Genomic DNA, 72,089 nt, shown 5'->3' on the forward strand with positions numbered 1-72,089 from the left:
AAGCTAACAATTGCACCTACTGCTGCCAGGCCAACCGCCATTGGTGCTGAGCCAAGTGACTCCACCTTGGGGAAAGTGTCTGGCTGTCAACCTAAGATCTACCCCTATGCACCAGTTTATTGGTCCCTTCAAGACCACCCATTGCATTGATCCCATCCCTTACCAACTCCAGCTACCACCATTTCTCAGGATTACACCTACTTTCCACATGTCCTGCCTCAAGCTAATTGTCTATGGACCACTCAGTCATAGCCTGCACTACCGGAGCCTGGGATGGTGCAAACACAGTTTGCCGGTTGATGGATTCATGTTACCGTGAACGGCATGTGAATTACTTGGTCGACTGGGAAGGGTATGGTCCAGAGGTCTTGGTCTTGGATGCTGTCCTTCTTGGATCCATCAGTCATTGATGAGTTCCATCTGGATCATCCTGGCAGGCGGGGACCTGTCGTAGGAGGTGGTGTCCCGTCAAGCCTGCTCCCACTGCCAACTCCCAGCCTGCACACACAGGCATCTCCCAACCTCCAACCATCTAATAGGATTCACCTTTGGCCTGTTCCAGACTTTTCACTTGCAGCCTCTTTAACCCCAGTTCTCATCCATAGTCCCTGTTCACCAGTCGACCTTTATAGTTACTCTTAGCTTTCCCCCTCCTTATCTAAGGTTTACCTTGTTGCTTCTGGTGCTTACTTTTTTGTTTCTTCTCTCTTGTTTTGTGGTCCCACATGGCTTGTTAGTTTGCAATCTATTATTAAAGTTATTACTCACTGCTGAATTATCTCCTCTGCTCTGCGTCTGGGTCAAGCCTCCTCTACATTGTATATTTAATATTTCAATAATATTTGAGTAAACTTATATATATATATATATATATATATATATATATATATATATATATATATATATATATATACATATAATTTTATTAAGCATTCTTGTTTGTTTAAGTAATTAATTACAGGTTTACATGTATAAATAATGTGAATTGCATATGTCATCACACTATCATGTGATACATGAATACCCCGCTTACAGTAAACTCAAAGTTAGACCTACATTTTGGACTCCCCTGTCTTCCTTTGAATTTGTTTAATGTTCTGAAGTTTCAAAACATAACATTCCCCGACAAAGAACTCTTCATTAAGTTGTGGATTAGTAAAGGAAAATTACATTGAGAAAACTTCAGAGAGCAACTTGAAACAAAATTAAAATGTTCTATTGATGAATTAATTGCTAATGTGGAAATGATTAACTTCATGGTCAGGTGTTATAAAAGTGCCATAAATTCTTCAGGTTTATGGCAGAATTTACTTTGAGATTGTCCTCCATAGAAAAGCTACCAACTAGAGAACTGATGAAGGATGGTATTTACCTCAAGCATTACAATCTGCTTTCAGTGTGTTTGGACAATTTTGTCTTCCGGAAGAGAACTATATGCCAATGATTTTTGCTGTATTTCCTATCACTTTTTTTGTGTTTTCTGAAACGCTTCTACACTATACCTTTGTATTGAGTGTTCATGAAATGGTTTGAAGGCAAATTAAATGGCTTTTGATTAGTTTTGGGGTGTAGATGTTCATGGAGTTTATTCAGTGACCGAAGGAAGTAAATATATATTACATAGATCTGACATTGTCTTTGGGAGATGAGATGGAACGTATCCAATCAGATCAGGTAATCTGAGCAGCCATTTTGATGTAGCCAGTTGTGGGTAAAGTCTTGTATGAAGTGACGTAAAGGTAAATAGAGACATTCATCAGCTCCTCTGCATCTTCAGTGATTACAGTGACTTCTATAAATTGCTCAGGAAGTGACTGTTACCGTCATCCTGTCCATTTGAATGAAATAAGGCAGGATTAACAATGATTTCCTTCAAACAGAAATATAGGTTTCAATTTGAATAGAAAATTGAATGTAATGAATTCAAAGATGAACACACCCTTTGTATGCTAAAATCAGTAAATTCTCATTTCTCCGGTAGTTAATGTTAACAGCAGCAGAAAAGGCAGACAAAAGTGAGTATTCCATTGGGATGCTGCACAATTATTATTCAAGACAAGATTATACCATGTCTCATTTTAATTATTTCAATGAGCCCTACTTGGTATATTTTGAACAGCAACATAATAACAATTGCTGCTATATTGTAACGTGAAGTGTTTGTTTACTTGCTAGTCAAAAGCCACTTTTGTGGCTTCCGTGCCGGTCATTGATTGGCCCATTCGGAAGATGCAGCAGCTCTTTCCCATTGGTTGCCTTGTGTACCACGGCAGCGGTGTCTGGTTCCAGTGCCTCCAGTGTATTTGTGCGAGAGGCTGGCGGGCTTTCCTTCGTCTCTAGGAGCTCAACGTCACACTGAGGTCACAAAATTGTAAATGATCAGTCTGGAGTCTGGAAGTTTTACATGTTCAAAGATTTTACATAGTTTAACAACATTTGCTTTACTTAAGTTATTTACTGGAAGTAAATCAGTGCTTTACATTGTGTTCCCTTGGTCGTACAGTACTGGAATATGCCAATCTGCCTTTTAGGACCAACCCCAATATGTATGTTACTTGCGCACCTAATTCCCCGCTCTTTCGGTTAACTCTGTCAGCACACCTTTTCATCTTTTTCATCCAATGTGTTTCCTTGGATTATATGTTAGCTGGGACTAAGGATTATGAATTCAGGTGCCACACCATGGAAGTAAGTACACCTGCTGACAACGTCAGTGCTGTGAAAACATGGGCAAAGGTACTGACTCTGGAAAGTGTATGGTCATGCACTTTGGTGGAAAAAATAAATGGGCAGACTATTATTTAGATGTGGAGAGAATTCAAAATGCAGAAATGCAAAACGACTTGTGAGTCCTTGGGCAGGATACCCTAAAGCTTAACTGTCAAGCTGAGTCGGTGTTGAAGAAGGCAAATGCAATGTTGGCATTCATTTCTAGAGGCATAGAATATAAGAGCAGGAATGTGATGCTGAGGCTCTATAAGGCACTAGTGAGACTACACTTGGAGTACTGCGTACAGTTTTGGGCTCCTTATTTGAGAAAGGTTATACTGACATTGGAGAGGGTTCAGTGAAGATTCGCAAGAATGATTCCAGGAATGAAAGGGTTAGCATATGAGAAACGTCTGGCAGCTCTTGGGCTATATTTTCTGGAATTTAGGAGAATGAGGGGGGATCTCATAGAAACATTCCAAATGTTAAAAGGCCTGAACAGATTAGATATGGTAACATTATTTCCCATGGTCGGGGAGTCTAGGACAAGAGGGCATGACTTCAGGATTGAAAGACGTCCATTTAGAACAAAGCTGCGGAGAAATTATTTAATCAGAGGGTGGTTAATCTGTGGAATTTGTTGCCATGAACGGCTATGGAGGCCAAGTCATTGGGGTATTTAAGGCAGAGATAAATAGGTTCTTGATTAGCCAGGACATCAAAAGGTATGGGGAGAAGGCAGGGGAGTGGGGATGACTGGAAGAATTGGATCAGTCCATGATTGAATGACAGAGCAGACTGGATGGGCCGAATGGTCTACTTCTGCTCCTACATCTTATGGTCTTTTGGACTTTCCAATGAGGGTCTAAACGACAACATTACTTTCCTTCTCAGGATCCCATGGCAGTTTCGCACAGGGTTGCAATGATTTGTTTGTGGTGCCTTAGTCAATACTTACTCTTCGCTGAATAAACAGTGTTGCTGCTTCTCTGTGCCTTGTGGAGCATTGGGCAGAAACCCTGCTGTGTCTGTAGCATTTGTCTGTTGTTTACAAGACCGAGTTGTGAGCTGGCACTCAACCAGCACAGATGGAAAGCACGCAAGGACCTGGACCGGTTTCGAACCTGGGACCACTGGCTTCAAAGTCCGGTGCAGATGCCACATGTCACTGGTTGGCTAATTAATATATGTGGGGAATCGTAAACATGAGAAAATCTGTAGGTGATGGAAATCCAAAGCAACACACACAGAATGCCGGAGGAATGCAACAGGTCAGTTGGCATCGATGAAAATGATGTTTTGTGCTGAGACCCTTCTTTAGAACTGGAAAGGAAGGGGTGAGATGCCAGAATAACAAGGAGGGGTTATAGGAAGGAGAAGAGCTAGAAGATGATAGGTGGAACCAGGTGTGTGGGAAAGACAAAGTGCTGGAGAAGAAGGAATCTGATAGGAGAGGAGAGTGGACCATAGGAGAATGGAAAGGGGGGGGGACGCAGGGGGAAGTGATAGGCTGGTGAGAAGAGGTAAGAGGCCAGAATGGGGAATAGAAGAAAAGGGGAGGATGAGGGGAAAGTATATTTACCAGAAGGAGAAATCGTTATGCCTGCCACCAGGTTGGTGGCTACCTGGATGGAATAGAAGGTGTTGATCCTCCTCCCTGATAGTGGCCTCATTGTGAGCATTGGAATCAGAATTAAAATGCTTGGCCACCAGGAAATTCTGCTTTTGGCGGATGGAGTGAAGGTGCTCGACAAAGCAGTCCCCCAATTCGATGTAGAGGAGACTGCATCGGGAGGACCGGGCACTACAGCTCTACCTGCATGAATGCCTTCATCACCTCGTTGAAAATCTCAATCAAGTTAGTAAGACATGAACTACCCTGCAAGAAAGAAATTATGTTGACTACCCCTAATTAGGCAATACTTTTCTAAATGTTCATAAATCCTATCCCTAACAATCCCTAGCAACTCACGGTGCAAGGGCAATTGAAATATTATTTTGTAAAATTCTTCCAGAATTCCTAAATGAATTATCTACAGAATGCTTTAGATACTTAAGGAGGCTGAGTGAGTGTTCAGACCCATCTGCCAGTCTCTCCTCGCTGCTGCCAGAGGAAGATGTCTCTCTCCCTCTCACTCGGTGCTCCTGAGGGAAGGTCCTTGTGCTCAAGTGATAACTCCCTCTTTCTCTGTCTTCTGTGGGAAGTGGTGCCAGAGCAAGGTTTGATTGACGCGGTTTGCATATTGTGGACTCTAATTTGTATATGATGCGTTTCTAATTTTACTAGTCGCTCATTTTCTTTGTTGCTAGTTTGTGCAAATCTAAAATTGGGGCTGCCTGCAGGCAACAAACACTGAACTGAACAGAATATGCCTATTGATTTTGTATTTTCGCTCACTTACTTTTGTTGTCGTTTGTATGATTTTTGTTTGCTTGTAGGGCATTGATTATTTAATTTTTGAATGGGTTCTCTGGTTCTCCGTTGTTTCGTGGCTAATTGTGGGGAAAACAAATCTCAGATTTGTATACTGCAAGCACACTTAGATAACAAATGTACTTTGAATCTTTTAAATGTTTTAAATCACACCACCTCTCATCCAAGGTCAAGGTTCATCGAGTGCAAAGACACAAAAATACTTTCTAAAGAATCTTGAGAAAAGCTAGATGAAAAGTTAAGCTGTTATTTGACATCCTGTCCACTTCCTGACATATTAGGATCACTGAGACATAATGAGATAAGATATAAATACATTTGGATCTGTTTGTTAGGTCACATGCAGAACTGAAGGATAGTTTGTCTTAGGTTAAACATGTGCTTAACACTGACATAGGTGTGTGGGTTAATATGACTGGTTCGGAGTAAGGTACCTTGCATATGGAAATGGATGGTGAATTTGCACTGTAAAATGGGTCGAGGGCTTGGCAAAGTTACTTAAAAACAGCACAACACAAAATGTTTAATGTGGGTCAGGAAAATGAGGCATCACTTTAAATTATCAAGACACCACAGAGAAACTATCTAACCCAATTGTTTCATTATTAACAGCAGCTAGAAAGATTTAGGTGACATTGAAGTGGAGATGCATAATTTCAGTGACAGTACAGGGCTAAGGAGAACAAATACTCTGTAAAAATAATCTATGGGTAGTTACAATAAAAAGGAGTACAGGAGGAGCTGGTGTTCACAACAAGGATCACACACGGGCCTAGACTCGGAGCCTAAACATGGAGCTTAGACGCGAAGCCTTGACACGGAACCTAGACACGGAGCCTAGACACAGAGCCTTGACACGGAGCCCAGACACAGAGCCTAGACACGGAGCCTAGACACGGAGCCTAGACACAGAGCCTTGACACGGAGCCTAGACACAGAGCCTTGACACGGAGCCTTGACACAGAGCCTAGACACGGAGCCTAGACACAGAGCCTTGACACGGAGCCTAGACACAGAGCCTTGACACGGAGCATAGACATGGAGCCTAGACACAGAGCCTAGACACTGAGCCTAGACACTGAGCCTAGACACAGAGCCTTGACATGGAGCCTTGACACAGAGCCTAGACACAGAGCCTTGACACAGAGCATAGACATGGAGCCTAGACACAGAGCCTTGACACGGAGCCTAGACACAGAGCCTAGACACAGAGCCTTGACACGGAGCATAGACATGGAGCCTAGACACAGAGCCTAGACACAGAGCCTAGACACTGAGCCTAGACACTGAGCCTAGACACAGAGCCTTGACACGGAGCCTTGACATTGAGCCTAGACACAGAGCCTTGACACAGAGCCTAGACACGGAGCCTAGACACGGAGCCTAGACACAGAGCCTAGACACAGAGCCTAGACACTGAGCCTAGACACTGAGCCTAGACACAGAGCTTAGACATGGAGCCTAGACACAGAGCTTAGACACAGAGCCTTGACACAGAGCATAGACATGGAGCCTAGACACAGAGCCTTGACATGGAGCCTAGACACAGAGCCTAGACACAGAGCCTAGACACAGAGCCTAGACACTGAGCCTAGACACAGAGCCTTGACACAGAGCCTTGACACAGAGCCTAGACATGGAGCCAAGACACGGAGCCTAGACACGGAGCCTTGACACGGAGCCTTGACATGGAGCCTTGACATGGAGCCTTGACACGGATCCTTGACACGGAGCCTAGACACAGAGTCTAGACACAAAGCCTAGACACAAAGCCTAGACACGGATCCTTGACACGGAGCCTAGACACAGAGCCTTGACACGGAGCCTTGACACAGAGCCTAGACACGGAGCCTAGACACAGAGCCTTGACACAGAGCATAGACACGGAGCATAGACATGGAGCCTAGACACAGAGCCTTGACACGGAGCCTTGACATTGAGCCTAGACACAGAGCCTAGACACAGAGCCTTGACACAGAGCATAGACACGGAGCCTAGACACAGAGCCTAGACACAGAGCCTAGACACTGAGCCTAGACACAGAGCCTTGACACGGAGCCTTGACATTGAGCCTAGACACAGAGCCTTGACACGGAGCCTAGACATGGAGCCAAGACACGGAGCCTAGACACAGAGCCTTGACACGGAGCCTTGACATTGAGCCTAGACACAGAGCCTAGACACAGAGCCTTGACACAGAGCATAGACACGGAGCCTAGACACAGAGCCTAGACACAGAGCCTAGACACTGAGCCTAGACACAGAGCCTTGACACGGAGCCTTGACATTGAGCCTAGACACAGAGCCTAGACATGGAGCCAAGACATGGAGCCTAGACACGGAGCCTTGACACGGAGCCTTGACACGGATCCTTGACACGGAGCCTAGACACGGAGCCTTGACACGGAGCCTAGACACAGAGCCTTGACACGGAGCCTTGACACAGAGCCTGTACACGGAGCCTAGACACGGACCCTTGACACGGAGCCTAGACACAGATCCTTGAAACGGAGCCTAGACACAGAGCCTAGACATGGAGCCTTGACACGGAGCCTAGACATGGAGCCTAGACACAGAGCTTAGACATGGAGCCTAGACACAGAGCCTTGACTTGGAACCTAGACACGGAGCCTAGACATGGAGCCTAGACACAGAGCTTAGACATGGAGCCTAGACACAGAGCTTAGACACGGAGCCTAGACACAGAGCCTAGACATGGACCCTAGACATGAAGCCTAGACACAGAGCCTAGACACAGAGCCTAGACACAGAGCCTAGACACAGAGCCTAGACATGGAGCCTTGATATGCAGCCTTGACACGGAGCCTAGACATGGAGCCTAGACACGGAGCCTAGACACGGAGCCTTGACATGCAGCCTAGACATGGAGCCTAGACACAGAGCCTAGACACAGAGCCTAGACATGGAGCCTAGACACAGAGCATAGACATGGAGCCTAGACACAGAGCCTTGACACGGAGCCTAGACACAGAGCCTAGACACAGAGCCTTGACACGGAGCATAGACATGGAGCCTAGACACAGAGCCTAGACACAGAGCCTAGACACTGAGCCTAGACACAGAGCCTTGACACGGAGCCTTGACATTGAGCCTAGACACAGAGCCTTGACACAGAGCCTAGACACGGAGCCTAGACACAGAGCCTAGACACAGAGCCTAGACACTGAGCCTAGACACTGAGCCTAGACACAGAGCTTAGACATGGAGCCTAGACACAGAGCTTAGACACAGAGCCTTGACACAGAGCATAGACATGGAGCCTAGACACAGAGCCTTGACATGGAGCCTAGACACAGAGCCTAGACACAGAGCCTTGACACAGAGCATAGACATGGAGCCTAGACACAGAGCCTAGACACAGAGCCTAGACACTGAGCCTAGACACAGAGCCTTGACACGGAGCCTTGACATTGAGCCTAGACACAGAGCCTTGACACAGAGCCTAGACATGGAGCCAAGACATGGAGCCTAGACACGGAGCCTTGACACGGAGCCTTGACACGGATCCTTGACACGGAGCCTAGACACGGAGCCTTGACACGGAGCCTAGACACAGAGCCTTGACACGGAGCCTTGACACAGAGCCTGTACACGGAGCCTAGACACGGACCCTTGACACGGAGCCTAGACACAGAGTCTAGACACAGAGCCTAGACACGGATCCTTGACACGGAGCCTAGACACGGAGCCTTGACACAGATCCTTGAAACGGAGCCTAGACACAGAGCCTAGACACGGAGCCTTGACACGGAGCCTAGACATGGAGCCTAGACACAGAGCCTAGACACGGAGCCTTGACATGCAGCCTAGACATGGAGCCTAGACACAGAGCCTAGACACGGAGCCTAGACATGGAGCCTAGACATGGAGCCTAGACACGGAGCCTAGACACAGAGCTTAGACATGGAGCCTAGACACAGAGCTTAGACATGGAGCCTAGACACAGAGCCTTGACTTGGAACCTAGACACGGAGCCTAGACATGGAGCCTAGACACAGAGCTTAGACATGGAGCCTAGACACAGAGCTTAGACACGGAGCCTAGACACAGAGCCTAGACATGGACCCTAGACATGAAGCCTAGACACAGAGCCTAGACACAGAGCCTAGACACAGAGCCTAGACATGGAGCCTTGATATGCAGCCTTGACACGGAGCCTAGACATGGAGCCTAGACACGGAGCCTAGACACGGAGCCTTGACATGCAGCCTAGACATGGAGCCTAGACACAGAGCCTAGACACAGAGCCTAGACATGGAGCCTAGACATGGAGCCTAGACATGGAGCCTAGACACAGAGCCTAGACACGGAGCTTAGACATGGAGCCTAGACACAGAGCTTAGACATGGAGCCTAGACACAGAGCCTTGACTTGGAACCTAGACACGGAGCCTAGACATGGAGCCTAGACACAGAGCTTAGACATGTAGCCTAGACACAGAGCTTAGACACGGAGCCTAGACACAGAGCCTAGACATGGACCCTAGACATGAAGCCTAGACACAGAGCCTAGACACAGAGCCTAGACACAGAGCCTAGACACAGAGCCTAGACACAGAGCCTAGACACAGAGCCTAGACACGGAGCCTAGACACAGAGCCTAGACATGGAGCCTAGACACAGAGCCTTGACATGGAGCCTAGACACAGAGCCTAGACATGGAGCCTAGACACAGAGCTTTGACATGGAGCCTAGACACAGAGCTTAGACACTGAGCTTAGACATGGAGCCTAGACACAGAGCTTAGACATGAAGCCTAGACATGGAGCCTAGACACCGAGCTTAGACACGGAGCCTAGACACAGAGCCTAGACATGGACCCTAGACATGAAGCCTAGACACAGAGCCTAGACACAGAGCCTAGACATGGAGCCTAGACACAGAGCCTAGACATGGAGCCTAGACACAGAGCCTTGACATGGGGCCTAGACACAGAGCCTTGACATGGAGCCTAGACACGGAGCCTAGACATGGAGCCTAGACACAGAGCTTTGACATGGAGCCTAGACACAGAGCTTAGACACAGAGCTTAGACACGGAGCCTAGACATGGAGCTTAGACACGGAGCCTAGACATGGAGCCTAGACACGGAGCCTAGACATGGAGCCTAGACATGGAGCCTAGACACAGAGCCTAGACACAGAGCTTAGACATGAAGCCTAGACATGGAGCCTAGACACAGAGCCTAGACACAGAGCTTAGACATGGAGCCTAGACACAGAGCTTAGACATGGAGCCTAGACACAGAGGCTTGACATGAAGCCTAGACACGGAGCCTAGACATGGAGCCTAGACATGGAGCCTAGACACAGAGCCTAGACACAGAGCTTAGACATGAAGCCTAGACATGGAGCCTAGACACAGAGCCTAGACACAGAGCCTAGACACAGAGCCTAGACACAGAGCTTAGACATGGAGCCTAGACACAGAGCTTAGACACGGAGCCTAGACACAGAGCCTTGACATGGAGCCTAGACACGGAGCCTAGACACGGAGCCTAGACACGGAGCCTAGACATGGAGCCTAGACATGGAGCCTAGACACAGAGCCTAGACATGGAGCCTAGACATGAAGCCTAGACATGGAGCCTTGACACAGAGCTTAGACATGGAGCCTAGACACAGAGCTTAGACACGGAGCCTAGACATGGAGCCTAGACACGGAGCCTAGACATGGAGCCTAGACACAGAGCTTAGACATGGAGCCTAGACACAGAGCCTAGACACAGAGCTTAGACATGGAGCCTAGACACAGAGCCTTGACATGGAGCCTAGACACGGAGCCTAGACATGGAGCCTAGACACAGAGCCTTGACACAGAGCTTAGACATGAAGCCTAGACATGGAGCCTGGACACAGAGCCTAGACTCAGAGCCTAGACACAGAGCTTAGACATGGAGCCTAGACACAGAGCTTAGACATGGAGCCTAGACACAGAGCCTTGACATGGAGCCTAGACACGGAGCCTAGACATGGAGCCTAGACATGGAGCCTAGACATGGAGCCTAGACATGGAGCCTAGACACAGAGCCTAGACACAGAGCTTAGACATGAAGCCTAGACATGGAGCCTAGACACAGAGCCTAGACACAGAGCTTAGACATGGAGCCTAGACACAGAGCTTAGACATGGAGCCTAGACACAGAGCTTAGACATGGAGCCTAGACACAGAGCCTAGACATGAAGCCTAGACACAGAGCTTAGACATGGAGCCTAGACATGAAGCCTAGACACAGAGCCTAGACACAGAGCCTTGACATGGAGCCTAGACACGGAGCCTAGACATGGAGCCTAGACACGGAGTTTTGACATGGAGCCTAGACACAGAGCTTAGACACGGAGCCTAGACATGGAGTCTAGACATGAAGCCTAGACATGGAGCCTAGACACAGAGCTTAGACATGGAGCCTAGACACAGAGCCTAGACATGGAGCCTAGACACGGAGTTTTGACATGGAGCCTAGACACAGAGCTTAGACACGGAGCCTAGACATGGAGTCTAGACATGAAGCCTAGACATGGAGCCTAGACACAGAGCTTAGACATGGAGCCTAGACACTGAGCCTAGACACTGAGCCTAGACACAGAGCCTTGACATGGAGCCTAGACACAGAGCTTAGACATGGAGCCTAGACACAGAGCCTTGACATGGAGCCTAGACACGGAGCCTAGACATGGAGCCTAGACATGGAGCCTAGACACAGAGCCTAGACACAGAGCTTAGACATGAAGCCTAGACATGGAGCCTAGACACAGAGCCTAGACACAGAGCTTAGACATGGAGCCTAGACACAGAGCTTAGACATGGAGCCTAGACACAGAGCTTAGACATGGAGCCTAGACACAGAGCCTAGACATGAAGCCTAGACACAGAGCTTAGACATGGAGCCTAGACATGAAGCCTAGACATGGAGCCTAGACACAGAGCCTTGACATGGAGCCTAGACACGGAGCCTAGACATGGAGCCTAGACACGGAGCTTTGACATGGAGCCTAGACACAGAGCTTAGACACGGAGCCTAGACATGGAGTCTAGACATGAAGCCTAGACATGGAGCCTAGACACAGAGCTTAGACATGGAGCCTAGACACAGAGCTTAGACACGGAGCCTAGACATGGAGCCTAGACACGGAGCCTAGACACGGAGCCTAGATATGGAGCCTAGACACAGAGCCTAGACACAGAGCTTAGACATGAAGCCTAGACATGGAGCCTAGACACAGAGCCTAGACACAGAGCCGAGACACAGAGCTTAGACATGGAGCCTAGACACGGAGCTTTGACATGGAGCCTAGACACAGAGCTTAGACATGGAGCCTAGACACAGAGCTTAGACATGGAGCCTAGACACAGAGCCTAGACATGAAGCCTAGACACAGAGCCTAGACATGGAGCCTAGACACTGAGCCTTGATATGCAGCCTAGGCATGGAGCTTAGACATGGACGCTAAACACAGAGCCTAGACACGGAACCTAGACATGGAGCCTAAACACAGATCCTAGACGCGGAGCTTTGACACAGGGAAACGGGGTTCCGTAGGTAATCCTGAAACTGGAGCAAAATTTAGATCACACAATTCGAAGCAACTGGGAAAAATTAATCACCATGCAGGAAAAACCAATGATCTGGCAACTAGGGTTTGTAACGCCAGGGTTCTTATACTGCAGGTCCTGATGGAAACCAGGTGTGCCATCTGTTACGAACCCCATAACTGGGTGTGTTACCAGCAAAGATAGGAGTAGCCGTTGAAGTCTGATGATACTATTTTTAACAGTATTTATTAGTAAAAATACACAAAAATAATATCAATGCAAATATACAGATAATATACGTCATCAATACTAAACCTAAAAGTGCGGGTATAATAATAATCAATAAGAAATAAGCTCTAGCATTGTCTAGGGGATAATGAATTGTCAGATGGAAATATAAAGTTCAGTTCATTCATACAGGCTTCAGTCGTTGTTGATAGCTGTGTTGCTATTGTTGGAGAGAGAGAGAGAGAGAGAGAAAGCAGTAACAGCTATTAACTTGCTGACCTTCCTTGTTACGATCTTGATCCGTATCCGTCCTTTAGCGAAACCGTTCCATGGAGGACTTGTCACCCAGGCAAGGGTGGACACACACACAAGCCCCCACCAGTCTCGTAGCATTTCTCCTGGTGCATCTGAGGGGTGTTCCCCAGACCCTACTTTTATCCCTACTCACAGGGTCTCAGATGTCAATCAGGTTGGGATGATGCAATCCCTCAATCAAACCACTCTGGCTGCCCCGAGGGGTTTCAATGAATAGAACAGTACTCAATACACAATTCCTCCATCAAGAGACAATAGCAGTAATCTCTCTCTTTGTCAACAGGAGACATTCCACCTTGTTGTGTATTCTGTGTTGTCTATAACAACTGCCTTTTCTGTGATCCTCTCTCTCATTACTGACATGATGTGTATCTCTCTCATTTCCTGGGTATCAGACCCGAAATAATAGTGATCTTGCGATTCTCAAAAGTGGGGGGGTGGGGGCGACTTTGCTCCCTTCATTCGTAGCACATCATCAAAGAAAATTAGAAGCAATTGGGAAATTAACAGTCCGAACCATGGCACAATCAAAAGAAATGGGAGGAAACCAGGGAATAAACGATCAGGACCATGACACATTCTGATGAATGGTCTGAACAATAACTGAATCTCTTGACCATGTCTGCATGCTTTTATGCATTAGGTTGCTGCTACATGATTGGCTGAGTAGATATTTGCATTAATGAGCAGGTGTACAGGTGTAACTAATAAAGTTGCCACTCAGTGCAAGTTAAAATGTAGCTTTCCGTGTGTTGCATTTTTTTGTCATTAATAAGCACTTACGTACATTGCAAACTATTGATTTTCTCTCACGTAACAAATGATGATGCATCCCTTTTGCCACATCTCTGTGACATTGCATTGGGTATTGTAGTAAAGACAGGGATGTAATATATCTGGTTCTGGAGGGCAGGTGGATGTTAGGCTGTAAGTACTGGGCTCAGCAGAAGGACCAATAAAGGATAAACTGATGGCTGATTCAGACTTATGGCACACAGGAGACCAAACAAATAAGGAAGAGCACGTCTGACATAACCTGATCATACATGTTGTCTGCCTGTAGTTAATGTTCTGTCAGTGACTGCAAACTCATTGATACAATATCATTGTTTTGTCTGAAGCTAAGAAGTTTTTTCTAAATACTCTGCTCCAATGAAAGGCTCAAAACTTTAAGTCATCCGCATTCAGTATCCTGATTAATTTATGGTCTGTTATCGTGATCATCCAGGTACAAGGAGAGTATCTTACCTCAATACCATCTGTATTTTTAAACAAGCGTTTCTGCAGATGCTGGAAATCCAAAGCATAACACACAAAACGCTGGAGGGACTCAGCAAGCCAGGCAGTATCTATGGACAAGAGTAAACAGTCAACCTTTCAAGCTGAAACCATTCTTCCAGACTGAGAAGGAAGGGGGAAGAAGCTAGAACAAAAAAGGTTGAAGGAGGGGAAAGAGTCTGGCTAGAAGGCGGTAGGTGAAACCAGGTGGGTGGGAAAGGTCAAGGGCTGGAGAAGGAAAAATCTGACAGCAGAGAAGAGAGTTTATTTCTATTTACTTGGAAATAATCTCATGTATGGCATGGCCATTCTCAGACAGGTTCCTTTTTCCGAAACATTGGTGTAAGTCTGTGCTCTATGCTTTCAATGGTTGTAAAAGCTTCTCCCATAACTCTACTCCCAGAACTAAGTACAGCAGTTTAACCATGCTTGTGCTGGTATTTTCGTGAACACACATTACTTGTGCATCCCATAGCCAACTAATAAAATTCTGAATCTTACTGGTCCTTACTTTATAAACACAAGAGAGTCTACGGATGCTAGAAATGTAGGGTAACACTTCCAGATTTTATACTTACTTTAAATATATTTTCTGTTTTTTTGGTAACAATGTTATAGTCGTTATGTTTTTATCTAATTGTTCTTAACATTTTCAGGTATTGTAATTATGATTCTTTCTCAGCAATCATTTCTGTGGGTTTTTCCATTGAGTAACTTGCAATGTTTTAATATCTGTTTGAATCTTGAAAGGCTAATGAAAATTCATGATTTTATTTTTGATTAAACTGGTAAATTCCATTAATTCATTGTTTTATTCTTGGAAGTTAGCATAAATATTCAATGTCAAAAGAAGCTATTTAGTTGATTAAAAAGACAGTAATGACTTAGGTTTGTCCAGTGCTTCCACTTACTGCATATAGAACTTAGAATATTTGTGCATTCATTATTATAATGGCTTAAGGCATGGTTATATTTAAAGCATTGCTTATTTACATATGCATTATTAATTATGCACTTCATCAAAACATTGGTATGCAGTAGCTGCAGGTCATCAATAACTGTCTTTGACTCAATGTATGAAAAATCCTTGACTTTTACTTTAAAAAATGCTGCTAGCTGTTTACTGCAGAGAATTGGCACTTTGCTGATCACACCTAAATATCAAATAGTCCAGGTCATTCGATGTTATCAGAATGAATTTCTACCAGGCGTTTCAACAGGTCAACTTTACGAAGTTCCACCAACTTGCCATTTCTTTAGCCTTTGTCCACTTTACGAGGCGGAGTTGCTAGCTCGGCACCCAACCCAGCATGGGTGGAACTCCTGCAAAAAAATGCCAGATTCAAACCCAGAACCTCTTGCTCCAAAGTCCGATGAGGATACCACGACTTTATGAAATTATTAGGAAAAATATGGATCGAATGGAACTGGAGGATTTTTCACCTGGGTCAGAATGCAGAATGAGACTGACAGGGTGAGACAGGAAATGTACACTACTGTATTTTAAAATCCCATTTTCAGCATCTTTATTAACACTTTGATGACAAAATGAAGTGTAGGTGTTCTATATTCTGTGCTCCTCCTTTTGCTTGTTTTTGCATTACTCCTCAGCAATTAAAGCCATATTCAGCTTTCCTGTGTTCACTGTCCACTGCTCCATCTCTTTATCACCCTTTTCAGTAGCTTAGTGTATAAAGAATGCTTTGCCTGATAAAGGCTTTTTTCCATCTCGCGTTCAGAAGACCAAGGAATGGAGGAAGAAGGCAGCATGCACAATGAATTCCAATGTGTTACTCTTTATAGTTGATTGAATCAAAGTTGAAAAATATGTTTTTGATCTCAGTACTCACAAATAACTCTAGACACTGGGAGGACTGTATCCCGACCTTATTTTGGGCCAAATATTCACATAATTAAGGGCCCTCTTCATCCTGGACATGCCTTCTTCTCATTGCTACCATCAGAGAGGAGGTACAGGAGCCTGAAGGCACACACTCAACATGTTAGGAACAGCTTCTACTGCCCTGCCATTAGATTTCTGAATATTATTTTTTTAAATATGTTTCTTATTATAATTCAGGGCCAGCTGATGGTATAGTGACATCAGCACCGGATTTCAAGGCAGATGGTCCTGGGTTCCACCCTGGGCAGCAGTACCTGAACTTCCCTATCTTGCCATGCAAACTTTATGGACTCGATGGTCCATGAGGTCATAAGGAATGGAACTCGCCTGAACGAGTCAACAACAACAAATCATAATTTATCACAATTTTCTATGCATTCCACTATAGTGCTGACACAAAACAGCATATTTCACAATGAACATTAGTGATAATAAATCTGATTCTGATTCTGTACCATGTTGTTCTGATCTTGAGCCAAGTTTTTAATGTCACTTTCTGACTTCCTCAAAAAGACATTAATAGCACTACCTACTTCTGACCTTAATTCAATTTATCTGCAGCCAAAACTTTTTCCCAAAGCTATGTTATCTCAGTACTTAAATACTCTCCTGCTTTCCCTCTCTTTTACTGTTTTTCATGCACATCCAAAATGCCTTCTAAGCAGAATCAGAATCAGAATCGGGATCAGGTACATTATCTCTGACATAAGTTGTGAAATTTATTGTTTGTGGCATTAGAACAGTGCAATACATAAAATATACTCTAAATCACAATAAGAAATACATATACTGTCAGAATGAATAAGTAATGCAAAAAGAGAGCAAAAATAGCAAAGTATGTTCATGGTCCATTCATAAATCTAATGCTGGAGGGGACGAATCTTTTCCTAAAACTTTGAATGTGTGTCTTCAGGCTCTTATACCTTCCCCCGATGGTAGTAATGAGAAGAGGGCTTGACTTGGATGGTGGAGAGCCTTGATGATGTACGATGCCTTCTTACCTCTGCCATTCTGCTTAATCATAATTCATTTTCATAAATATTATATAATATTGGCTGCTTAACTTTGCCATAGCCAGGAGTGGTAGCATGGAAAAGCTCCCGCTACCTATTAAATGCTACCAGTGGCGTGCACCTCAAACAGCCTCTGACAAACAAGCCCAGCTCCTGGCCTTCACACGTGCCTTAGCTACTAAGCCTGGTGGGAACTGATGGGAGAAGAGGCATAGGCTGGTTACTGGTGCTTAAAACTGATTGCTCTGGGCAGATGGATCTCGTCAGCTGTGGTTGGCAGGTCATCTAGCAGAAGGAAGACTGTGATCTCAGACCTCCATTGAGTTGTGACTATATCCGCTCATGGGAAAGGCTTTGGGAATTGATGCACCATCACTAACTCTCAGAGAGGGCAGGCAAAAGATAGGTTTTTATTAGCTGCAAACGTGACCACAACATCTTGGAGACTGAGGGAGGAGCAGTGCCTCCAATCGCCTTTATACAGGGGTCTGTGGGAGGAGCCACAGGAGCAGTCAGCAGAGGGGCGTGTCCAGACAGGTATACACATAGTTTACCACAGGAGTAAAATCTGAGGGAAAAATCCGGAGCTGGTGTCCCTAAGATAGTCCAATTTTGAATTCGACACTGACTAACAACTGGTGCCAAATTCTATTGTTCTCTGCCATTCCTTTGGATTCATTGGCTGCATGGAGAGAGGTGTCTGCTGTGCGGGTATCAGCTTGCTCTCCATATTGTACTGCTCAGGTTTGCATATCATGTGGACAGCGAGTACGTAATATCCATAGTTGGCCCCGTCCCACAGAAGGCCTCATATATATAATTTTGATGGTCATTTTCTCAGCAGTGGTCAGGTACAACTGACTTATACATCTATTTGTCCAGAATAAGTTGCCTTTTTTCCACTGTGGGTAAATAAGTCATTGTTGTAACTCTTTTGGAGCAAGTTGTTTTAAAAAAAAACATTGGTCCAGATTTTGCAAGAAGAAGAATGTTAATTCACTGTGATTGAAGAAAAAGTCAGATAGAAACATCCAGTGGTTCAGATGAGCAGCTTTATTCAGAAATGTAGACACTGTTGTCTGAGCTTAACTTCCCGTCCTGAAAACCTGACTGGTTCTTTCGCTGAGGAATACTTGTGATGCATCACGCTGCATTGTTATACTTCTCCGAGGACTGTCACTTTGCCATGGTGGAGAGGCTTCTGAGTTCCTGAGATCCTGATTTGTTATCCATCTGATGCTTAGCTCCTGCTGGGATCACCCATGGTGGTAAGGTCAATTGGGAGGCTCCATACAAAAAGCGATCTATCCAAGACTTCAAGCATGAAGCTGGTGGAAGATGATGGCAGTGAAGACAGTGAAAGACAGAGAATGAGTGAAGGTTCCCCAGTCATCTTTCATTCCATTCCACTGGACTTTGACCCACAGAAACATAGAAAACCTACAGCACAATACAGCCACTTCGGCCCACAAAGTTGTGCTGAACATGTCCCTACCCGATCTACCAATGATGATGCTATGGCTGCCTGTACATCAGCCACCCAGCATTTAAGTAAGTCACACACAGGCATTCTCTATTAAGGGAATCCACCTGGATTAAGTCCCAAGGCAATCAGCAAGTGACATAAAGGACAGGATTGAGAGATCTGGTGCACACTGTGGATCCTGGATCAATCTCTCCAGTCACCTGAAATCCAGCAATACTCAACCCCTGAGGAGGACTTCTTACTTGACTTGAGCAATCACACTACTTCTTCTTTAGAAAACGACAACAAAATTCCCCATTTTGTTTGAGAGCAAATTGAATTTTAATCGCAGGACATCTTACTCACAGCCATTTTTTTTCCATGTACAGAGATACATTTCTTTCAATGTTAGTCATAATTAGAGATCTTTATAATTCCTCCCTCTTCCTTCTGTCTATTATTCTGCTTACTTTACCTGAATCAGCTTCGGATTAAATATTTAATCATCCTTCAAGATTCTGTATGTTTCCATTCGGTCTGTTTCAGTCCATGTCCTTCCAAAGTACACCCATTACATTTCCTATTTGCATTTGTTCCAAATCTCCTGTAAATGAAGCAGTCAGAAAAACGGATTTCATTTAGTACACGTTCAAGTCTATAAGTCTGCAAGCTGAAGGCTTCTTAGCCAGAGGGTGCTGAATCCGTAGAATTCATTGCCACAGACAACTGTGGAGGTCAAGTCATTAGGTATATTTATAGTGGCGGTTGATACGTTCTTGATTATTAAAGGCATCAAAGGTTATGGGCAGAAGGCTGAATGGGGTTGAGAGGAATTTTAAATCAGCCATGATGAAATGGCAAGGCAGACTCGATGGGCCAAATGGCCTACTTCTATTCTATGTCTTAAGAGCTTGTGGTCTTCAAAATATAATGTTGATGCAATAAATGACTTGCTAGTGATTGCTAAGAGCAAATTTTAGGTCGTACGTTGTAAGTAATTAATAGAGATCACAGAGCCATCACTCTTTCTGTTGGCATGACATATTTCCTCCCTAATGGTAGCGAGTCAAGGAGATTGCTGAATAGATAATTGACAATGCTGAAGGTTCTACCTATCCAGTGCTCCTGAAAAATGTCTCGGATGCTGTGGTAACAGTTAGCACAATGCTATTACAACTTGAGGTGTTTAGAGTTCAGAGTTCAGTTCCGATGTCATCTGTAAGCAGACTGTAGATTCTCCCAGTGAAATGCGTGGGTTATCTCCCGGTGCTCCGGTTTTCTCCCACAGTCAAAGGATATACCAGTTAATAGGTTAATTGCTCATTGCAAATTGTCCTGCGATTAAGCTAGGGTTAAATTGTGGGTTGCTAGGCAGCATGGCTCAAGGGGCTGTAAGGGCAATCTCTCACTGTATGTCAATAAATAAATAAATATCTCAGAAGGGTGGATGAGAGGCCCCAATAATCCTCTCAGCTGTCCTTGCAATCCTGTGTAGAGTCTTGTGATCAGATGCCTTGCAATCCCCGTACTACGCAGTGATGTAGCTGGTCGGAGAACCCTCAGGGGTGCTCCTGTAGAAATTGGTGAGAATCTTAGAGAAATCATTAGATCATTGGAGGTGCCATTCTTGTTAGTCCTGCTGCAATGCACATAAAGAAGATTCATTTTTTTGGTACAGCTACCCATTTACTTTCATTGACAGGTAGTCACCAATCCCCACAGTGTTTCACCAAGGCTAAAATTCTCTGAAAAATTATTTTTTAAAAGAGTTTCTGGAAACCTTCGAAATGCAATCATCATTCAATGTTAATGATAGAAAATTAAAGGTTTATTGCTGTGAATAAAGCCAGCCATAGCTATGGACATTTGTACGATTTATTGAAGATGGTAAAAGTTGGATGTATTTTATGACCACCAATACTCATAAATTCTAGCAAAAGCTTTCACAGATGAGAGAGGAAGGGTTCAGTGTTAACTTGTCATTGAGCCAGCCTCTAGAATTCATGGGAAATGCTCTGAAGCAACAAAATTAATGTTGCAATCATTGGGTTTCAGTGCTTTTGATACTAAAGTTATGATCATAGACAGGAAAACCTAGGTGTCTGCCAGCTTCGTTCATTGCCAGTTCCCTGTGGAATGATTCAAGTTCAAAGTTCGAAGTTAATTTATAATCCAAGAAGTACATATATGCCACCATATATGATTTATTTCCTGTGGGCATACTCAGCAAATCTATAGAATATTAGCTGTAACATTCCATTAGACAGACACCAGAGGCCTGTCTTTAGTAACTATGGAAGAGATTAATGTACACAAAAGACATAAATTCAGTGGGTGTGCATCCGTCTCACTCTCTCTTGGACACCATTTGTTAGAATTGTATTTGTGTCCATCACTTGTTGCCTCTGAATTGGATGGATTCCTGTTAAAAGTAAATGAGAATGCTGAATTAGATATTTGCCAGGGTGGCAAAAGGCAGTACATTTTCGTCCTTGAAGAACATCTGTAAATTTTTTATGACCATCTTATAATTTTGTGGATATCTTTACTCTTATTAGTGGTGTACATATTATTTATCTATCTATCTATCTATCTATCTATCTATCTATCTATCTATTTATTTATTTATTTATTTATTTGTAATTTAAAATTCTAACATTAGGGTTGCATTTCTTTCACTTCATTGACATACGGTGTGTGATCTTGTACTGGCAAGCTCCTTGCTGTGGTCATGGCAAAATCAGGCACTGTCTTTCACAAGTGTTAACAAATACTTACAATAACCATACAACAATTATAGCACAGAAACAGGCCATCTTGGCCCTTCTAGTCCATGCTGAACACTTACTCTCACCTAGCCCCACTGACCTGCACTCAGCCCGTAACCCTCCATTCCTTTCCTGTCCATATACCTATCCAATTTCTTTTTAAATGACAATATCAAACCTGCCTCTACCACTTATACTGGAAGCTCATTCCACACAGCTACCACTCGTGTTACCTCTAAACTTCTGCCCCTTAACTCTCAACTCATGTCCTCTTGTTTGAATCTCCCCTGCTCTCAATGGAAAAAGCCTATCCACGTCAACTCAATCTATTCCCCTCATAATTTTAAATACCTCTATCAAGTCCCGCCTCAACCTTCTACGCTCCAAAGAATAAGGACCCAACTTGTTCAACCTTTCTCTGTAACTTAGGTGCTGAAACCAAGGTAACATTCTAGTAAATCTCCTCTGTACTCTCTCTATCTTGTTGACATCTTTCCTATAATTCGGTGACCAGAACTGTACACAATACTCCAAATTTAGCCTCACCAATGCCATGTACAATTTTAACATTACATCCCAACTCCTATACTCAATGCTCTGATTTATGAAGGCCAACATACCAAAAGCTTTCTCCACCACCCTATCCACTTGAGATTCCACCTTCAGGGAACTATGCACCATTATTCCTAGATCTTGCCTGCTTTCAATCAAAATGGGAAGGTGTGTATTTTGCTAAGGATTCTCGGGTCAACCACACCTTACCACAGGGCTGGATTAGATCAATCTGTTCAGCTGGACAATGTCAAGTACATTTACATCAGTTCTGAAGCTGGTACCTGGGAGAGAGGGTAGGGCAGGATTTAAATACAGCTCTGGACTAGGAGGAAAAGGTAAAGCAAGAAAGAAGAACTAGTCTGGCTTGTTTCTCATTGACAGCAGTGAAGGCTTAAATCCTGGATCAACAACACAAACCTCCATCTTAGTTTTCTCCACCTTTCTTGGACCTCCACAGGTTCAGCTGCTGTCCAGGGAGTAGCTTTATATGAGGACTGTCTGCTCCCCAGATGAAGACTGCTTAATTTGGTCCTGTGATATTTTTTTACAACAAGTAATTAACTTTGATAAATTTGTACAAGAATACAGGATATGCTTCTAAGAAGCAAATTAACAGCATTAAGATACAGGAACTCCAATTACACTGACTAAGAAATAGATCATGTCATTTGGCTTTTTCTGGAAGCCAACAAAAAATACATGAGTTGAGACTAATCGCTCATTCTGATCAGGTTTCAGCTGCATTGCCACTGATCTCTGAAGAGTAATCAATTGCATCGGGAATGGATAATAGAAGAATAAATTGCTCGATCTGAAAGAAAGCTACTGGCTGGCACATTTGATACAAAATGTCCTTCCCACCCTTGAGGACACCTTTAAAATGTAGTGCCTATAGAAGGCAGTATCCATCACTGGGGCCCTCACCATCCAGGATATGACGTCTTCTCATTACTGCCACCAGGGAGGAGCTACAGGAGCCTGATGACCCACATTCAGCAACTTCTTCCCCTCTGCCATCACCTCTCATCAACCCATAAACACAACCTCACTATTTTCCTCTCTTTTTGCACTATTTATTAATATTGTTTGGCTTTTGGCTCCTGGGATTATTTTTATATATTTCTCATATAAAATTATTTAATTATATATTAACATTATATTATTTGATATATTTTAATATATTCTTATTTAACGTATAACTTTGTTTATGCATTTCACAGCGGTGTACTGTTACAGCAAAACAACACTTTTCACAGCATGTCAGTGAATATAATTTAGAATTTTATTCAGAATCCTGTAAATATATATTTTAGAGTTTGCATCTGTAACAACAGCAATGACAAATATATCTATATTTATTTTCAACATTAAGGACTGTAATGATAGAAATAATTATTTTCTTAAAGTTGCAGCAGGTGCTGTGAATGACTGCCAATCAGTTATAGAGCCTGCAACTTTTTTCCCATAAGATTTTTTTTCCCCATGAGCCATAATCATTACAAGCCAGGACACACACAAAATGCAGGTCAGGCAACATCTGTGGAGGGAAATGAACAGTCAATGTTTTAGACCTAGAACTTTCATTCATGTCTCATCAGGACTGATGAAGGTTTTAGGCCAGAACTGCTAACTGTTCAGTTTTCCTTGATAAATGCAGCCTGTATGAATTCATTTTTTATGTATTGCTCAAGATTTCTACAGAATTTCGTATGTCTCCTCTTTACAAATAGGCTGCTGCTTATTAGACTGGCATAGAGGAGTGCTCATGCTGAGGAATGCACTAGCTATGGTCAGCATCTTGTAGTCTCAAATTCAGTGTAGCATAGCCAATACAGGCTGAGATCTCTTCTTGACTGCCTTGTCATTTTGCTTTAGTCCCAGATTACTACATATTTCTCTTAGAGCAATTAATAACTAGTGTTGTTTTTGAATGTTTTGAGTTAAATCTTTTTCTTCTGGAATTATAAAACAAAACCAAAAAGCCTGGCAGTACTTTTGGACTTGTGGGATTTCAATTCAATGCAACTGATGATCTTGTGGATTCTCCATCTTACTTGCAGTTCTGATGAATCATCAGCCTGACTCATCAGAAAGGGACTGTCTCATGACTGCCCTTTTTTTTGTTTTATACTTCCAGAAGGAAAAGACATATGTCAAAAAATTTGCATAAACATCACTAGTTGTCAGAGATGAGAAGATATTTAGAAAATACTTTCTGCCTTTATCCATCTACTAAAGTGCATGATCCCTTCACAATATTCCAACTGCCGCTTCTTCGTCAATTTTCTCAATCTGTTTAAGTCCTTCTGCAGACTCCCTGCTTCTTTAACACAACCTGTCCCTCCACCTTTCCTTGTATTGTCTGAAAACTTGGCTGCAAAGCCATCAATCCTGTCATCTAAATCACAGACATATAATGTGGAAATAAAGCGGTCCCAAAACTGATCCCTGTGGAACACCACAAGGCCCCAGCAATCAAATAGGAAAGGCCCCATTTATTCTCACTCTTTGGCTCCTTGCCAGTGAGCCAATGTTCTATCCATGCTAGTATCTTTCCTCTAACACCAGGGGTTTGTATCTTGTTTAGCAGCCATATGCGTTTTACCTTGTCAAACGCCTTCTGAAAATCTAGGTAAACAACATCTATTCACTCCTTTGTCTATCCTGTCTGCTGAGACCTTTCAAGCTTAAGTCCTAGCCTGCGCCTGTTCTCGACCAAGCCTGTAGAGCTGAAGCATGGCTGTTCTAACACTGGTGCACTCTAATTCTGTCTACGCTGACACTGTGCACTCCACCTCCTCCCCCCATCCCAAGTCCCTAAGTGATTATGATGATCGCAGGTTATGGAAAAGTTCAGAAAGACCCTGAGCTCTTATCAAACCTTGTGCAGCCTCATCAGCGAATGACTTCCTTGCAATGATTGATTTAGTTGGAAAAGTGTTTTACTAAAGAGAAATTTGGAATATACAAGAATTGCTGACAGGTAGTAAATGCTTATTGAGTGAATGAAAGATTATAGGTTGACATAAGTATTTGCCAACAGGAGATAAATCTTTCTGATCAATATATACTTAATAAAACTTTATCTACTTCACCCCTGTTTGGGAACAAAGCATAACATTATCCTATTTTTTGTAGCTTACATACATATTACAGGGATGTAATTAGGAGTCTGGGCAATAATCATTTATGTGGTTTTAGTTCATGTAGCACTTGTATAGAGTATGGAAAATTAATTTTTCAAATAATTATAGAAAATATATAATTTTTAGTTCTCACTAATTTTTTTCTCCTGGAGAAGGAAGTAATGGAATTCTAATTTAGATATCGTTTTCAGTTAATATTCTCAGTTATTCTCTGATGGGAAAATGTTTGGATGACTTATTTTTCTCAAGCAGTAATATTTTTCATTTCTCAAGTAGCTTTACACATGAATTACACCGAAACAATTATCTCATAATTCACCAGCTGAACTGTCAGCCAATGGCATTATTGCTTGGATACCGCAAACCTGATAGAGGGCACTGATCGAACAAAGGCTATTCCCTCTGTAATTGGTTCTGCAGTCTAGTCAGGGATCTGGTCAAACTGGAAAGCACGTTCATTACTGCAGCCCTAGTCCCACAAGTAGGGAGGAACCTCGTTGCATTTCCCCTGGCTGGATTGTGATCTATAAACACAGGAGATTTATTTTATTTTGAGGTACAGTGCAGAACAGGTCCTTCTGGAGCAATGAGTTACACTGCCCAGCAAACCACCTTTTTAACCCTAGCCTAATGACAGGATCATTTACAAAGACAAATTAACCTACTAACTGGTACTTGTTTGAACTTTGGGAGGAAACCCTTGATTATGAATGTACAAACTTCCTTACAGAGGACACCAGAATTGAACTCCAAATTCCAACACTCCAAGCTGTAATAGCGTTGCACGAACTGCTGGTCTACCGTGGTGCTCCAGATTCTGCAGATGCTGGAAACCCAGAGCAACACACACAAAATCCAGCGGCAGTGGAGAGGAATAAACAGTTTCTGCCCTGACGAAAGGTCCCGACCCAAAACATCGACTGTTTATTCCTCTCCATAGGTGCTTCCCTGGCCTGCGGAGCTCCCCCAGCATTCTGTGTGTGGTGCTCTTGGTTGCAATCCAGCTGCTGAGAAACTGGGAGAGCAGCCTTGTTGGGAGGGTAACAGTGTACTGCTGATTCCTGGCTGAAGAACGGGCAGGGGAAACCGGGGTAGAAAGTACAGACCCCTGGTTGCTCGTGCCAGGGGTGGAATGCAGAAGCACAGTGACAGGGAGCAAAAGTTAATGTCCAGTTGCTCCAAAGCTGTGTAGCATTGGCCTGTGCTGACCTCTGCCGTCGGACATGGCAGCAGTATTAGGAACCTTAGTATTAACAGTGAGTTAGCCAGGACTTCTAAGCTCAAGATGATTAGCTCTCAATACTCCAGCCATTGTTGAGTAGTTGAAAGCATTCATCTGTCGGGTGCCCATTTGTGTTTCCTTATGAATGCAGAAAGTTGGTGTGATTTGCTGCCGTCTCTACTGTCCTTGCCAAACGTGCGGTCATTATACTTTGTACACTAGCGAGGTCAGTTCTTCACTACATCACAATGAGCAGTAATTTCTCTGGGGATGCTTTCTTCCATCCTTGATGGCTCCATGCGATAGCAAACTCCCCGACCCAACCTTCTCGTGGGATATTTCCATTTCTTGCCAGAATTTCAATGGTTAGTGTTTGTAAAATAGTTTGCCTGTGCTGCCATTGTTGGCAGGGATTTCCAACTTCACAGTAGCACACTGTGGTTATTCCACACAACGTGCATCTCTCTTTGAGCCACAGCATTGATTTGTGCTGTTTAGTTGCAGCAGGTCCAGGATACTCCTGAAATTGCTCAATTGGAAATGGATGGCATAGCACAGTTCTTTTGTTCAGCACTGTGCAATTCCAATTTAATCCAAAGGAAATTGTTTTCACAATCATTTCTGGGTGATATTGTGCCAATGACACAACTGGGCTGCACGCTTGCAAAGGAGTTTCCTGTTAGCACAAATGGGACATTTTCTCCATCAGACAGGAATTTGTAATGCCAATGGTCACACAGCACAACACATTACAACCAATTCCAATGTAAGTCAGAACTCCTGGTAGCAGACTTTGTGGCTTATCAATCACAAGAAAACCAGGAGCACAACACGCGCAAAATGCTGAAGGAATTCAGCAGGTCAGGCAGCGTCAATAGAAAGGAACAAACACTTCATATTTAGGACTTGACCTGAAACATCGACTGTTTATTCCCCTCCATAGATGCTGCCTGGCCTGCTGAGATGCATTTTGTGCATGTTGCTCTGGATTTCCAGCATCTGTCGAATCTCTCATGTTTAAGGAGCGCAATGTGTTATATCCCTCACGAAGGTAGAATCAGAATTAGAATCTGAATCGGGTTCATTATCACTAGTGTATGTTGTGAATCTGGTTGTTTTTCTAGCAGCAGTAATTAAAAAATTCTCTAAGTTACAAAGAAAAATTGGAAGCAAGTAATAAATAAATAAATAGATATATAGATAAATAGTACAAAAGAGAAAAAGCAAGCTGCTCTTTATGGATTCACTGGAAATTCAGTAATCTGACAGCTAATACGGAGAATTTCTTCCTTAAACACTTGAGTGTAGTCCCTCAGGATCTTACAATTCCTCCCTGACAGTGGTAAACACTTAAATGAACCCTCTGCTTGAAGCAGAGCACCCCCGCAATTCACTGACCCTCCTCTTGCGGTCCTCCAGTTTCATGAGCAGGGAGTGCTTGTTGCAGCTTTTAACTGCTAAGTAATTAATTCAGTGAGCACTTCGGCTGCAGTATCAATTGAAAAGAAATACTGAGATTTGTATCACAGGCGACTCGAGGAGGGTCGGGGCCTCCAGCCAGTTAACAACAAAGAGTCTATGGTGCACAGAGAGCTTTGAAAGATGAAGGTTGCACTTGAAACTCTCTGAGGAGCTAAGCCTAGGAAGATTCTGTTTTCAAAGGCTATCACACTGAGATATGTGCGGCCTTCAATACCATCAGAGTCATTGGGTATATTTAAAGTGCAGGCTCTTGATTAACAAGGGCTTCAAAAGTTACGGGGAGAAGGCTGGAGAATGGGGTTGAGAGGAATATTAAATCAGTTATGATCGAATGACAGTGGGTCAAGTGGTGTTATGGTCTAAACTGAAAAGTATTGTACATCAGAGCTTGCTGCTCGTGTGTTTTTGAGAAGTTACCTTGGCTCTTCATTTAAAGAGGATGAGCTTTGCATGTTCTGATTTCAAAGCAGACCAGGTGGGAATTGTGAGCATTTGTAACTGCTGGCAATGTCAGCTTCTCCAAGGCCCAGTCAGTCTTTGGTTATGTCGTATTTGTGCACAACTACATATCAAATAAAATAAAAGCACGCACACAGGAGACAGCTTTAACTGGAGTATTCACGAGAGAGAGAGAGAGAGAGAGAGAGAGAGAGAGAGAGAGAGAGAGAGAGATGTGTAGACAACAGATCAATATGTAGATATGATGTAGATATGTAGTGCTAGGGAGAATCATTGCTCTAAAAGAAATAGAGCCATACATTACACTTGCTTCCCCTTTAATTTAATGTAACATAAAACTGTATATGTACAAAAAAATACAATTTCCTTTTTATAAACCCGCATTCCAAATAAAGATACATTCACAGTCCATAACTAACTTCACAGCTCCAAAGATTCAGTCTTTTGGGTGGTGCTCTGTTTCTTTCAGGATAGCACCTCTGGACCTGTGGAATGGCATCAGGTTTGGCAGGCGTCTTGTCTAATATGACGTTCTCGTTTGCTGATGTCACGTTGCTGTCAGTGACATGAGAGGTAAGTCCAGTGACTGTAATGTGTCTGTTTTGTTGGATGTGATCAACTCAGGTGCGTTTTTCAATTGAGCATCCAGTATCGGGTCTTCACGATGTCGCTTTGTCTGATCTCCAACTTTCACTGTGCACATCAGTGGTCCAGTTCTTGTAGCTATCCTAACAGGTGTCTACTTGCCTTCCCAGTAATCACGTGCTACAGCTTCCTGCTCAATCTTGAAGCCCCTTACTACTTCACTTGACAACCGGCTGAACTGTTTATTCTGGAGGCCTGGTTTCAGGAGGTCTATGCGAGATCTCAGATTCCTGTCCATGAACAGCATTGCAGGTGCTTGATTTGTTGTCGCATGAACTGAGTTCTGATACACAAAAAAAAGCTGTCTGCCTTGTGCTGTAGAGGAATGTTGTCCTTGTCCATAGCTATAATGGGCTTCCTGAATGTTTGACTAAACCCATTCACTGCTGGGTGTTGAGAGCTGACTTGAAGTGTCTGATGCCATTTTTCTTCATGAACAGTCAGAATTCTTCTGATGTGTTTGGTGGTCTGTTGTCACTCACAATTTTTTTCTGATGAAGACTGTAGTAATGTTTGGGAGAAACCAGTGATAATTATTCACCTGGCCCAAGTATGATCTGAGTTGTGACACACTTTCTGGTTTGGGTGCCTGTAGCACTGCTTCGGTCTTCTCTTGTAACTTATGTAAGCCATGTTTATCAATGACATGTCTACCATACAAGATTTCATTCTTGAAAAACTCACATTTCTCTCTCTTTGCTTGCAAACCATACTCACTGAGCCTGGTAAGCACTTTACCAAGTCTCTAGAGGTGCTCTTCAACATTCTCACCAGTTTTGATGATGCCATCAAGGTAACATTGCGTTCCTGGGATATCTTGGAGCACTTGGTCCATTGCTCTTTGCCAAATTGCTGGAGCTGATGCAACATCAAAGACGAGACAGTCCCTTGTGAGTGTTGATTGTGAGGAACCTTTTGCATGAGTCCTCAATCTCCAATTGTAGATAGGTTTGTGACAAGTCAATCTTTGAAAACCTCTCCTTACTTGCCAAAGATGCAAAAATGTCTTCTGTTCGTGGCAGAGGATACTGCACACGATGCTCTCTTTGAAATCCCAACATATGTAAACAGCTCCGGCCTTCTCTTCCTTGATCTCTGGCCCAATTGCTCTGCTGAACCTTGGAGAAAATTCCAGGTGCCTCCAAGCTCTGAAGTCCTGCATCCACTTTAGGATGCAATGCATAAGGCACTGGATGTGCTTTATGGAATCTTGGTGTTGCTGCTTCATTCAGTTCAATTCTGGCCTCCATGCCTTTGAGTTTACCAACTCTCTTCCAAAACACTTTCCAGTCAGCATTAAACAGCTGTGCCAGTTTCTGTTTCGTGCTACCATTTGGACTGCAGTTGTCTGTTGATGCCACATTGAAAGCTTTGATTGTGCGCCGATCTAGTTAAAATTTTCTCATTCATTCATGTCTGAAAAATGCTGGCCCTTCGCCTTTCAACACATAAAGCTCTAGCTGCTGTGTTTGGCCTTCATATGTCATATCCATTTTCAGTTTGCCTTTGGGAGACACTTTTTCCGCTGTGTAGGTCTATAGCATCATTGTTGTTTTCTCTAATGGTATCTTAAAAAACTGTTTGCTGTAGTCAACTTCTGGAATTATTGACAAAGCTAACCCTGCATCCAGCTCCATTTTCAGTTTTACACTAGGCACATCTATTGTGATCCACGTGATTTTGTGATCTGCTTCTGTTATTCTTTGCAGTTCTAGGCATGACAGCTAATTTTTGTCAGACCCTGTGTTGTCTGTTTCACATTCAGTCACTTTATGCATTTGCTTAGTTTGGTGGCTGAAACTTGTCATTTGTTTTGCCTTTTGCCTGCTTTTCGTCATGCTCTCCATGTGACCTTGTCTGTGACACTTTCTGCAAACTTCCTTTTTGAACCAACAGTCATTTGCATCATGGGAGGATTTTCCACATCAATAAAATATTTGTCTTTTTGTAGAATTCATTCTCCAAATGAAAACTTATTGCCTGCTCACTTTACTTACCAATATCTGTCTGTAGCACCCCCAAACTTGCCTTCCTGTCTGTTTTTAAAAAAACTTCTACTACTTTATAATTACTTCCTTCATCTAGGTCATTAGCATATTCTGTCCTTTGCCTCAGTGAACAAGCTAAAAAAAAATCACATTTGCCCAGTGCCCAGCATCAGAATCTATACAAAAACCATCATGTTTGTACCATAGCTCAATAACTGCTTATGTAGAAGCATTGTTACAAACACAGCTGGCTGAAATTTCGTAGTTTCTTCCGGTGAAGTGGTTAGAGTCACAATGATGAAAGTATGGTTGGTTGCAGTCTGCCATCCCTACAGGACTTGTATGCGTCCAAAGCAAACAAAAACACTGCAAACAGTACCCACTTTGAAAACTGTATTTCTCAAAAGCTCCCTTCTGGAGAGCACTATAGGTGTATTAAAACAAAAACTTCGCACCATCTTAAAAGTTTCTTCCCCCAGGCAGTTAATCTGATCAACCGTTCCAGTTAACTCCTCCACCCTCCTCACTGCAAATGCTTTAAACTAATCTTTATAATGCTGCTTACATTGTAAATACATGCTGGTATTTATGCACATTTTATTCCATATCCATACTTCTGACATTATATTTGTATACTTTATTCTTTATAGTTGTTGAAAGTTTTTTTTTGCATGTTGTGCTAACATCCCACAGCAAATTCACAATACGTGTAAACGTATAGAGCCTTGATTGTTAAGGACATGGTTTCACAGTACTTAGAGGCACATGATCAAATACACCAAAGTCAGCATTTTTTCCTTAACGGAAAATCTTTCCTGACAAATCTGGTTGAATTCTTCGAGGAAATATCAAGCAGATAGACAAATCAATGTACTGTATGCTTGCTTGGACTTTCAAAATGCCTTTGTCAAGATGCTGCACATGAAGCTACTTAAGATAAAAGTCCATGATATTACAGGAAAGATATTAGCATGGATAAAGTACTGGCTCATTGGCAAGAGGCAAAGAGTGGGAATAAAGGGAGCTTTTTCTGATTGGCTATTGGTGACTAGTGGTGTTCCACAGGGGGCGGTGTTGGAACCACTTATTTTTACGTTGTAAGTCAATGAATTGGATGACGGAATTGACGGCTTTGTAGCTAAGTATGCAGATGATATGAAAATAAGTGGAAGGGCAGGTGGTGTTGAGGAAGCAGGAGGACGCAGAAGGACTTGGACAGACTGGGAGAATGGACAATGAAGTGGGAAATGGAATACAGTGTATCATCATGCACTTTGGCAGAAGGATTAAAAGCATAGAGTATTTTCTAAACAAGGAGATATTTAAAAATACTGAGGTGTAAAGGGATTTGTGAGACCTTGTGCAGGATTCCCTAATGATCAATTTGCAAGTTGAGTCTGGAATGAGGAAGGCAAATACAATGGTAGCATTCATTTCAAGAGGACTGAAATATAAAAGCAAGGATGTAATGTTGAGGCTTTATAACACACTGGTGAGGCCTCACTTGGAGGATTGTGAACTGTTTTACTTTACTTTATTGTCACCAAACAATTGATACTAGATTGTACAATCATCACAGTGATACTTGATTCTGTGCTTGGTGCTCTCTGGAGTACAAATCAAAGTAAATATAATAAAAATTTAAATTATAAGTCATAATGGAAAAGGGAATGTAAGGTAGTGCAAGTTAGGTCCAGATATTTGGAAGATATAGCCCAGATCTGGGTCAGGATCCATTCAACAGTCTTATCGCAGTCTTATCTTAGGTGCAAAGAAGATGTTCCCAAATCTGGCCATATGAATCTTCCAGCTCCTGAACCTTCTCCCGGAGGGAAGAGGGACAAAAAGTCTGTTGGCTGGGTGGGTTGTGTCCTTGATTATCCTGGCAGCACTGCTCTGACAGCATGTGGTGTAAAGAGAGTTCAAGGATGGAAGATTGGTTTGTGTGATGTGCTGGGCTATGTTCACGATCTTCTGCAACTTCTTCCGGTCTTGGACAGGACAACTTCCATACCAGGTTTTAGGCTTCTTATTTAAGAAATTTTGTGCTGACATTGAAGAGGTTCAGAGGAGGTTTGTGAGAATGATTCTGGGAATGAAAGACTTACCATATGAGGAGGGATTGACAGCTCTGGGCTTTTAGTCACTGGAATTTAGAAGAATGAGAGGGATCTTATTGAAACCAATTGAATGTTAAAAGTCTTAGATTGAGTAGATGTAGAGAGAATATTTCCTCTGGTGGGGGATTCTAGGACCAGAGGACAGAGCCTCAGAATAGAGGGGAGTACATTTAGAATGGAGGTGAGGAAGCATTTCTTTAGCCAGAGGATGGTGTATCTGTGGAAATCGTTGGCACAGGTGGCTGTGGAAGACAGGTTATTGGATGTATTTAAGGTGGAGATTTAGAAGTTCTTGATTAGTTAGGGCACCAAAGTTTTCGCGGAGAAGGCAGGAGAACAGGATTGAGAGAGAAATGGATCAGCCATGATAAAGTGGCAGAGCAGACCCAATGAGACAAAACGACTAATTATGCTCCTGTGTATAATGGTATCAGGGTCTTAAGATCATTCTACACATTAAGGTAAATTATGGCACTGTCAGTGCCTCCATTGAACTCTACCTGAACTTTGACGCCGACTTTGTTTTTAATCAATTAATATCACTGCGTGCCCAGTACTGGGTCTGCGATTGGATCCCTGCTCCAGAGTCCTGACAGTCACTTGAGAGGGCACCCTTCCACTTTTGGTGATCTCCCTCATATCTCTTGAAATTTTAGGTAAATGTAGGTGATAAGAGTCATTGATTTATCTTTTTATTAAGCTCCAGCTTGATCTACAGAATGGTTTGTTTATGTGGGAGCAGGAGAGAAATGAGCCTTGTCTATTGATGGTAGGATGAGGGGATAGTATATGTGTGTATGTACAGTATGTGATTGACTCCTGTACAGCACACTGTTTGCAGCATAAATTAGTTATAGCTGGTCTCATGGGAGACCCTAAAACACTCATCTTAATCCTTGTTCGTGATGAAAAACGCTGCACTCTTCTGCAATTTTGGATATATTTGGACATTTAATTTAGCACTCGCCTGGCATTTAGCTTTATTAATTAGGTTTTTTTTTGAGATCTGGGAGTCACTGACAGGGCAAACAATTTGATTTGAGATCTATCTTTGAGTGGATACAGTGCCAGTTGGGATGCTAGTCCTGGATTGTGATCCAGTAAACATGGTGGGGTAGGTTAGGAAGGGAAGGATATGGTTCTAAGTCAGGGTGGTGTGGAACTTGAGGAAAGTCTACAGTAGTGGCTCCTGCATTCCCAAAGCTCCTTCTTCCACAATCAAATCCTTTTCTCACTATTCAACTTCCTTTTCAACTTCCTCTCTATCATTTTCTTTCATTGCTAGCACCTGCCCTCCTCTCTCCAAATTTTATCTGTACCCATATGTTTGTTCCGTCTGCTGTTAAATGGATCCTGTTTACAGAGTAAGCGTTGTCGTACAACCACCTGGTTGCTGTCAACCATTCATAACTTTCATTGTGCTAGCAACCCCTTGGCTTGCGCAGTGATGGCAATATCTTTCCTGATCATGTGATTACAAACTGAAGGTTACAAATAACAATATGGTGTATTAATATCACATTTCTCTGAAAAGGGTTTTGCAATAACGTCGATCATGGAATAAAATGGTGGATGACAATATTCAGAAAGTCCTTTGAGAGAATCACGTCCTTTTGTTACCACTGACTGTTCTAATTATGTATGGTAAAACTTGGAATGGGGAATTTGATGGAGTATGAACACTACATTGCCTTAGAATGTTTGTTTCTATACCAGGACTGATACGAAGACCTGGACATGTTTTTGCATTGAAGTCCAGGTTTCCAGCACAGCAGTGGGCTTTATACCTTCCCCCTGAACAGCCAGCTTCCCTGTACCACAGCAGCACACTACATGGTATCCAGCACTACAGTGCAATCCTCTGTAGGTTTCTCAGCTCTTGGGTGGGGTAGTGTACAGTATTGTGCATATCTCTTCAGCACACATACATAGACTACAGTACTGTGCAAAAGTCTTGGGCATCCTAGCTGTAACTTTATGCATTGCACAGTGCTTTTGTCATAAAACTAAAACAAATTTCTTGGCATATGTGTATGATGATATGTTTGCTTCTGATATGGAACTCTATTCTGGATTGGGAGTGGGAAGGGGGCAGGAAGAGGGGAATCATAGGAGAGAAAAGGTGAAGGGAAAGGGGAGAGAGACGTTCTGTAATGATCAATAAACCAATTATTTGGAATCAAGTGATCTTGCCTGGTGTCTCAGGGCTGAGTATGTCCGTACCTGCGCCACCCCTGCCCCTGGCCACCTGCCTCACACCCCTCCCACATCGCTCCACTTCCACCATTCCCAACATCCATTGCTCCCACCAGATTTACAATTTGCTCTCTGCACCACGTTGACAAATACAGTACTGTGCAAAATGTGCTGGGCAAACCAAGCTTGAAACGGGGTCCAGAGTTGACCCTATGAACTGTGCTGCTATTGAGAGAGAGAGGGGGAGGCTTCCAGCGCAAATGAAAGAGAGACAGACACAAGATTTATGTTATGGTTCCTCGACTGATTGGTTACCTTTTCTCCAAGGACACTTTCCCTGCTTGTTAAGATTCCTGCAAAGGCAGCAGGGCGAAGCCGATTGATGGACAGCCGGTGTCCAGCATGTGGAGATAAAAAACAGATCTGCTAAGACACAGGCAGACACTGAACGAGCTTTGTGCACCATGTGAAGGTGGGGTTTTGGAGGATCGATTCGGGGAAATCGATCAGTGGCTCACAGTGTGAGAAGATGCGACCGGTGGGGAACTATTTGTGTGTCCACCCTTGCCTGGGTGATAGTTCCACCACTGAAGAACGGTCGTACGTATCCTGGTCATAGTTGGTGACCACAACAGGACTTCCGGAGACAACAGGAAGATCGACGGCAACGGCATCACCTCTTTTCCTCTCTCTCTCTCTCTCCCCCCCACCAACTTTACCCAACCAACTACCTCGAACTGAACTAAACTCTGCATCATGTCGTAAGACTGTATCCATTTACCCCCGAGCTGTGAAAGAGCCTGGTTTTGGTTCCTATTTCCACACTTCTGTATATATCATTGCTAACCTGTTTCATATATTTGCATTTTGTAGTACTGTATTGCTTAGTTTACTAATAAACACTATTAGTTACTAGTAATACTAGACTCCAAAGTGTTTTCCATTTCTGCTGGTTCAGTAACCCAGTCACGGGGAACATGACAAAAAGTCTTAGGGCATTAGAGTTTTTATATGGTTTCAGATGGTGTGTCCTCCACACAGCCATGATCTTTACATCATCAAGGCTGTCTGGGAATATCTGGAGAAACAGAAGCAAATGAGACAGCCAAGTTCTGCTTGAAGCAACCAACGCCAGAATAAAAAGTCATTGCAGGCTCTCCCATGTTTATGATTTGCTGCTCCACTGTGAAATCTCCTTGAGTGATGCCTACCCTGAAGATGTTTAAATCTTCTCTTTGATGGGACATCAGTGAGATCCTCTCTCATTGCTTCCCTTCTGTGATCTCTGCTACTCTCCAACTCTTTGACCATGTACTCACCCAGATTCCCTTCACCTACCACCCTCTGGATATCCTCCTTCTCCTCCCTCAACCTCTTCACTCTGGCATCTTCTCCCTTCCTATTCAGTCCTGAAAAAGGGTCCTTCCCTGAAACATCAACTATTTATTCATTTCCGTAAATGCTGCTGGACCTGCTGAGTTCCTCCAGCATTTTGTTTGTGTTGTGCAAGACATCTGAGCTTACTTTATAAAATAGCAAAGTCATGTAAGTTCTGGCAGGGAAGCTTCATGTATTTAAAAACTATGCTCATTGTCAATGGTTTTCTCCTGGGTTAATGTAATAATGAAAAAATTGACCTTGTGCTCTGTTGCTAATGCCTTTGTGCTCTCAGTCAAGTTGTTGATTGACAGGGCATTTGCTAGCCTCAGGAATTTAATTTTTGTTTGCTTTATGTTACATTTATCTAAATTAATTATCGTTCCATTCAGGAGTACACTGTTGCACTCATACAGTTGCCATCAGCTATCACAGTAATTGACCCCAGCACGTCCTCCTTCATAACGTCTTATGCTTTCAGGAACACTGGCATGTTGAATTTTATGTTTTATTTTACTTAATGTGCTTTTAAGGGAACATAGCTTGTCTAACTCATTTCATGTCTGATTCATGAACTGTCTGATTTCTTCTCCTTTTGGGGTAGAAGAGTTAGCAGAATTGAATGAGCAATGCAATAACAACTTAATAACGGCTATTATTCCAGTGACGAAGTAGACATTGAGGCAGACTTCGCACAATTCAGAATCAGAATCGGGATTATTATTACTACTGGCATTTGTCACTACATTTGTTGCTTTGATCCAGCAGGACAGTGAAAGACATAAAAAATTATTATAAGTTACAATAACAGTTCTGAAAGCTGTTTGCTTACTTTTATTGTTCAAACAATTTTTTTTTCTCTCGGCACCTCTGTCTTTTTTTAGTGGGTTCTTCTGAAGTTTCTTTATTTTTGTGGCTGCCTGTAAGGAGACAAATCTCAAGGTTGTATAATGTATACATACTTTGATAATAAATCTACATTGGATAATTAATATACTGCATTCAAAGCAAATAACTAGTGTAAAAAGGGAGAAAAGTAATGAGGTAGTGTCCGTGGACTGTTCAGAAATCTGATGACAGAGAGGAAGAAACTGTTCCAAAAACATTAAGCATGTGTCTTCAAAGCTCAAAATAAAGTATGTTTATTATCAAAGTACAGTATGTACCATATAAAAATCCCTGAGATTTATTTTCTTGCAGGCATTCATAGTAAATACATGAAACACAATAGAATCAATGAAAGATGACACACAACTAGATGAACGAACAACCAATGTGCAAAAGACAACAAAAGAGATAACAAACTTTCAGTCTAATATCTGGACTGGGAGGAAAAAGAATGCTCTTGCACAATTGAAGACATGTAAACATCTGAAATTACAATAGATATGCTAAAAGCAGTTATAAAAATACCTATAATCAGAAATGTACTGGTAGTGGAAATATTCATAATTATTGCTATAAAAAATTACTTGCCTTCATCAATACCTATTAATACAGATCAACAATTTTCTTAAAAATCTTGAAAAAGTACTTAAAGAAGTAAAACATATCACTTACCTAAAGGTGAAATCACAGATGTTCCATCAAAATCTTGTCCTATTGCTTGTTGACAAGCGATTTACAAAATTATAACATCCTACATCTTGCAACTCATCACCACTCACTTAGATAACAACAATATATTGTACTTAAAGAAGTGCAGAAAAAAAGCCACAAGGGTATGAAAGATGTAAAGACCAACTGATAATAGATTCTGTAATCTGTAAATCAAACAAGGTGGAAAAGTAGAAATTTTTCATGTTGGTATATCGACTACAAAAAAAGCATTTAATTCTGTCCCATACTCATGGTTCATAGAGGTTCTTAATATATATAAACTACACCCAATACTTGTGAAATTCCTATAACATCTGATGAATCATTGGTGTACTATAATCACCCTATCTATTAACAACCAAAAAAGAACAAACTACCATTATCAAAGTAAACCGATGCATTTTCCAGAATGACTCTCTAAGCCCACTATGGTTTTGACTAGCCTTAAAACCACTCTCTAATTTACTTAATTGGATGAAACTAGAGTATCACATCAGAAACTATCAGATGAAATATACTTTGACACACCTTCTATGCATGATTGATTTGAAATTATATGTTCCTTCAAAGCAAGAACAATTCAAATAGTAGAGCTATTTTCTAAAGATATAAACATGAACTTGGGACTAGATATTGCAGAACATTAAACATAAAGAAAGGTGCAATACAGTAAGTAGAATATAAAACAGAGCAGCAGGATATGATACGAATGAGAGATGAATATGAAATATATAAGTACCTGGGATATCAACAATCAAAGAAAGTAGATTATGGTAGATAAATGGAAAACTTTCCACAAAGTTTACTTCAAGGCTAATAACAGACATAAAAAAAATTACACAGTGGTCAGATAAAACTTCTAAGGACGTATATATCAACTACATTGCCATCTATATCAATGATCTGGATAATAATGTGGTTAACTGGATCAACAAATTTATGGATAACACCAGGATTGGGGTTGCAGTGGACAGCAAGTAAGGTTATCATGGTTTGTGGAGGAACTTGGATCAGCCTGAAAAATGGGCTGAGAAATAACAGATAGAATTTAATGAAGACAAGTATGAACAGTTGCACTTCAGGAGGATCAATCAGGGTAGGTCGTACACAGTGAGCAATAAGGCACTGAGCGGTGTAGTAGAACAAAGGGACCTGGAAATACAGGTCCACAATTCATTGAAAATGGCGTCACAGGTAGTTAGAATTTTAAAGTAAGCTTTTAGAACATTGACTTCATAAATCAAAGTACTGAGTACAGGAGATGGGTTATTACATTGAAGTTCTATAAGATGTTGGTGAGGCCTAATTTGGAATATTGTGCACAGTTTTGGTCATCAATCTACGGGAAAGATATAAGTAAGGTTGAAAGAGTACAGAGAAAATTTACTAGATATCGACAAGGAAGATTCGAACACTTGGCTTAGAGACCTCTTCCCAGATTAACACAAAAAATTATCAAAAATACATAATAAAAGAACAACAACTTCAAGATGATAAATGCAGAAATTGCCAAGAAAAACAATCCAACTCAGTATAAGATCCCTTAGCAGTTTAACTCAATCTGATTGCTTACACAGATACAACCAAGTGGCAAATGCCATTCACCTAAATCTTGCTTTAAAAGACAAACTCATAAAATAAACCATTTTATAGTAAGTGTGCTGTCTTTACGACAGTTATTTAGTTTATAATATTTTCGCTTAGTAATTCATTCAATAGTATTTTCTAGTTAGAATTAGAAGTGTTTAAAGTGTATTCATTGCATGTAAAATATATCGGCATGCGATGACGTCACATCCGGTTTCGCCGCGTCTTGTGGGAAAACACCGGTTTGAAATTAGCGCGAGGGTAGGGGCTTTCCACGAGGCTCACCTGAGCACAAGCAGTTTTGCAGGCATGAGAAATCACAGTGAGAGCAACGCTGTAAGTTAATAGATAATCGATATATTGAACTAAGATGTTAATGCTGATCCTGTTAGAGGTAACGACGGTAGATAATGTTTATGCTTTCGTTAGTTAAAGAGTCGCGGATAGTTTGCATGGAAGTGTATTTAAAGTAGTCAATGGAGCAGGTAAACTCTCCCTGTATACTGCACCTTAGTGTAATGTAGTTATAGTCACCTTTGCAAGTATTTACACTTGAAATGTGATATTAAGGAAGGAACAAATACTGTATCAATCTTGTATTGTTTTATCAACAGTTTTCACCATATGTTAATGTGAAGAGTGAACAGTAAATGGTTAATCTTATTGCGATCTGGTTCTTATTAACTGTGGTTTATCCGGACGTTAAATTCGGCGTTTCGTTACACCCGAAGGAGAACGTTACAGTAAGGATTGGGTTTGCCTTGCTATAAGTCCAAGCCTTATCCAGTTTTAGTGTCAGTATTTCACAAAGTAAATTCTAACTGAACCATTATTACAGAAAAGACAATGCATAATAACCATCCGGATATAAAATTACAGAATAATCAAGAACAACTTACATTATAGAAATACCCACTCCAAACTCACATAACATACAGAAATCAATAAGTGAAAATCATGAGAAATCTGCTGAATTAAAAGTGGAAATTGAAAGACTATGGAGTATGAACAAGATATGCATTACAAACAAGAGTAAGTTTGCAGATGCTGTAAATATACATTGAGTTTATAGTAATATCTACAACTAGTATGATCCCAAAGTCACTGCACAATAGCATTGTACAATTAGGCCTACACGGCAACTTATATAAATCTCCAAAAGCCACCGTACTAAATACCATGAGAATGGTCTGAAAGTTCCGAGTAATTTAGAATTGAGCATGTTTGGCTATGCCCCTACCTCAAGTTTTACCAGCTTGAGCAGATAAGTAATGAAATAATAATAAAAAATATTTAATAAATATTGAGCATATGAGGTGAAAAGTCTTTGAAAATAAGTCCATAGGTTGTGGAAACAGTTCAGTGAAGGGGTAAGTGAAGTTGAGTGAAATTATCCCCTCTGATTTTTGAGGTATAATAACTGTTCCTGTACCTGGTGATATGAGTCCTGTGGCGCTGGTACTGTACTTGCTTCCTGATAGCAGCAGTGAGAAGAGAACATGGCCTGGATAACGGTTGTCCTTTGTGACGGATGCTGCTCTCCTGCGAAAGCACACCATGTAAATGTGCTCAATGGTTGTGAGGCATTACTCGTGATAGACGGGGCTGTTGGCACAACATTCAAGGGCATACCAGGCTATGATGCAGCCAGTCAATATACTCCCCACCCCACAGCAACAGAGCCTTCTCAAAATTTCAGAAGACATGCTGAATCTTCGCAAACTTCTAAGAAAGTGGAAGCGCTACCACACTTTCTGCATAATTGCTCTTACAGGATGGACCCATGTCAGATTTTATTTTATTTAGAGATACAGCATTAAGTAGATTCTCTTGGCCCTTGGAACCTTGCTGCTCAGAAATCCCTGACAACACCGAATTAACACAAACCTAATCACGGTGCAATTTACAATGACTAATTAGTTTACCTTCCCTTTGGACTGTGGGAGGAAACCGGAACACACAGCAAAGTCTCACGCATTCCATGAGTGGTATAAGACCCCTTATAGAAGATTCTTGGACTGAATTCCAAACCTGAGCTATAAAAGTGTTGTTCTAACCGCTACTCTTCCGAAGCGATCCTCTGAAATGATAACACCGAGGAAAAATAAAGTTGCTGACCCTCTCCACCTCTGATCCCCTGACTGGCTCAAGGACCATAACCCGAAGTCAATAAGCAGCTCATTGGTCTTGCTGACATCGAATGAGAGGTTGTTGCTGTGGATCTAATGAGGCAGATTTTCAGTCTCCCTCCTATATGCTGACTTGCCACCATCTTTGATTTGGTCAGTAATAGTGGTGTTGTCAGCAAACTTAAATATGGCATTGGAGTTATGCTTAACCTCACAGTCATAAATATAAAGCGAGAGTAAAGCGGGGGCTAAGCACATAGTCTGGAGGTGCACCTCTGTGCTGATGGAGATTCAAGAGGAAATGTTGTTGACTGGGATCTGCAAATTAGGAAATTGAGGATCTAATTGCACAAGGAAGTATTGAGGCCAGGGTCTTGAGGCTTATTGATTAGCTTTGAGGGGATATTAGTATTGAAGGCCAAGTTGAAATCAATGAAGAGCATCGTGATGTATGAGTCTTCACTGTCTATATTGTCCAGGGATGAGTGAAGAGCCAATGGAATGGCATCTGCTGTGGACCCGGTGCGATGGTAGGCAAATTGTAGTGGATCCAAGTTGCTTCTCAGGCAGGAGTTCATGTGTTTCATCACCAATCTCTCAAAGCACTTCATCATTGTGGATATACGTGCCTCTGGACAATAGACATTGAGACATGTAACCACTTTCTTCTTAGGCACTGGTATAACTGAAGTCTGCTCAAACTGCCAGTGAAAGGTTAAAGGTATCTGTGAAACACTTTGATCAGCACAGACCGTTAGTCCTCGTCCAGGTTCCCCATCTGAGCCAGATGCTTTCCATAGGTTCACCATCCCTGAAGGATGCTCTCACATCCGCTTCAGAGGTGGAAATCACAGGGTTTGTGAGAATTTGTGAAGTTGCCTCCATGTTTTGACGGTCAAAGCTAGCATTCAGGCTTCTGTACCTCTGCCCTGATGAGAAGAGAGCATGTGCTGGATGTTAGGTTGTTGATGGATGCTACCTTCTTGAGACATCGTCTTTTGAAGATGCCCTTGATGATAGGGGAGCTGGTGCCCATGATGGCGCTGGCTGAATCTACATCTCCCTGCAATTTCTTACAATCCTATGCATTGGAGCCCTCCATACTAGGCAGTGATAAAACCAGTCTGTGTGTTCTTCACTGTACATCTGTAGAGATCTGCTAGAGTCTTTGGAGACATACCAAATCTCCTCAAATGCAACAATACATTTAATACAGGGCTTGCTTTTGTTTGAAGTGCTTCCAATTATAAATAAAGGTACACATTTTTTTAAACCTGATACTTCATCAAAGTGACAGAATTTCACTGAGAAAATAATTAAGTTTGAAGTGTAGAGCTGATATCATGTGGGCAAATCTAATCTAGAAACTGTTCTAAGTGCTGTTTCACACATCTGTCCTTTGTCTAGTTCCACTTCCAGTTTGACCACTGCATACATTAATCACTCAACAATACCACATCCACCAGACATATTAAAGTTTGTAGATAGATCTGTCACCGAATATGAAATTAATGTACAGGACTGACAAAAAATGGGGAATTCACATTTTTGGCACATGCCTCACTAGTGTTTGGGTGTTGACCCATGAGTCAGATATTGGGAAAAGGTCCATTGGGTAAAATCTATGCCCTCTTGTTTTAGTCTCCCTGTCCTGGGAAAACACTAAATATTCACCCTATTCATGTTGCTCATAATGTTATAAACTGCACTAAGGTAATTTCTCAGCCTTCGACACTCCAAGAAATAAAGCCACAGCTTATCCAAACCAACATACACAAAATTCTGGAGGAACTCAGCAGGCCGGACAGCATCTATGGAAAAGAGCAAACAGTCGACATTTCAGGTGAGACCCTTCATAGTGACTTGATTTTCTCACGTTTGGAAGCCTATCCAAACTCTCCTTTTACCTCAAACTCTGCAGCCTCGGTAACACCCTTACAAATCTTCCCTATACCCTTTCTAGTTTAATGACATCCTCCCTGTAGCTCACTGACCGGAATTGCACACAATTAAAATGTGTTAATTAACAAATTTGCCATGTAGAAGGCAGGGATTAGCACTGGACACTATAATTACAAAATTCCCTGCAGTGTACCAATGATTTAGATTCCAGGTCTTTTAATTCAACCAAATGTGGGAACATAGGAGTCGGAAGAAGTGGCTTAGCTCCTCAAGTCTCTGCCAAATTCAATTAGATCATGACTGATCATTTGCTCCATCCATCTACTTTAGATCCACATCCCTTTACTCAATAAAAATAGACTAGAATTTTTCCTTTGATCTACCATACATCTGGGGGTGTGCAGGAGCAGACAATATTTGATGCCCTGAGTATGCGTCAGTCTCTATCAACAGCCCACTCCTGTCTGAGTCAGAAAATGATGCACCTGATACTTGAAAACACAAATTACATCTGTGCTGATGACTGCTATTGTGTCAAAGGTGCCATTGAATGAGGTGCTAAATTAAGGCTTTGACTACTTTTTCAGATGGAACTAAAAGATCACATGGCATTGTGTAGAAGAACAATGGAGTTAGCCCACTGACTTTAGGCAATATTTATTCCTCAACAATTATCTCTTAAAAAGAAGAACAGATCATTATAGTATTGTTGTTTATGTGAATTTTCCATATGAAAATTAATTGCCATTTTTTCTTTTTTATGTAACAGTGACTTCAGAAGATTTTCCTTAGCTGTAAATCACTCTCAAACAACTAGAAAACGATGTAAAAACATTTTATCTGTGCAGATCTTTTGTTAAAGTGAGCATATTTAACTGGTAAAGTGCTGTTTCTGTCAGTGAGAGAAAGGCAGACTGAAGACAGAATGCTAAACAACACAATATATTCTGCAGATGCTGGAAAATGCTGGAGGAAATCAGCAAGTCAAGTCACATCTATGGCGGGCTTGATGAAGGGCCTTGGCCCAAATAGTGGATTGTTTATTCCTCTTCATAGCTGCTGCCTGGCTTGGTGTTTATTCCTATTATTGGATAGGAATAAACATGAGAAATTCAGCGGATGCTGGAAATCCAAAGCACCATCACACTGAGCACAGGGGCCCACCAAGGCTGTGTGCTCAGTCCACTGCTGTTCACTCTGCTGACCCACGACTGTGCTGCAACACACAGCTCGAACCACATCATCAAGTTTGCCGATGGTGGGTCTCATCAGCAAGAATGACGAGTCAGCATACAGAGAGAAGGTGCAGTGGCTAACGGACTGGTGCAGAGCCATCAACCTGTCTCTGAATGTGAACAAAACATAAGATATGGTTGTTGACTTCAGGAGGGCATGGAACGACCAGTCCTCGCTGAACATCGATGGCTCCTCTGTAGAGAACGTCAAGAACATCAAGTTTCTTTGTGTTCACCTGACGGAGAATCTCTCCTGGTCCCTCAACACCAGCTCCATAGCAAAAAAAGCCCAGCAGCATTTCTATTTTTTTCTCCCATTCCCCATCCTCATCACATTCTACAGGGGTTGTATTGACAGCATTCTGAGCAGCTGCATCACTGCCTGGTTCAGAAATTGCACCATCTTGGATCGCAAGACCCTGCAGTGGATAGTGAGGTCAGCTGAGAAGAATATCGGGGTCTCCCTTCCTGCCATTATAGACATTTACACTACACGCTGTATCTGCAAAGCAAACGGCATTCTGAAGGACCCCATGCACCCCTCATTCAAACTCTTCTCCCTCCTGCCGTCTGGGAAAAGGCCCCGAAGCATTCGGGCTCTCACGACCAGACTATGTAACAGTTTCTTCCCCAGCTATCAGACTCCTCAATACCCAGAGCCTGGACTGACACCAACTTACTGCCCTCTACTGTGCCTATTGTCTTGTTTAGTATTTATTGTAATGCCTGCACCATTTTGTGCACTTTATGCAGTCCTGGGTAGGTCTGTAGTCTAGTGTAGTTTTTTTTCTGTGTTGGTTTTACATTGTTCAGTGTAGCTTTTGTACTGTTTCATGTAGCACCATGGTCCTGAAAAACATTGTCTCGTTTTTACTGTGTACTGTACCAGCAGTTATGGTCGAAATGACAATAAAAAATGATTTGACTTGACTTGACTTGACAACACAAAGAAAATGCTGGAGGAACTCAGCAGGTCAGGCGGAAACAATGAAAATGAACAGAGTTGACATTTTGGGCCGAGACCTTTCTTCAAGATTTATTCTTTGGATAAGAATGCTATTAAGCAGAAGTGCAAAGTGAATGTGGTGACGGTTGTGCATTCAGCAGCATTGGGGAATATTACCTTTTCTCTTTGCTATGGTGATAAACTTCTACCATCTGTCTTGTTTATGGCTCCCAAAAGTGTGTGAATTTCAATCAGGTCCCTCCTCATCCTCTTATATAACAAAGAAGAGGAACCCCTCCAAATCAGCTCTCACCCTCCTGACAACATCCCGGTGACTGTCCAGAATGGCGTCCACTCACCTCCTCCCCTGCCCACTTACAATCACTTAACTTGTAGATCATTTATTTTAATTCAGAGCTAATGTTTTAACCTGAGTTGATAGTTGATAAACCTTAGTGGTTGTTAATTTTTGATGAACTTTCTATAGTGTATGTTGTACTGTCCTGTCTCTAACTGGGCTTCATTAGATTATTTCTAATTACTGATAAACTTTCTATTTTGTACATTGTATTGTCCTGTTCCTTTGGTGTTTTTCATACACAGTATATTGTTTCCATCTGGTGCAGCTGCTAACATCGACCAAGGAATAAAATTACTTTTATAATCTTCCCAACAACTGTTTGAGGAATGTTACATGCCATTTCTAACATTTCCCTCATTAGAGGCATGGTTTTGGATTTGATCTACAGACGTTACCCAGTCTTGCAGAGTGGTACACATGGAGAAAGGCCCTTGAAGTCCATAAAGTCCCAACATCTACTGTGTGTTTCCAGCAATTTTTATCTCTTTATGTCAGATTTCTAATGACGTCTGGTTGTATCACCATCTGGCATGGTGGGGCCACTGCACAGAATCCAAAAAAGCTGCAGAAAGGTATAAACTCAGCCAACTCCATCATGGGCACCAGCCTCCCAAGTATCAAGGACACCTTCCAAAGTCAGCATCCATCATTCTGGACCCCTGTCATCCTGGGCGTGCCCTCTTCTCATTGCTACCAGTAGGGGGAGGTAGGGGAGCCTGAAGACACACATTCTTGCCCTTTGCCATCAGATTTCTGAATGGACAATGAACCCATGGACACAACCTCACTGTCTTCTTTTGCTTTTTTTTTACACTACTAATTTAATTAGTTAATTTATACATGCAGTATATATATATATATATATTTAACAATTGAAAACTAAAAATTACAACATGTAATATATCTACTACTTATATATGCTTATATTTATTGTAACTTATCATTTTATTATTACGCATTGTGATGGATTGCTGCCACAAAGGACCAAATTTCACCGCATATGCCAGTGATACTAAACCTGATTCTGATTCAGATTCTTATTTGGAAAATCTGTTGGGTTTTTATTTAGTTTCATGTCAAAAGTATTTCTATACTGGATTGGTTGGAGTGAAATCTGTTGTGTATTCTGCAGAGTTTATACGTTGCTCACTTTATGCTCCTTTAAGAATATTTTTTCTCTATTTCATCAGCATAGAATCAGTTATCAAGGATCAACAGTATTCACCATGTACCGTGCACTTACATGTTGTAGGAACTTGCTGTGGTGTAAACAACATTATAAAAAGTGGTTTAAAGTATATGCAGTGATTGAAGTAATATGGCTAACTAGAATGGTTGATCAAATTATCTGTCTGGGTGAAGAAACTTCTGAGTTGAGAAGTTTTTGCTTTAATAGCCCTTCAGCACATTCAGCTCCTTCGGCAAAGGAGCTTTTGGAAAGACACTGTGTAAGGTGGGTAGCGTCCGCGATGCTTCTCTCGCCTGCTATTTTGTGCTAGACACAAGTCCTGTAATTAGATAGTATGTCTTGAAAAGGATTGTGCTTTGTTGTCTAATCAATATGCCTTAGCTGTTTATTTAAAATCAAAATGGTCCAACAATTTGCATTTGATTTGGAAAGGTTATTATTTTCTAAGTGTAATGTTGCTCACACTTGATTTCTTGCAAGGGATTTTTTGTGCTGTTTCCTGGAATTCTGATACTGCAACGTTTTGATTCCATCAGCAGGTTTTTCCCAGATTCATTTTTGAATCCAAATGCAACTTCAAACTTTTTCTTTGTTGCAGCATTTGTTAGTTTTAAGAACTTTATGTGCAACCAATCATTTGTGCACATCTGATGGATCAGCAAGAAACATAAAAGAAAATAATATTTTGACACCTTGGGGGAAAATCAGCCAAACTGCCTTGGCAGCTGATGCAATGGTGACTATTTTCATCTTCTACAAAGGCAGATGAGTCAGTACGACTAGTAAACCCCCACAATCAATATCTTGTTTGATTTACTACACTCATTTAACATTGGAAAACATCCCAAGGTGCATTTCAAAAACATTTGGTGTTGAGTGACAGATTGGGGCTGATGTCTAAAAAACTTGGATGTAAGGCTAAGTTTTAAGGAGGATTTTAAAACAGACAAGAGAAGCTGAGAAGTAGGGAGTTAAAGCAGGTAGTTCCAGAGCAAGGATCACTGGTAGCTGCAGGCAGAACTATCAGTTGTGGGACAATTAAAACTGAAGATGGTTAGGAGGCCACAATTGCTCCAGATATCTTGGATGGTTGGAGACCCGATCAAGATGTTAGAGATTGGAAGAGGTGAATCCATGAAGGAATTTAAAAACAAGGGAAGTAATCTTATAATGAAACTATTGGAATGGAAAGTCTGCATTGCCGAACTCCTCAGCTTTCATCACTTCACACAGTCTTGATGAAAATCATGTTCCACTGTTAAAAAATTCCAGATCATCTAGATCTAATATGTCTCCACTGTGCTTACTTGCTTTTGTTTATTCCTGTTAGATTAACTTTAGCAACTCTCCCAAGCTTCAGTCTTCCTTAGGTTTATTGTCACGGACATGTCATAGAATTTGTTGTTTTGTGGCAGCAGTATAATGTAATATGCAGGGGCAGCAAAGTGGCGTAGTGATTAGAACAATGCTTTATAGTACAGATGACCCGGGTTCAATTCCTGCCTCTGCCTGTAAAGAGCTTGTATGCTCATGGGTTTCCTCCATGTGTCCTGGTTTCCACTCAGAGTCCAGACATAGCGGTTTGTAGGTTAATTGGTCATTGAGCTCGGATTAAGCCAGGGGATTGCTGGGTGGCATGGCTCGAAGGGCTGGAAGGGCCTATCCCACGCTGTAACTCAATAAATAAATAATAAAATGAAAGAAAGAAAGAAACAGACAAAAAAAAGAAAGAGAAAGGAATAGTGAGTTCATGGTGTCATCGATGGTGGGAAACGTTGTGGAACTGGCTTCTTCTGCTTTCTGCTTGGTACTGCGCAAGCACTGCTGGATGGCTGTTATAACACACAGTCTACAACCCCTCTGAAGCCTCTTACAATCCTGTGCATTGGCATTTCCATACCAGACAGTTATAAAACCACTCAGAGTGATCTCCACAATGCATCTGTGGAAATTTACTGGAGCCTTTAGGTAACATACCAAATCTCCTCAAACTCTTAATAAATTATAGCCACAGGTGTACCTTTATCAATATTGCATCAATATCCTTGTGGTTAAAATGTGTGTATTTAGAATGTGCAATGCCAACTTCCCCACTACAAAAGAAAGTATGAAAAACAACAGTAATAAACGTGGCCTCACCAGCTCTTCCATTTGCCTTACGATTTATAAGCAGGATTGATTTGTGACAGCGCTTGGACGTTTATCTGCCACAAGGTATTGCAGCAGTCTGCCCGTTGAGGATGGTGCCGTCTTGGCAACCAGCTGGCATTGTGCCATTTCCAGAAGCCATTGTTATTTTGTCATGAAGCTCACTGATTAGCCTGAGCTCTGGGCAGCAAACCCACAGAGAAGGACTGAAACCATTTCTGACTGTTGCCTGTGGCTTTCCTTTGATTGTTACTTTAATTTCCATTCCTCACTCTCCAAAGCAGCAGCAGGAAGATGCATGTCAGATGATCATGCCATCTCTTGCCTGCAGCCAGCATGCCAACAGTTTCAGACAAACTCTTCCATTAAATCTGAGTTGTCGGACTGCTCTGCTTTGCCCAGATGAGTTTCAATTGTGTCAGGAAGAGCCATCTAAATGCAGATTATGTTCCAGTGGTATCAAAGCTTCCATGTCCAGAACGAGCTCTTCCTTACGTGAGCTGACTGCTCCTGTCACACCTAAACTGGATTCATTCTGCAATTCCACTATAAGATTCCTCCCTGCAATACCTGTGTTCACAATTGATGCTGGTGTTAATTGGCATACTCTGTTCTTTCAAGAAATTGTTTTTACGGTATTTCTTACCGCCATGGATGAAAGGAAAATGGAAGTGAGAGGGAAGGGTTCGATTGATCTTGGAGTAGGTTAAATGGTTGGTACAACATAGTGGGCTGAAAGGCCTGGACTGTGCTATAAGTTCTATAATACTCTTTGTTCCATGGAAGAATGGAAACAAATGGACGTTTGTTCTAAAAACAAGCCAATGTATTCCTGTGACAACATAGGTCTAGTACAAGAGTATGACATTTCTCTAATAGATGGAACGATGATGGTAGCTGATAGGATGTTGCTGCTCCTGAAGAATTCATTCTGCCTCACGGATTTACCAATCTGTCCCTCTGAGGCACCTGAGACCATACTAAAATTCGGTTTCAGATTTATATTGATTCATTCCTGGGAATACGGCCCAGTCCATCACAGGCAAAGCCTTTCCCCTCACCGTTGAGCATATCGATATGAAGCAATGTCGCAGGAAAGCAGCATCCATTGTCAGTGACACTACCAACCATGGACATGCTCTCTTCGTACTGCTGCCATCAGGAAGAAGGTACCGGAGCCTCAGGATGCACACTACCAGGGTCAGGAACAGTTATTACCCCTCAACCATCAAAGGGGATAATTTCACTAAATTTCTCTTGCTCCAACATTGAGATGTTCCCAGAAACTATGGAAACACTTTTAAGGACTCTACATCTCATTTTCTCGATATTGCTTATTAATAATTTATTATTATGTCATTTGTTTTGCATTTCCACATAGGACACTAAGAAATAGGAGCAGGGGTAGACCATCTGGCCTGCTGAGTCTATTCTGCCATTTGATTCATGGCTGATCTGGCCATGGACTCATCTTCACCTACCTGTCTTTTCCCCATAACCGTTAGTTCCCCTACTATGCAAAAATCTATCCAACCTTGACTTAAATATATTTACTGAGGTAGCCTCCACTGCTTCATTGGGCAGAGAGTTCCACAGATTCACCACTCTCTGTGAAAAACAGTACTGTCTCATCTTAAATCTACTTCCCTGAATCCTGAGGCTATGTCCCCTAGTTCTAGTCTCACCTATCAGTGGAAACAGCTTTCCTACCTTTATCTTATCTATCCTTTTCATATCTTATCTGTTTCTATAAAATCTCCACAATTTGCTGTTTTCTGCACTCTGGTTGAACACTGAAGTTGGTGTGGTCTTTTATTGATTCTTTCATGGTTATTACTCTTTAAACTGATTTATTGAGTATGCCCACATGAAAATGAATTCAGGGTTACATATGGTGACATACATGTACTTTGACAATAAATTTACTTTGAACTTTATGTACATTGAAACCTGCAGTGAAATATCACACGTATGGGTCCCAGTTATGCCTGCCTTTTTGTTGGCTTTGTGGAACAGTCCATCTTCCAAGCCTATGCTGGTATCCGTCCCCCACTTTTCCTTTGACACATCAACAACTGCATTGGCACTGCCTCCTGCATGCATGCTGAGCTCATTGACTTCATTGACTTTGTCTCCAACTTTCACCCTGCTGCCTAATTTACCTGGTCCATTTTTGACACCTCACTTCCCTTTCTTGATCTTTCTGTCTCTATCTCTGAAAACAGCTTATCTACTGATATCTACTATAAGCCTACAGACTCTCACAGTTACCCGGACTATTCCTCTTCCCACCCTGTCTCTTGCAAAAATGCCATCCCCTTCTTGCAATTCCTCTGTCTCCGCTCCATCTGCTCTCAGGATGAGGTTTTTCATTCCAGGACGAAGGAGGTGACTTCCTTTTTTAAAGAAAGAGGCTTTCCTTCCTCCACCATCAACTCTGCTCTCAAACGCATTTCTCCCATTTCATGCACATCTGCTTTCACCCCATCCTCCTATCACCCCACCAACCTCCAGGTCTAACTTATAATTCTCCTTAACTTCTGCCACCTCCAATGGGATCACACTATCAAGTACATCTTTCCCTACCCACCTCTTTCTGCTTTCTGCAGGGATCACTCCCTACACGACTCCCTTGTCCATTAGTTCCCCCCCCCCCCATCCCTTCCCACCAATCTCCCTCCTGGCACTTACCCTTGCAAGCAGAACAAGTGCTACACCTGCCCTTACACTTCCTCCCTTACACTTCCTCCCTCACACCCCATTCAGGGCCCCAGACAGTCCTTCCAGGTGAGGCGACACTTCACCAGTGAGGTGGCTGGGGTGATATACTATGTCCGGTGCTCACAATCTGGCCTTCTATATATTGGTGAGATCCAATGCAGACTGGGAGACCGTTTCGCTGAACACCTGCCTCTGTCCGCCAGAGAAAGCAGGATCTCCCAGTGGCCACACATTTTAATTCCACGTCCCATTCCCATTCTGATATGTCTATCCATGGCCTCCTCTACTGTCAAGATGAAGCCACACTCTGGTTGGAGGAACAACACCTTATATAACATCTGGGTAGCCTCCAACCTGATGGCATGAACATTGATTTCTCTAACTTCTGTTAATGCCCCCTCCCCTTCTTATCCCATCCTTATTTATTTATTTATCTATCTATCTATTTATTTCCCCCCTTTTCTCTTTTCTCTCTCTCTTTTTTCTCTCTGTCCCTCTGACAATCACTCCTTGCCTGCTCTCCATCTTCCTCTGGTGCTCCCCTTCCCCTTTCTTTCTCCCTAGGCCTCCAGTCGCATGATCTTCTCCCTTCTCCAGCCTTGTATCTCTTTACCCAATCACCTTTCCAGCTCTTAGCTTCACCCCTTCCCCCCCCGACCCATCTTCTCCTATCATTTTGGATCTCCCCCTAGTCCTCCCACTTTCAAATCTCTTACTTTCTCTTCTTTCAGTTAGTCCTGTCGAAGGGTCTCGGCCCGAAATGTCGACTGTACTTCTTCCAATAGATGCTGCCTGGCCTGCTGCGTTCCACTAGCATTTTGTGTGTGTATTTCCAGCACCTGCAGATTTCCTCATTTTTGTGTGAAATATACCATTTGCATTAACAGCTAACACAACCTAAGGATGTGCTGGGGGCATCCCAAGTGTTCCACATGTTCTGGTGCCAACATCAGAATCAAAATCAAGTTTATTATCACCGGCATGTGTTATGAAATTTGTAAACTTAGCAGCAGCAGTCAAATGCAATACACAATACAGAAGAAGAAGAAAAAAAAATAATAATAATAAATAAGTAAATCAATTACTATATATGTATATATATATTGAATAGATTAAAAATAGTGCAATAAACAGAAATAACATATATTAAGGAAGTGAGGTAGTGTTCACGGGTTCAATGTCCATTTAGGAATCAGATGGCAGAGGGGAAGAAGCTGTTCCTGAATCTCTGACTGTGTGCCTTCAGGCTTCTGTACCTCCTACCTGATGGTAACAGTGAGAAAAGGGCATGCCCTGGGTGCTGGAGATCCTTAATAATGGAGTAATAATGGAGACCACCTTTCTGAGACACTGCTCCCTGAAGGTGTCCTGGGTACTTTATTGGCGAGTACCCAAGATGGAGCCGACTAAATTTACAACCCTCTGCAGCTTCTTTTGATCCTGTGCAGTAGCCCCCCCCCCCCACCAACCCCCCCCACCCCATACCAGACAGTGATGCAACCTGTCGGAATACTCTCCCTGGTACACAGAAATGGAATTAGTAATCTTCAGTCTTAAAGGACTGACAGAGAAGATAGCAGTGGCAGTAAATTTATGTGAAAGAATTTCCTTTCAAACTGTAGTAGCAATAGGATTAAAAAACAGAGAGAATATTACTTTGATGCTGATTTTGAGATAAACACTGGGAATAGCTCCGATGGTGTACTTGAAATGGTGCCAAAGGATAATTTACGCTCACCTGAGAGAATAGACAGAGCCTCATTTTAATGCTTTAGATGATTAATAGCACTTTTCAAGGGCTTTGCACTCATTTATTGGACTGGTGTGTCTGCCAAGGTCTTTGTACTCAAGTCTCAGAAGTGGGAAATTGAACTCATAATCTGTCATCTGGAAGGTTCTACCAACTAAGGCTTGGCGAGCGCTACACAAATTCATGCAATGTACAGTACAAATTACAGGTTGTAAAGAATTCTGTGCTCCATCCTCACCTCCAACATTTCCCATGGTCCAAGTATTGTCTTTCAAAGATAATAATCATAGGTCCCTTCATCATCTTGAACAAAGGCTTGGATTTAGCTTGGCTTTATTAGCAGCTCTGTATGGAAATATTGAATGTTAACCTCATCATTGCCAGAATGTTCAACTTGAATACAGAAGTCCCAAACTTACTTGTAAACTTTAAAGCGGCAGATAAATGCATAGCAGAAGAATTGGAGCAGGTGGCAGGAATTCAGGTTCCTGGATAATTGGGATCTCTTCTGGGGCAGGTGGGACCCGTACAAAAGGGATGGGTTACTCTTGAGTCCAAGGGGACCAATATTCTTGTGGGCAGATGTACTAGAATTGTTTAAACTAATATGCTAGGAGGATGAGAACAAGGATAATAGAGCTCAGGATGAGCCAGCAGGTTTCCAAGAAGATGATGGGTGTAACATGAATGGAAGGAAGGACAAGCCAATGATTGGATACAAATGCAGACAGAGCAAAGAGTTAAATTGTTCAACAGAGGCAAAATTCAAAAAGGTGAACAATGTAAGGCTGAAGGTTTTGTATTTATTGTATAGCATTCAGAATAAGGTGGACGAACTCCATATAACATATAACCATATAAAAATTACAGCACGGAAACAGGCCATAACGGCCCTTCTAGTCCATGCCGACGCTTACTCTCACCTAGTCCCACTGACCTCACTCAGCCCATAACCCTCCATTCCTTTCCTTTCCATATACCTATCCAATTTTACTTTAAATGACAATACGGAACCTGCCTCTACCACTTCTACACAGCTCATTCCACACAGCTACTACTCTCTGAGTAAAGAAATTCCCCCTTGTGCCACCTTTAAATTTTTGCCCTCTAACTCTCAAATCATGTCCTCTTGTTTGAATCTCCCCTACTCTCAATGGAAAAAGCCTATCCATGTCAACTCGATCTATCCCCCTCATTATTTTAAATACCTCTATCAAGTGCCCCCTCAACCTTCTACGCTTCAAAGAATAAAGACCTAACTTGTTCAGCCTTTCTCTGTAACTTAGGTGCTGAAACCCAGGTAACATTCTGGTAAATCTTCTCTGTACTCTCTCTATTTTGTTAATATCTTTCCTATAATTCGGAGACCAGAACTGTACACAATACTCCAAATTCGGCCTCACCAATGCCTTTAACATTACATCCCAACTCCTATACTCAATGCTCTGATTTATAAAGGCCAGCATACCAAAAGCTTTCTTCACCACCCTATCCACATGAGATTCCACCTTCAGAGAACTACGCACCATTATTCCTAGATCACTCTGTTCTACTGCATTCTTCAATGCCCTACCATTTACCATGTATGTCCTATTTGGATTATTCCTTCCAAAATGTAGCATCTCACACTTATCAGCATAAAACTCCAACTGCCATCATTCAGCCCACTCTTCTAACTGGCCTAAATCTCTCTGCAAGCTTTGAAAACCTACTTCATTATCCACAACGCCACCTATCTTAGTATCTGCATACTTACTAATCCAATTTACCACTCTATCATCCAGATCATTAATATATATGACAAACAACATTGGACCCAATACAGATCCCTGAGGCACACCATGAGTCACCGGCCTCCAATCTGACAAACAGTTATTCACCACTACTCTCTGGCATCTCCCATCCAGCCATTGTTGAATCCATTTTACTACTTCAATATTAATACCTAACCATTGAACCTTCCTAACTAACCTTCTGTGTGGAACCTTTTCAAAGGCCTTACTGAAGTCAATATAGACAACATCCACTACTTTCAACTTTCCTAGTAACCTCTTCAAAAAATTAAATATGATTTGTCAAACATGACCTTCCACGCACAAATCCATGTTGCCTGTTCCTAATCAGACCCTGTCTATCCAGATAATTATACATACCATCTCTAAGAATACTTTCCATTAATTTACCCACCACTGACATCAAACTTACAGGCCGATAATTGCTAGGTTTACTCTTAGAACCCTTTTTAAACAATGGAACCACATGAGCAACATGCCAATCCTTTGGCACCATCCACATTTCTAATGACATTTGAAGTATTTCTGTCATATCCCCTGCTCTTTTTACACTAACTTCCCTCAAGATCCTAGGGAATATCCTGTCAGGACCCGAAGACTTATCCACTTTTATATTCTTTAAAAGCACCAGTACTTCCTCTTCTTTAATCATCATAGTTTCCTTAACTACCCTACTTGTTTCCCTTACCTTACACAATTCAATATCCTTCTCCTTAGTGAATACCGAAGAAAAGAAATTGTTCAAAATCTCCCCCATCTCTATTGGCTCCACACATAGCTGTCCACTCTGGTTCTCTAAGGGACCAATTTTATCCCTCACTATCCTTCTGCTATTAATATAACTGTAGAAACCCTTTGGATTTATTTTCATCTTACTTGCCAAAGCAACCCCAGATCTTCTTTTAGCTTTTCTAATTTCTTTCTTAAGATTCTTTTTACATCCTTTATATTCCTCGAGCACCTCATTTACTCCATGCTGCCTATATTTATTATAGATGTCCCTCTTTTTCCAAACCAAGTTTCCAATATCCCCTGAAGACCATGGTGCTCTCAAACTTTTAACCTTTCCTTTCAACCTAACAGGAACATAAAGATTCTGTACTCTCAAAATTTCACCTTTAAATGACCTTCTTCCCATATTACATCCTTCCCATAAAACAAATTGTCCCAATCCACTCCTTCTAAGTCCTTTCGCATCTCCTCAAAGTTAGCCTTTCTCCAATCAAAAATCTCAACCCTGGGTCCAGGCCTATCCTTCTCCATAATTATATTGAAACTAATGGCATTATGATCACTGGACCCGAAGTGCTCCCCAACACATACCTCTGTTACCTGACCTATCTCATTCCCTAACAGGAGATCCAACACTGCCCCTTCTCTAGTCGGTACCTCTATGTATTGCTGCAAAAAACTATCCTGTACACATTTTACAAACTCCAAACCATCCAGCCCTTTTAGAGAATGGGCTTCCCAGTCTATGTGTGGAAAATTAAAATCTCCCACAATCACAACCTTGCGCTTACTGCAAATATCTGCTATCTCCTTACAAATTTGCTCCTCCAATTCTCGCTCCCCATTAGGTGGTCTATAATCCACCCCTATAAGTGTTACTACACCTTTCCCATTCCTCAATTCCACCCAAATAGTCACCCTAGATGAGCCCTCTAAACTATTCTGCCAAAGCACCGCCGTAATATTTTCTCGGTCAACCAATGCAACACCTCCTCCTCTTGCCCCTCCGATTCTATCACACCTGAAGCAATGGAATTCAGGAATATTTAGTTGCCAATCACACCCCTCCTGCAACCATGTTTCACTAATAGCAACAACGTCATATTTCCAGGTATCAATCCATGCTCTAAGCTCATCCACCTTTCTTACAATGCTCCTCGCATTAAAATAGATGCATTTAAGAAACTCTCCACCTCTTCCTCTCTGTTTATCCCTAACAATGTGATCAACTTTATTATCTTTTTCCTCCTTCTCCCCTACATCTTCGGTCTGAGCGCTCCCCTTCTCTATCATCTGCCTATCCTCCCTCACACACTGTCTACTAGCTTTCTCTATTTCTGAACTAACCTCCTCTCCCCTAGTGTCTTCAAATTGATTCCCACACCCCCCAACCATTCTAGTTCAAAATCTTCCCAGTAGCCTTAGCAAATCTCCCTGCCAGGATATTGGTCCCCTTAGGATTCAAGTGTTACCCGTCCTTTTTGTACAGATCACACTTGCCTCCAAAAGAGGTTCCAATGATCCAGAAACTTGAACCCCTGCCCCCTGCTCCAATCCCTCAGCCCCACATTTATCCTTCACTTCATTCCATTCCTACTCTCACTGTTGCGTGGCACAGGCAGTAATCCTGAGGTTACTACCTTTGTCATCCTTCTTCTCAACTGCCTTCCTAACTCCCTGTATTCTCCTTTCAGGACCTTTTCCCTTTTCCTACCTATGTCATTGGTACCTATATGCACCACAACCTCTGGCTCCTCACCCTGCCACTTCAGGATATCATTGGACGCAATCAGAAGCATCCTGGACCCTGGCACCAGGGAGGCAAACTACCATCCGGGTCTCCTGATTGTGTCCACAGAATCGCCTATCTGACCCTCTAACTATTGAGTCCCCTATTACTATGGCCTTCCTCTTCCTTTCCCTACCCTTCTAAGTTACTGGGTTGAACTCTGTGCTGGAGGCACGGCCACTGTTGCTTCCCCCAGGTAGGCTGTCCCCCCCCAACAATACCCAAACATGAGTTCTTATTGTCAAGGAGTACAGCCACTGGGGTACTCTCCAGTACTTTACCCTTCCCCTTTCCGCTCCTAACCATGACCCACCTGTCTGCTTCCCGTGGTCCCGGTGTGACCACCTGCCTGTAACTGCTCTCTATCAACTCCTCACTCTCCCTGACAAGACGAAAGTCATCGAGCTGCAGCTCCAGTTCCCTGACACGGTCCCTCAGGAGCTGCAGCTCGGCGCACCGGGTGCAGATGTGGACGTCTGGGTGGCTAGGAGACTCCAGGACCTCCCACATCTGACACCGAGAACAACAAGCTGCCCTCACACTCATACTTCCCCCTTTCCTCAAATAACAGGAAAAACTGAAACCTAAACCTACCTTGCCTCGCCCGTTTCCTCCTAAACTCATCTAAACTCATGGTGCAATTAGAGATTGTGGACATTGTGGACATCATTGAGTCTTAGCTGTAAGAAGGTCATAGTTGGGAGCTTAATGTCAAAAAATATACGTTGTGTCAAAAGGACAGGCAGGAAGTCATAGTCTCTGTTCATAAAAGTTGGAATTACATCTTTAGGAAGAGGTGACGTAGGATCAGAGAATATTGAATTGTTGTGGGTGGAGCTAAGAAATTGCAAAGGTAAAAAAAAACATTATGGGAATCATATATGGGCTTCCAAATAGTAGCCAAGATGTGGGGTTGAGATTGCAAAAGGACCTGGAAAAGGCAAGTAATAAGGGCATTGACACTATTGTAATGAGGGACTTTGATATCAGTTCAGTTCAGTTTCAGTTTATTGTCATTTAGAAATCACAAATACAATGCAGTTAAAAAATGAGACAATGTTCCTCCAAAATGATATCACAAAAGAACACGACAAAACAGATTACATCAGAAATTCCACATAACGTTTGGTAATCCCCAAATCCAGAGTCCGGAGAGCCTGCTACGTATTAATATTGCGCTACCATCTTAGCACGTTCCCTGAAAGGAGCTCCAAACTCACCAGACAAAACAAGACTACCCAGACACACCAGGTCAGGAGAGCAACTCTACCACCCAACAAACAAAAAACTAAAGCTACAAGATCTACGCAAACCACATAGTTACATATAGTTATAGTTAACATATAGTTACAACAGTGCAGACAATACCATAATTGATAAAAAATAGACCATGGGCACAGTAAAAAAAATATGCAAGGGGATTGGAAAATTTAGGTTGGTGTCACATCACAAGACAGGCAATTTATTGAACGTCTATGAGATATGATTTTAGAGCAGCTTGTGCTTGAGCCTATGTGAGGAAAGGCTATCTTAGTTTGGGTGTTGGTCTGTAATAACCCAGATCCTACCAGGGAGCTTAACGTAAAGGAACTCCTAGGAGGCAGTGATCATAATATGACTGAATTCTTTCTGCAATTTGAGAGGGAGAAGCATAACTCACATTTGTCTGTATTGCAATGGAATAAAGGGAATGACAGAGGCATGAGAGAGGAGCATGTCCAGGTGGATTGGAGGAGAATACCTATGGAGTGATGGCAGAGCAGAGATGGCTGAAGTTTCTGGGATTCTTTCACAAGACGCAGGGTAGATATGTCCCACAGAATAAGTTCTCAAATAGCAGGGGTAGACAACTGTGGCTGACAACGGACGTTAAGGATGTTAAGAAAACTTAATGATGACCCTTTGGAACAGAGGTAACGAGGAAGTTTTTTAGTCAGAGAGTAGTAAATCTGTGGAATGCTCTGTCAGATTGCAGTTGAGGCCTAGTGTTTCATCTGCTCCTGTGTTTCATGGTCTTAAAGTCTTATTTTGAAGTTCCAAGCTGTACCCTAACAACAAAGGAGTAGAATTTGCAGCAATATTTTTGGTAATTCCTTAATTTTATTTTTTTTTAAATTTTATTGAAGAACAGCATGGAATAGGACCTTCAATCCTCTGATTTAATCTTAGCCTAATCACAGGACAATATATAATGACCAATTAGCCCACCAACCGGTACTTATTTGGATTATGGGAGGAAACGAGAGCTCCCGGAGGAAACCCACGCTGTTACAGAGAGAATGTACAAACTCCTTACAAGCTGTGGCAGGAATTGAATTTGGGTCACCTATATTATAAAGTGTTATGCTAACCACTACACTACTGTAATGCCTATACCTGTATGTGTTAGATTTTATTTTCATTATTTTTATTCCCACTTGAGTCTAGTACAATCTCAACCAGTGAATATTAACTCTCCAAAGGTAGACGAGGTAAGTGTGCTATATTGATGCATTTCAGTAAGGAGTGCAACAGTGGGCCCTATTCAGAAAAATTAAGGGCATTCTATCCTCGTTTATTTACTTACATTCATTAACAAAGTATTCTTTATGATAGAGAATATAAATGAGTAACTGTTTCATCTGAGGATGACATCATACAGAAAAATGTAGCATATCCTCATAATTGGATCATAAGACGTTAAGACAATAAGACAGAGGATGTTCTGGCAAGATGGCAGCATACTCAGATGCAGCAGCCTCTCTGGTGTGAGTAAAGGTGTTTTGTCTATTTTAAACACTGCTGGATATTAACAACTCCAAGTACTGCAGGTCTACCCCATCAGTGGAGGAGTGGAGGAGCTGGGCTTGATGCAGATCGCGTTGCTGCCTGTTACAGAAGGTCAGTGTGTGAAGCCGGTGTACAGTCTAATAGTGAGTGGTTGTCTTGGGCACTTTTCTTGTGATCACAAGTCCCTGTTAGACATTGGTAATGCAGAGTACTGCACATCTGGTTCACTGGTTTACTGGGGGAGCTGCATGCCTCATTTGTGGTGCGGACTAGGTTTCATGCCACAGGGTCACCTGTTGTAGCGTCCTAGGGGAGGAGAAGCCAAAGGCAATGTGGCATGGCGTCTATGTTGGGTTTGGGTTGGCCTCTTTTGTTTGTGCTGCCCTTCAGTGTTCACTCATTGGAAGAACAAGCTGGATTGCATTTGTCTGCAGACTGCTGCGGGCTTGTTCTTGCTAAAAGTATCCATGCACCACCAATCAACGGGACATGACACTCATGGACTTGGGCTATATTATATATTTTGAGTGGCTATCTTATATGTGCTATATGTGCCTTGTGTTGCGTATGACTGTTGGTACTGTGTCTTGCACCTTGGCCTTGGAGGAACACTGCTTTGTTTGGCTGTGTTCATGGGTACTCATTTATGATTTGAATGATATTTAAACATTAACTTGAACATGAGCAGAATTAGACCATTCAACCCATTGAGTCTTCTCTGCCATTCCATCATGTCTGATTTATTATCCCTCTCAACCCCGTTCTTCTGCATCTCCCTGTAACCTTTGATGAGTTTACTACTCAAGAACCTTCCAACCTCCACTTTAAATATACCCAACGACTTGGCCTCCACAGCTGTCAGTGCAACGAATTCCACAGATTCACCACCCTCTGGCTAAAGAAATTCCTCCTCATCTCTGTTCCAACGGGACGTCCCTCTATACTGAGATTCTGCCCTCTGGTCCTACACTCACTCAGATGAGATTAAGAAACTTGAAAGCCAATGTCAAGAAATATCTATTCACACTGAAGTTAATGAAAATGTGAAACTCTGTCCCCAAAGAGACTGAGTCTGTCAAATTTCAAAATGGAATTAGATTTTTTTTATTAGACACAAATATTAAGGGTGATGGCAGAAGCATAAAGTAAGATAGAAATCAGTTAAGATTAAAATGAACAGCCTCGAGGAGCTGATTGCTTATTTTTCTCCTTTGGTAATATGTTTCTGAAGGTAGCAACATGGTCAGGATGTACTGGCCATACTAATTTTTTCTGTGAGTATATTTTCATTGCATGCAGATATGCCCAAAGATTTTCACTTCAATAGAATATCTTTTTATTTATGTATTGAGATACAGCTTGCAAAAGGCCCTTCCAGCACTTTGAACCGTGCTGCCCAGCAATCCCTGGATTTAATAATAGCCTAATTTAATAGAAGTCGAGCATGATTCCAGGATTGAAAGGATTACCATATAAAGAACATCTGGCAGCTCTTGGGCTGTACTCCCTGGAGTTCAGGAGAATGATGGGGGATCTCATAGAAACATTCCAAATGTTTAAAGGCCTGAACAGATTAGATATGCCAAAGTTATTACCCATGGTAGGGGAGTCTAGGACAAAAGGGCGCAACTTCGAGTTTGAAGGACGTCCACTTAGAACAGAGATGCGGAGGGTGGTAAATCTGTGGAATTTGTTGCTCTGAGAGGCTGTGGAGGTCAAGTCATTGGGTGCATTTAAGGCAGAGACAGATAGGTTCTTGATTAGCCAGGGCATCAAAGGGTATGGGGGTGATTGGAAGAATTGGATCAGCCCATGACTGAGTGACAGTACGGACTTGATGGGCTGAATGGCCTACTTCTGCTGTTATATCTAATGGTCTTATGGTCTAATCATGGGAAAATTTGCAATGAACAACTAATCTACCATCTGGTACATCTTTGGACTGTGAGAAGAAACTGGAGCACCCGGAGGAAACCCATACTTCTCAGGGAAACGTATAAACACCTAACAGGCAGTGGCGGGTGCTCCAGTTTCCTCCCACGGTCCCAAAGAGGTACCGGTTGGTAGGTTATTTGTTTATTGTAAATCGTCCTGTGATTAGGCTCACTTTAAATCGGGGTATTGTTGGATGGGTGTGGCTTGAAGACACAATTTTAGTAGTGCCGCACCATTAAATCTTGATCCCAAGTTAACACCGGGTAAATTAACAAACAATGAGAAAAGAAGTCTTACAACCTTGAGAATGGGGCATGTCTTACACAAACAATTATGGAATTATTACCTTTCCTATAACAGCATGCTCTGAATGGGAGGTGAACAATAAAATTAATGTTCCATATTTCAGAGGACAGGTTTATATTGTTTTAAAGAGATTCTGGAGAAGGTTTGCTGCAAAATCATATGAGCATAGAAATAATAAGGAATGAAAATGAATTATTTCATGTACAAACAGGACCTCCTACGAATGCAAATTATTTTGAATACCCAATAAATTGGCAGAGAATAATAATGATTAGAAGGTTGGTTACAAGGTTGAGTTGTATGTACTGCCACATTTTGTTCTGCACAGTTCTTTGTAAAATTCTTATAAAGTTCAACAAACTATTCAATCCACTTCAGTGTCTCTTCCTCTGCACTTAGTCCATCACTGAACACTATGTCGTCAAGACCTAACCACCAAAATAGACCCAGTGGAGAGAGAACAGCTGACCATGGCCTTGGCATTCATTGGCCAGGAAGGAGAGAACTTGAAGTCAGTGGAGGCTGGGTTGGCAAACTCCCAGAATCAGGTGGCAGCTATTACTGCTCTCACGGCTGCAGCTTGGAAGCTCACTAAGGACAGCCAAAATAAGTTGGCAGCCCTTACCGCTCTTACTGCCACAATTCAGCAGCCTTCAGCTAGGTCAGCCCACGCCCCAAGACCTCCCACATCCTCCTCTTTAACAAGCTCACCAGCCTCAGCCACTACTGCTCCAAATTCCATGACAGCGTCTGAACCAGAGCAGGCAGATCCTGAGGTGACCCCGACGGCTCAGGAATTTTATTACCCCGCGTGATCTGATTTTCCAAGCCCAGCCAGGTCAGTTGGGTGACTATGAGCATAAACTAGCTTACCTGGTGATTCTATCAGATGGATTCCCACAGTCAGTCCAATGCTCTGCGATAACAAGGTTACCCTAGAGCCTAATATTTCCAACAATTTGTGGAGGGTTAGGAGGCTGCCCTCCGACACTTGGACCTGGGCCAAGGGAAAGTGACAGTGAGGGACTATGCAGTACTGTTCCACATGCTTGCAGTTGAGATGAGGTGGAGCAAGAGATCTCTCATAACTGCTTTCCAGTGTGGGCTGTGCACAGGGTTTGCTTTCCAGCATAAGGTTCCAGTGCATGCTGAACAGGTCAGCCTGGATAACAGGGCCATTCAAACTGACAACTAGGCAACTGAGTGGCGCAAAGGAAGAATGCCCCAAGATTCCTGCTCGATATATCACCGACTGTCTTCACCCTCTCCCTCACCATCCAGTACACAGTCCGCGGTGGAGCCTATGCAGGTGGAGTGCGTACACCTGTCTCAGGAGGATTGAGATCGGTGCAGGAGAACAGATTCCGGCCTCCACTGTACCGCTCCAGGACACATCCAAGCACCCAGAAAAAGAGGATATCCATCAGCAAGAAGGAAAGTTCTGATGAGTTGATTGTCCTTGCAAATGTCTAATCACCTAATGCTGCAGATTCCCACACCCATGAGCTTCAGGCTTTTATTGACACTGGGGCAGTCAGGAACTTCATAGATATCTCTCTGGCTCAAAGATGAAGAGATCAAACTCAACAATTGAGAGAGAAAATGATGTCAAGGTTTTAGATGGTCACCCTCCGGGCTCCCGCAAGATCCACCTTTCCACAGAACCCCATCCAACTTGTGCTAGAGGACAACCTGAAGGGACAGCTGTCCTCCTCCCATCTTGTGGATTCACCTGTAATGCCATTGGTGCTTGGCCTTCCCTGGCTTTCTCGACAAAGTCCATGGATCCATTCAGTACCTAAAAGTGCTCCAAAAGTAGTGACTGGCATACTTGTCTACCTGTCTGGGTCCAGCTCAAGCCCTTGTCTGTATATCCCCTCCAGTGCCAATTGCTAGTGTAGACCCGTCTGGAGTTCCAGCTGAATGTGCAGACTTTACTGAGGTCTTTAGTAAGAAGAAGGCCAGTTCCCTACATCCACAAGGCCATATGACAGTGTCATTGATCTCTTACCCTGTTCTAGTCTTCCCTGAGGTGGGCTCTTTCCCCTATCTTGTCCTGGCTGTGGAAGAGGCTTTGGCATTAGGATTTATCCATCTATCTACCTCACTAGAAGTGGTGGGCTTCTTTTTTTGTGAGCAAGAAGGCTGACAAGCTCTGTACCTGCATTGACTATTGGCCCATCAACAATATCACGGTAAAGAACCACTGCCCTCTTCTGCTTGCCTCAGCATTCAAGCATCTCCTGGGAGCAACCTTATTCTCCAAGATAGTTCTGTGTGATGCTTACAACCTGGCTTGCATCCAAGAAGGGCAGGATAGGAAGACAGCTCTCAACATCTCCACTATAAATACCACTTGAGGCCTTTTGGTCTGTCCAATGCCCCTACTGTTTTTCAGGCCCTGGCCAATTGAACCTGTTAGTTTTTGCATACTTGGACAACATTCTCATCTATTGCCAGGAAGACATCCAGTATGTTGGAAAGTTCTCAGGTAGTTCTTCATAAACAAGCTTTATGCCAGGCCAGAGAAGTGCAAGTTTCTCAATGAGAAAGTAACATTCTTGGGCTACATCCTAACCCTTTCCAGTGTCCGGTGGATTTCATCACTGGTGTGCCTCCATCCGATGGGAACACTATCATTCTGGTAGTTGTGGACCAGTTCTCCAAAACTAGCTACTTTATTGCTCTCCCCAAAATCCCATCAGATTATGAGACTGTCTCCATTATGATTCAGCATGTGTTCAGGCTTCCCTCAGGACACCATGTCTGATTGAGGACTACAGCTTACATCCCATTTTTGGAAGGGTTTCTGTTCTCTTTTGGGAGCCACAGCCTCTCATCAGATTTCCACCCCCAATCTAGCAGCCAGACCGAGAGAGTGAAGACAACAACCCTGCACTGCCTTGTCTCTTCCAACCCCATAACCTGGAACTCCCAACTGGGCCGGGCAGAGTTTGCCCAAAATAACCTCCAGTTGTCTTCCACTAGCATAACCCCCTTGGACTGCCAGAAGAGATCCCAGCAACCACTTTTCCCTGACCAAGAGATTGATACGGGAGTTCCTGCTGTTGAAGAGTTGGTCCAACACTACAAGCACACATGGAGAAAAACCAGAGTTCCTCTGCGGCTCACTCAGAATCAATATGTCTGGCAGGCTGATCATCTCCGCCAGCAGGGGAGGCCTCTCAAGCCAAGGGAAAAAGTCTGGCTGGTGTCTAGACATCTTCCTTTGAAAGTTAAGAGCTGCAATTTGTTCCCTTGTTAAGGGGGGTCATTGATAGGCTATCAACAGAGCCTCCTATAGACTGCGCCTACCAACATTGATGAAAATTCACACAGTGTTCCATGTTTCCCAGCTCAAACTTGTGATTTCCTCCCCCTTTGCTCCAGCCAAATCCTTCCATCTCCTCCCCGTGGTCTATGGGCCCCTGAGCTATGCAGTGTGACACACACTGTCTTGTAATTCTGCTGTCGTTGTACTGAGTGCGCGCACTTCAATGTCCTCTCTGGTATATTCTCATAATGTGTGTGAAACCAAGCTGATGTGCTCCAGTTCGTTTTATGGAGCCTTTCCTGCCATACACGGTGGAATATTCCATTTCTTTAGTAATGGGGATGTGTAAATGTGCATATATTGTTTGTATATTGTATTTAAGGTCGATACTTCTGTTTATTTTGTAATATGATGGTAACTACGTTGTGGGGTGCCTTGTTTGTAGTCTTGTTACCTTTGTTAATAATGAAAGATGTTATGTCTTAGTGCTGAATAAAAAAGAAGCTCATTGTGAGAAAGACACACACACACACACACACACACACACACACACACACACACACTAAACATCATTGTACTAAAGTGCTAAGCAACTCCAACCATTTTTGCTTTGGTCATATCCCATATATCTAACATATGGCCTTGAAAAATGTTCTTGGCTTCTAGCTCATGACATCTCAGACTTGGACTTCCAGAAGGCACAGACGTCTGGCACCTTAGGAGCTGTGCCGGGTTGGTGTCCCTGTCACAACCAAGACTCTTCCATGGAATTTTGGCACCCTCCCAGGCAGGCAGCCAATCAGGTTTTGTAATCATGCTCATGGGTATGCATGTTCCAGCCAATGAGTGTTTCATTGAGGCCATATCTAAATCTCTTCCTCTTGTTTCATTCTTGTCGGGTCAAAGCACAGTGACATCAACACTGCTTGCTTATCTTGGTCCTCATTCTGGGAAGGCAGACTACAATTTAGATTGATACTGTAAAGGAGAGGAATTTATTTGGTATTATGTTACTGCTTCAGATCTGTGGGGTTGGTGTTCAGCTTGAGAGTTTTAGTTAATGGCTGTTTTGGTCTTGCATTTTTCATTTTGCTTTCTTATAAAAATTCAGTTTGAGGTCATTGTGAGTACATGCTGTATGTCAGCTATGAGATATCTGAGGGCCAATTGGGTGATGTGCTCTTTTATCCTGCAACAAAGAACAGAGTCGTGTGTGTGATCTATGGCCCACATTGAGGTGATGGAGGTAAATCCTTTGGTGAGGGTGTGAATCAGACAGAGGCATCAGGTTGCATTAAGCATTGGGTAGGTAAATGGAGATGTGGTGAAATGTGGAAATAAGTGAACCTACGAAGTTTGTGGATGTGGAGAGTCATGACTGAACTGTAAACACTTAAACCACTTTTAGAAATGTTGTTTACATTGTACATACATGGTCATAATTATTTTTGTGCTTCTTATTTCATATCAGACTCAGGTTTAACATGACTGGCATATGTCATGAAATTCATTATTAACTTTGCATGAGTAGTACAATGAAATACTTGAAAAATATAGAAAAGAAATTGAATTACAGTAAATATGTGTGGGTGTGTGTGTATTAAATAGTTAAGTTAAAATAAGTAGTGCAAAAAAAAGAAATAAATAATAAAAAAAATCGTGAGGTAGTGTCCAAAGCTTCAATGTCCATTTAGGAGTCAGATGGCAGAGGGGAAGAAGCTGTTCCTGAATCGCTGAGTGCATACCTTCAGGCTTCTGTACCTCCATCCTGATAGCAACAATGTAAAATGAGCATATCCTGAGCGGTGAGGATACTTAGTGATGAACATAGGTTTCCTGAGGCACCACTCCTTAAAAATGTCTTGAGTACTACAGAGTAGTACTACAACCTCTAAATTTATTTTTATATAATTATTTTATCTTTAGACTTGTTGAATGTTGTTGTGTTTTGTTGCATGTCGTGCCCTGACCAACGCAACACAGCAAATTTCCAATACGTGTAAATGTATACGGTGAATAAAGTTGATCCTTGATGTTATAGGTCATACAGTGAGAATGGGATAGGGCGATAATGTACGTAACAAGTTCAGGGTTAATGTGCAATTTTGTGCACCATTCTGCCCTGGTTAGGTCTTAAAATGCATCCGCGAACTGTCAGGGTTTAAGTTTTTTTTCAATTGGGGTGGATGCATGGAACTTCCTCCCTGGGGTGGTAGTAGAGGCAGATTCATTAGGGGCATCAAAGAAAATCTTAGAAAGGCACTTAGTTTAAAGAAAAGTGGAGGGTCATGCAGGAGGGGAAGTTTAGACTGATCTTAGAATAGATTAAATGTCAGGACAACATTATGGATCAAAGGGCCTGTACTATGTTTTAATGTTCCATGTTCTATGCTCTGTGTTGGAAACCTGAAATCAAAATAGAAAATGCTAGAAACCTGCAGCATTTTGGGCAGCATCTTTTCAAAGAAAAACATCAAGTCAAAGTTGTTTGGTGAAAACTAGTTCAATCTTTGACCTGAAATTTTAACTTTGTCTCTCTTACACAGATGCTACCTCACCTTGTGAATGTTTCCAGCATTTTCTGTTTTGATTTCAGATCAGTCATCCACACTACAGAATAAGTAATAAACAGAAAGGACATCTGGCATCATTGAAAAATGAATACCATCTTTACTAATGTTGTGCATTGGACCTGAAAAGCTACTGAGCCAATGAGGCTCACCGATACTGGTTTTGTACCATTTGATGGACTGTCAATCATCTGTCATATGTTAATGCTGAATTAAAATATAGAAAACATAAATCAGGTCTTTGGGAAGATGCTCCACACAGACTCGGCTGGCACCACATAGGTTTCTGCTACAGTTACGACTCCAGGCTCTGAGTGGCTTTTCAATCACAACATCGTGTTATTTACATAAAAAAATTATAAAGCGTTAAATGCAAGAAAATTGTTTTGTGCACCTAATGGATTCTTTAAAGTTGTTATCAGATTTAATAGACCTAAATAGCATAATATATTTTGTATCTCACACTGCAGTATTGCCGCAAAACAATATATTTTATGGCATTTGTCAGAGATAATAAACCTGATTCTGCTGTTGATTTTGAAGCATCAAAAGGTTGTTTGGGATTCAGAAAACACTTGCTTTGGGCCTGAGGTGATTATAGTTTCATCTAATTGGTGAAGAGAGCTTAAAATTTGCTTTTATAATAAATGGGGTGGTACTGTGTTGTATTGGTTAGCACAATGCTTTACAGCATAGGTGACCCAGGTTCAATTCCCACCACTGCCCGTAAAGAGTTTGTACATCCTCCCCGTGACTGCATGGGTTTCCTCTGGGTGCTCTGGTTTCCTCCCACAGTCCAAAGATGTGCTGGTTGGTAGGTTATTTGGTCATTGTAAATTGTCCCGTGATTAGACTCAGATTAATATTGGCGGAATTGATGGGCAATGTGGCTTGAAGGCTGGAAGAGCCTACTCCTGTTCACAGTACACCAGCCTAGCTACCGAGGCACCCAATGCTCCCTCAGCACCAGTGCTTCCCCTCCTCCCTCCTCCCCCCTCCAGTTCAACACATGGATGAACAACACAGGCTACCCCTGTCTATATCCCCTCCTTGCCCTGCACCTACCATCCACACTTCCACATCCCAACTGCTATCATCCCAATCTTCAGCTCCTCCAGCCTCCACCTTCCACCAACTTGCCAGGCATCACGGACACACCTTCACTACTGAACAGGTGAGAAGGTCTCTGGGGAAACTCCCACATGGCCTGAAAATGATCCCAACTGTGTGGAAAATATCATGTGGGGTCCCAGTGCCCAAGAAGGGCTGACTGGAAGTCTTAAATGTCTACTGTCCAGTGGTTGTGACCTCACACACCATGAAGACCCTAGAGAGGCTGGTCCTGGCTCATCACTCATCTCCTGTTCATATCAGCCCTCGATTCCCTGTACTTTGCCTACCTGGGGCACATTGGGGTCAATGATACTACCTTCTGAACAGAACATACTACTGTTCGGATAAGCTGGGCAACATGTTTTGATTTCTCAAGTGCCTTCGATACCATACAACCCCTATTGCTGGGGGAAAAGCTCCATTAAATGCAGGATGGCACTTCCATTGTATCCTGGATAACGGACTACCTGACTGGCAGACCACAGTTTGTGTGGCTTCAGAGCTGTGTATTAGACATGGCTAAAAGCAACACTGGGGCTGGACAGTGGATTGTAGTGGCTCCTTTCCTGTTTACCCAGCATACCTCAGGCTTTAGATGTAACACTGAGTCAAGTCATATGCAGAAATTCTCTGATGACTCAGCAATAATTGGATGTATAAAGGGAGAATGGGAGGATAAATGCAGGCCCCTGGTTGTCAGACTTGTCTAATGATGCAAGCTGAATTACCTGCAGCTCAACATGAATAAACCAAAGGAGATGGTGATGGACTTTAGGAAGATTAAGCCTGCACTGCTTCCTGTTACAATTGATGCTGAAGATGTGGATGTGGTGAAGTACCTGAGGGTGCACCTGGATGACAGACTTGAGTGGAGCTCCAACAAAAAGGTTGTGTCCAAGTAGGGCCAGAGTCACCTCTTCTATTTGAGGAGAGTGAGGCCTTTTGGAGTATGCATGTTCTACCAGTCTGTTGCTGTCAGTACAATCTCCGATGCGGCAGTATGCTGGGGCAATGGCATTCCACAGGCGATGCCAACAGGCTCAAAAAAACTGATTGGAAAGGCTAGCTCAGTTATAGGAGTCAAAGTGGACACACTGGAGGCTGTGGTAGAACAAAAGACCCTATGGAAAATCCTGGCGGTTCTGGACAATGTTCCTCACCCTCTTCAGACCACTTTGGCTGAACAGAGGAACATTTTTAGTAATAGACTAAGACAACTGCGCTGCTCCAATGAGTGCTATATGAGATCATTTTTACCCTCAGCCATTATGGTCTATAATGAGTCAACCTATAGCCGGGAAAGTGATGACCCCACCCTGTTAAACTGTTTGAGGTAACTTATTTTTTATTGTTTCTTTCTTCCCTTCTAATATTTATATTCATTC

The sequence above is a fragment of the Hypanus sabinus genome, chromosome 1, assembly GCF_030144855.1.
Source record: "Hypanus sabinus isolate sHypSab1 chromosome 1, sHypSab1.hap1, whole genome shotgun sequence".
In the NCBI taxonomy this organism is placed as follows: Eukaryota; Metazoa; Chordata; class Chondrichthyes; order Myliobatiformes; family Dasyatidae; genus Hypanus; species Hypanus sabinus.